This window comes from Aquila chrysaetos, chromosome 5 (assembly GCF_900496995.4).
Source record: "Aquila chrysaetos chrysaetos chromosome 5, bAquChr1.4, whole genome shotgun sequence".
NCBI classification, from domain to species: Eukaryota; Metazoa; Chordata; class Aves; order Accipitriformes; family Accipitridae; genus Aquila; species Aquila chrysaetos.
In genome coordinates, this window is record NC_044008.1 from 62,625,592 (window position 1) to 62,695,600 (window position 70,009).

The 70,009-nt window shown below is 43.6% G+C and overlaps 2 protein-coding genes across 2 annotated transcripts in view; both read right to left on the minus strand.

Moving 5' to 3' along the window:
* Positions 1-9,166: 9,166 nt before the first annotated feature.
* LOC115342339 (myosin heavy chain, skeletal muscle, adult-like) lies at positions 9,167-28,226 on the minus strand. Its single transcript, XM_030016476.2, has 38 exons — positions 27,987-28,226; positions 27,755-27,898; positions 27,505-27,661; positions 26,385-26,412; positions 26,175-26,286; positions 25,989-26,081; positions 24,804-24,867; positions 24,622-24,720; positions 24,425-24,528; positions 24,206-24,344; positions 23,838-23,956; positions 23,595-23,744; positions 22,504-22,674; positions 21,236-21,542; positions 21,052-21,128; positions 20,542-20,629; positions 20,330-20,447; positions 19,652-19,775; positions 19,430-19,566; positions 19,077-19,332; positions 17,840-18,082; positions 17,453-17,629; positions 17,222-17,367; positions 17,044-17,134; positions 16,566-16,955; positions 16,317-16,443; positions 15,968-16,086; positions 15,446-15,642; positions 14,839-15,022; positions 14,595-14,760; positions 14,317-14,441; positions 13,815-14,123; positions 10,923-11,126; positions 10,454-10,579; positions 10,188-10,358; positions 9,997-10,101; positions 9,758-9,853; positions 9,167-9,450 (listed from the first exon to the last, which is right to left on the minus strand). The coding sequence occupies exons 1-38, from the start codon at positions 28,188-28,190 to the stop codon at positions 9,295-9,297; spliced, it is 5,823 nt and encodes a 1,940-aa protein (XP_029872336.1). The 5' UTR covers positions 28,191-28,226; the 3' UTR covers positions 9,167-9,294.
* Positions 28,227-52,008: 23,782 nt separating this feature from the next.
* LOC115342341 (myosin heavy chain, skeletal muscle, adult-like) overlaps positions 52,009-70,009 on the minus strand; it is a 20,328-nt gene continuing 2,327 nt past the window's right edge. Inside the window, exons 4-39 of the mRNA XM_030016478.2 lie at positions 69,975-70,009; positions 69,600-69,627; positions 69,390-69,501; positions 69,204-69,296; positions 68,274-68,337; positions 68,010-68,108; positions 67,804-67,907; positions 67,588-67,726; positions 66,264-66,382; positions 66,018-66,167; positions 65,138-65,308; positions 64,081-64,390; positions 63,902-63,987; positions 63,291-63,378; positions 63,079-63,196; positions 62,401-62,524; positions 62,179-62,315; positions 61,826-62,081; positions 60,590-60,832; positions 60,203-60,379; positions 59,976-60,121; positions 59,798-59,888; positions 59,319-59,708; positions 58,963-59,089; positions 58,741-58,859; positions 58,290-58,486; positions 57,683-57,866; positions 57,439-57,604; positions 57,161-57,285; positions 56,657-56,965; positions 53,765-53,968; positions 53,296-53,421; positions 53,030-53,200; positions 52,839-52,943; positions 52,600-52,695; positions 52,009-52,292 (exon numbers count right to left, since the gene is read on the minus strand). The exon at positions 69,975-70,009 is cut by the window's right edge and continues 122 nt beyond it. Coding sequence (XP_029872338.1) covers positions 52,137-52,292; positions 52,600-52,695; positions 52,839-52,943; positions 53,030-53,200; positions 53,296-53,421; positions 53,765-53,968; positions 56,657-56,965; positions 57,161-57,285; positions 57,439-57,604; positions 57,683-57,866; positions 58,290-58,486; positions 58,741-58,859; positions 58,963-59,089; positions 59,319-59,708; positions 59,798-59,888; positions 59,976-60,121; positions 60,203-60,379; positions 60,590-60,832; positions 61,826-62,081; positions 62,179-62,315; positions 62,401-62,524; positions 63,079-63,196; positions 63,291-63,378; positions 63,902-63,987; positions 64,081-64,390; positions 65,138-65,308; positions 66,018-66,167; positions 66,264-66,382; positions 67,588-67,726; positions 67,804-67,907; positions 68,010-68,108; positions 68,274-68,337; positions 69,204-69,296; positions 69,390-69,501; positions 69,600-69,627; positions 69,975-70,009 — 5,365 coding nt within the window. The 3' untranslated portion in view covers positions 52,009-52,136. The remainder of the gene's footprint in view (positions 52,293-52,599; positions 52,696-52,838; positions 52,944-53,029; positions 53,201-53,295; positions 53,422-53,764; positions 53,969-56,656; positions 56,966-57,160; positions 57,286-57,438; positions 57,605-57,682; positions 57,867-58,289; positions 58,487-58,740; positions 58,860-58,962; positions 59,090-59,318; positions 59,709-59,797; positions 59,889-59,975; positions 60,122-60,202; positions 60,380-60,589; positions 60,833-61,825; positions 62,082-62,178; positions 62,316-62,400; positions 62,525-63,078; positions 63,197-63,290; positions 63,379-63,901; positions 63,988-64,080; positions 64,391-65,137; positions 65,309-66,017; positions 66,168-66,263; positions 66,383-67,587; positions 67,727-67,803; positions 67,908-68,009; positions 68,109-68,273; positions 68,338-69,203; positions 69,297-69,389; positions 69,502-69,599; positions 69,628-69,974) is intronic.

Consider the following 70,009-nt stretch of genomic DNA (forward strand, 5'->3'; position numbering starts at 1 on the left):
TATAGACAGGTGTATGTACAAAGTGAACCTGCCTGCATCTGGGCGTAGACACTCAGTGTGCCTAGTAGTTGTCCCTGGATCCCAGTCTCCGCAGGCCACATAATGTGTTCCTAATGGCTTGTAAGAACGCAGCTCTAGAAATCTTTCCTGAAGAGGGACTGGACAGGTGTTAGATATCTGAAGGAATGGGAGGACTTTCCCTCTTCCCTTCAGGTAACCTGTGTTTGACTACCTACTGCCATTGTACAAAGCAATGTTTTGCTGCTTTGTTTACAGATATCATTTTTAGGGTGTGGTTCAATGTTTTCTCTTACAGTTCTGTTAACAACCATTGCTTTTTTTTCTCTCCTGCAAAATACTGGCTTTCCCAGCTCCTTTGAGTTATGCCTTGTTGAAACCTGCAGACTGTGATTTTTCCAGAAGTGTTTTCTGTGTCTGGGCTGCAGTGGCTCCAATTCTCTTATGACTGTATTTTTTTTGCAGTTGTCACCAGATCTGACATTGTTCTGGGCATGCCTTTCTAGAGCGAAGATAGGCATGCTGTTGCTTAACTGTACTGCCTGATGGGTCAGTTGTTCTCATTCATGTGGATAAAACTCTTCCACGTTGTTCAGCAAGGGCTAGATGACCGGATCATGTGAAGAAGTAAGTGAACTGGGGTTGAATATTCCTCCCCTTGCGTTGGACTTGGCTTCAGTGTGTACATTCCTGATGGAGGTCAGTCCCATTCCTGCCATTTTCAGATAGGGTTAGTACCTGATGTGTATTGGCATCTGTCTTGTGCCTGATCCCCAAAATACTATGACATTACTCATTTCCTCAGTTCAGAAAAGGAACTGGACCACCTGGACCCTGTTCCATTCACACATCTGTGAGTTAGAAATCACAGCCTTTGGCCATGTCTGTATGGGTATCCCATGGGATTTTCTTTCCCAGATCTTTTGTGATAATGTTGTCTGGTTGCAGGACTTGTACAGCAAATTTGTACTGTGGCTGCATTATGCCCAACAAACTTCTCCTTGGTGTCAGAAGGTCATTTGGTACTGACCAAAGAGCAAGCCTATGCTGCTCTTCAACCCAGAGACTGTACTAACTTATCTTTAATTTCTGCCTAGTTTCATTTCATAGAGTCTAATTATCTATTCTTGTTTTATTTATATGCTTTCTGTTTTAATTCCTTTCTTAAGGTGCAGTTCATTTTGATTTCTTATTGTACCCCACACTTCCAGTGTGGACTCTGTACTTTTTTCTTTTTTTTTTCCCCCTTTTTTTCTGGGCTACTTATATATAAATCCTTTCTGAAGTTGTTCTGCTGGGAACCCATTCCTGCCAATCTTTTCCATGTACTTGTCAGGACAGAAATCCCTAATAATGTTAGTAACATTGATTTGAAAATATTTGAGGCTGATCCACACTCAAGACTTTGATTAATTCTGATAATGGTTGTGAGGTGCTTTGGTAGCAATATTGGTTAAGCAAATTCTTATCTCAAGCTTCTGCCCTCCTATGTAGAGAAACACAACTATTTCTGATACTGCATATGAACTGCTTAAAGGAACTGACAAAGTTAAAAATAACTTTGCCAAAAAGAGGGTGCCTATCTCTCATAGCCTCTTCTACTTCGAACTTTCTTAACAACTGAAGTGCCTACATTGAATCCTATTGTCCCAGGCAAACAGAATGATCTTAGGCCTGGGATGAAAGTAACAGTGATGTAGACAAATCTTTCTCATCTAAATAGAAAGATGATGAGCTACCATCAATGGACAATTCTATTTTCCTTGATAACCTTTTTAAATTCTTTTAGATCTAAACAGGCATAGCTCTGCGCTGGAGTGGATCTGGCCTCAACCAGATATGTGGCAGTAACCTTATGTTGCTGCCACTAAATTTTTCCAGCAGAGGCATACTTCCAGAAAGCACTAACTAGCAATGACCTTCTTCCATGCCCTGCACTGCTCTGATTTGTATGCCTGCCTTAGTGGCAGAAAAGTGAGAAGTAAGGTCTTCTTGAAAGCTGGTGTGCCAGTACTGAAGAGTATGCAAGCCACAATGCAAGTTTGTATGGATTTAGAGGCTTACTAGTGAGTGAGAGAAGTGCAATTTTGTCTTTACCATATCTAAAGGCACCTTCACAATGAACGTCCAGCCCATATTATACTCCACTGTGAACTGTTGCATTTGCTGTTCCACATTTGAGGTTCCTGTGATGAGATCATGTTGACAATGCCCCACCCAAATGCAGGTGCCTATCAATACATGTGGTGACAGAAGAGCAAGGCAGTCTTAGCACTGCTTCAGTGTGAGCATTGAGGCACCCAGCGTTGATTCAGACACCTTTTTCCACACACTTGCTGGCCTGTAAGGCATGACTTTATTCTACAAAAGCTGTGCTGGTACTTATGCAGTGTATTTTCTTTCTTCCTTTGTTAGCAGTATCTGTTGATATAGAAATCACATGTGCTCATGTGTATTCTCGATTCACTCCTGAGTCCCTTTTAAAGCCTGATGTTACATTTACCATTTCCATTTCTCTGGCATTGATTTAAGCAGTGGTTATATGCCCCAGAAAAGAATCTAGTTTCTTCAGATTTTAATTCATTTAGCAATATCAGGTGAGTACCATCTCTTCCTGGTGCATTGTTACTCTTCGGTTTATTCCAAAACATCTTGTATAAAAAAAGTGGGAACATCCCTAATTGCTCTGTAGTGAAAAATGAACTTTTCTGCAGAGGTCTTATTTTATTCTGTGCTCTCTTTACAGCCTGATCATCTGTTGGTTTTCAAATGCTCCTGAAATCTTCACTGCAACCAAAAAACTCACAAGAGACTCCCAAGGGGTTTCTGGTAATCTAGAGCTAGCTCCACAAGCTGCTTTCATTTAAAAATAATTTTTCATTTAAACACATTGATAAAAATTATTCTTGGTGCAGCAGCTTTGCTGTTACAGCAGAGTAGATGTCTCTGAATGGTCAACGTAAGAACCAATGTGTCTTCAGACAGCCATTGCCAACTTTATTCACAGCAGCAGTTTTACTCCTCCACTATGAATAATGTTTTCTTCTTTGCACTTAGCTGTAGCGGACATGAATCTTGTCAGATAAAAGACTAAACTGTGATTCAGAAAGAACTAAAACTATCAAGGTCTCCAAAAAAACCCCAAACCAAATAAAGTGGCCAGATCTTATGAATCTATGGATTATTCAGTGCAACACTTCATTTGAGAAACATTCCCCATGAGATTTGCAGCTTGCAAGTGCTGTTGTCGGCCATCAGTAGATTAATAGATGTTCTTTCTGGAAACTTCCCCCCTCCTGAAGTAAAAACCAGCACAAAATGCTTAGCTTTTCTGCTTGTTTTCCTTTAGTGATCTTTATATACTTCAGTTGTTACTGTCTCTTATGCAATCTCTCACACAGGCCTGCTACTCATAAAATGCTTATAATAGACATATAAATATATAGACACATATTGACACTTGAGATGAGGCCATTTGGATCATCTTTAGAACCTTTTCTCACATTGAAACAGATTAGTCCCAATGATGCAGTTAGTGGCACCACTCTTCAATGATGGTTTTTGTCACTTTCAAATTTTGTCACTTTCAGTGTCACCAACATTGAAGCTGGTTGGAAATGTTGCAGCAAACACTGAAACAGTCAGACATGCAGAGACATATCTGCTTTGTAATAAGCTACATTAAAAACCTCACAGATAACACAGACAAACACACCAACATTTCCAGTTAAATTGAGTTTTGTACTTCTTTGGATTACCTGATACACCAGATTATTTTATTCAAAAATGTTCCCCATGAGATTTGCAGCTTGCAACTGTTGTTGTCGACCATGGTCTCAGTATGAGCAAGGCATGCTGGAGGCATCAGTGCACCCTGTGGAATCTTGATGAGCCATCTGACAGAGAATTCCCAGCCTCTGCTGCAGCAGCATTTCTGCTGCCCTCTGTGTAAAACAAGTGCTCCTAGGAACGTTAGTGCCAAAGAAACAGAATTGCTGAAACACTGATCGTTCAGAGCAAGACTTCTCATCCCAACACTAAGATGCAGCTGGGCACTGGACTCTGGAGATGGTAGGACACACTCTCCTTATTAAAACCTGTCTTTCTCCTGTTGACTAATGAAATACATGCTTTTAGTATTCCCTGCAGGAAGTGTCTAGTCCAAAGTGGTGGTGTTGTGCTATGTAGTTAAAAATAAATCGCATAATGAGCATGAGATAAGACTAGAGATATTAACTGATTTTTGAGGAAAACAGATTGATGAACAGAACTACCAGAAACTTAAAAATACTCGGGGGAGATACACAGAGTGGCTACAGGGCAATTTTGGCCCTTCATGATGTTGGCCATGGCAAAGGTAAGGTAGCATTTCTGGGGCTAGAAGTTATTTGTGAAGACTGCCTTGTCCCATGCACCAAAGCATGGAAGGACTGTGAAGATCTTTCTTTCTCCTAATTGTACTCTCTTGACTCTGCTCCAAGGTTAGTTTTTGTAATGCATTTGTGGTATAGCTTAATGGTATAAAGAAGTCTGCCACATAAGTATGTATAATGTTTCACACTTGTTATGTCTTTCAGAAGAGAGAGCAGGAAGAGAGCAACTGGGACTCCAAAGATAGCTCAGCACCACTTAGCTGTGGAGAAGAAGGTAAAAAATAATACCTAGGCAGGTGCTGAATGAATGTCAAAGTTGCACAGTTACTTCGGCCCCTCCTATCTTTCCAGCAAGCATCAACTGAAGAGAACTGGAAAGTGGGCCCTGGATGGGGACATGACATTAAGAATGCCCTTTCCATCATTCACCAAAGCAGCTGAGGAGCTCCTGTTACAGAGCAGGTGAGTGGGGTGAGAAGGCTTGGTGGTCTCTGGGTAGAACAGGCAAAAAGAGAGACAACAGGTGGTAGAAGGAGTTGAAGCAGGAGAAGGATTTGGAGCAAAGGGAAATCGGAGTTTCTAGTATAGCGTAAGCCTGAGAAAGTGACTGCTCCCCTGGAAAAGGTCTGAAAGCATGTTGATCAGTTGCCATCACTGATAGATAACAGAGGTGCCATAATATCAGCTGATTAATATAGTTTTGATGCCTTGCTTTTGAATGCTGCGAGTGGAAGGAACATGCATATCATCCTTTGTCTGAGCTGTGGTTGTAATCTTCTTAAGTACTGTTAGAAATTACTCATGATCCAAACACCAGTTTGAACACCCAGAACATCTCCTGAAAACAGAGTAAGGTGCCTGCAGTTACATACAAAACTACTGTGGGTTATCTTGTATTAACTTTTTCATGCCTCACTTCCATGAGGGTTCATCCGCAATCTCAAATCACCCCTAGGAAAAACAGATTTTCTGTGTGTTCATCCTAAGTGTTTCCTTGTTTGATTTCAGTGTTTCTGTATTGCAATGTGTAGGCATGGACATAGTCCATCTTTCGTTAAGGTCAGATTTTTTCTACCCAAGGTAGGTGACTTTCAAGATGGGACAAACATTAAAAAGTGTTTTGGAATACTGTGATTTCACATACCAAGAGAGGAGGAAATTCTGAACATTTTCAAGAGCACTAAGGGATGGGTAAACTTCCTGCCTACCTTAAATTCTAATACACTCTCCACTTACTAGTGTGTCTGCCATGAAGAACATCACATTTAGGCTCTCTGTATGTAAAGCATTACCAGCTTGCAAGGCAGTATGTCAATCAATGCCCAATGTATAAACCCACTCTCTCAGCTCTCCCAGGAGCATCCCACACTCTACCTGCCCTCCCCGCCCCCACCAGTACCTCTGCTTTCCCAAGGTGCACCTCCCTTCAGTGTTTTCAGCCATTTTTTTGGCACCATTGCTCACAAGGACTTGGGGTGTGAGGAGGCACCAGACACAGCCTGCCTGCCTGCTCCTCCTGCAGTGCCAGGACAAAGCAGAGGTTCAGAAAACAGATCTGTTTCCCAAGGCACTCTTTTACCCGTCGAGACAGGCATTGAGGTACTAAGGCAATGGGCATGAAATGGGTGGATGGACAGTGGGTTCACAAGAGCAGTGTGGATTCCCCTTCCGGAGTGTACGTACAGCTGCTACAGTTGCTCCCAAGACAGTTCCCTGCATCCCTCTGTTCTTCTTTTCACACCTCTGGCCTCTGAAACCATGATTCTGCACCTAGGAACAGCAGCTACATGCAGTATGACCCAACTGCTTAAAGAGGGCTGATGTTGTAACTAGCAAATGATCTCACAGATGATCAAAAGCAGCAGAGTTGAAGTCCAAGGTCACGTACCAACAGCTAGATGATGTTTGTCTCATTGTTCGCTTCCTTCCTTCCTCTCCCTGTCTCACTTTTTTTGCTTTTTCTCCATTTATTTCTCTCAATCTCTCTCCCCACCGCCCCCTTCTCTCCCTCTCCCTCTCCCTCTCCTTCTCCCTCCTCCCCTCCTCTCTTGCTTTTTCTCTTTCACTCTCTGTCCTTCTCCTTTCCTGCCATTGGCGAGGAATGCACTTTTTGGTCAAGGCAATGTTTCTAGGTCCTGAGTGTATGTCTTGGAAGTGCTTGGAGAACAGCAATGATGAACATTATTATGACAAATTATTGACAAGAAGTGTCTGATATTAATAAGGTTTTTCCCAAGATCAGTTACCTTTGCATCAGCACTTACCAGGTCACAAGCAGTCTGACTCCAGAAATAGAGTGTCCATGCAAAATGACTCCTGTCCTCCAGCTAAGGCAGCAAATCACAAAGTGAGTAGAAATTAGTTTTCCTTACTCCTCCCATTAATATTCCGCTCTGATTCCAAGAAGCCTCCAGTCATGCTTTCCGGGATGGCCAGTAGCAAGGCCACGTCAGCCCCGTGCAATGTGTGGGACTTCTCCCCATTTCTTACACGTGCAGTTTGAATTAGGTAATCGGACCAAGATGTTGTCATTTAAGGAACCTGCAGCATTATCTTTCATCAGTTGAGCACTTGGGAACAAATTTTCAAGCCATAATTTCTTACAGGTGAGAGATGAGCCCTAACATTTTCAAGTGCTTCAAGTGCATTGTGATTCTTCCACAGTCAGGCCAGGTTGTTCGTTTTGGATGGTCATTGTAATATTGTCCAAGGGGAACAGGGAATTTGGGCATCAAAATATGGTCCCCAAAGTTGTTGTGGCATTTGCTAGTCAGTCAGCAGGTTTAAAAAGGTACCCATGGAGCTAGAAACACTTCACCACACTTTTACTGAGCCACAGCTGCAATACACTGACTTCGGAATTAAGCTTTTGCCTTTGGTATCATTTGTTTGTTCATTCATTTAAAGAAATATGTGCCTTAGTACAAACAAAGTCCTTTTGCTTCCTTTCAACGTGTGGAAACAAAGGTTTTGTCCGGGAAGAAAGAATCCCACCTACTTCTTGGGAGCATGCTGTGGGAATGGAGAGAGGAGAGGGGTGGTTTCCCTTCTTTGGTGCCCAGATATCGCTGGCATTGATGCAGCTTTCACAGCTTCACAGATAGAGATGCTGTCTCTCAAGAGCATCACTTACAGTGACACAGGAGTCAACACAGGGTGTCATCTTTTCCTTAAATATATTTAGCTGCTGCCTAGCAAACTACTTCCATATTTAGTTATAACGTGGGTGGATTTCTTGGGTGTAAACCTCAGTGTGCTTCGGAGAAGGAGGACCTCCTAATCCTGAATGCTGTTGCTGCAAACACGCTGACTGCTGTGGTCAGTGCAAAAGGCTTCCTTCCTGCCGTCTCCTCCACACTTCCCCTCCAACAACTCCAGCGCCCTTCCCCAGCAACTTCACAGCCCCTTGAAGCTCCCTAGCAATGCAGAGCTGGTCAGGAACCTTGAGGGAGCCATAAGTGTCCCTGCAGTCAAAGAGAGCCAAGTCTCTTTTACCGTTCCTGACACCTGCTTGTAGAATCTGCCCTTAGCAGCTACGCCATGCACCAGGGTCCAGTGCTGCCAGAAGGGCTGTTCCATATTTTAAGAACTGCTTCTTGCCTTGCAGGAAACAGGCTGTCACTTGCCTAGGACTTCAGACCAGCACACGTTGTGTAGGTGACTTGTTTCTTCTCTGTCCATCCAGGATGCAGTTAGCATCTACATTCCAACTCATCCATTGCCGGAAGAGTCAAACAGGTAGGACACAGTCTGGCGTTATCATCTATGTTTTTTTCCTCCACAAAGTGCTAGATTTTGTGATTTCTTTAAAGCTGTAGTGTTCCCAGAATTATTCCCACCGGAAGCTTTATCTTACATGATCAAACTTTTTCCTTTAGCTTTTCGTATTCACACATAACTCCACATTATTCCTTGGCACAAAAGCTTATTATAGTCTTATATTAATATTTCGTTACCGGAAAACACTATACAGTAGGGCAGCAGTTCCTAGCTTGTTCTGGGCCTCTACATGTTACATTGGTTGGGGCTTATCCCATAGTGAGTCCTCTTGCTCACGGTTACTCTACCAGCCTGTTCATCAATGTCCATTTCATTTACAACAGCAGCATCCTGTCTTGATATTGGCTATTCTGTCTAACAGAGAAAGTAAGGAACTGCAATGTCTTCTTATGCAAATACATTATTTGTTTTGCTTTAGCACTGATTGTTATTAACTTCTTCCATAAAAAAATCTCTGCCTGATGTTTAATTTTGCTCAATAAAACCCCACTCTCTAGAGTTTGTGGCCTTTACCTGCCTTGTTCAAAGGAGGCAGCACCTCAGTCCTTGCGTAAGTTCCTCCATGAGGACTCAGAGACACCCAGATGCCTTTGGGGCTCCAGATTTTTTTTTTTTTTTGTTATGGGGCAACTGGCCTCTAAAGCCAGCTTGCCAAAGTGAGAATGGGACTAGCAAAGAGACCCTCTGTGTACAGCACCCGTTTAGAAAGAGGACTCCCCAAGGCAGAAACATTTTTGCTGTGCCAGGACAGTCAAGGTACTCGTCCTGCCTTTGTCCTGATCCTCTCCTCTTGCCAGTTTGGGAATTAAATTAGTGTTACTCCCTACCCAGTAATGTAATAGGACACATTGGAGAAATACTGGAGATGGGCTAAATAAAGCTCTACCGCTATCCAGGGGTTAAAGTGAAATAAAATGTTTCATTTGAACATGCCCCAAACTTATGTAACTGCACAATTGAATTGGAACAACCAAAAGCACTGCTTCTGCTGTGTATGCAAAGGAATCTATGTTCTTTATTCTCTAGACATTAACATGGTTACAAAGACTCATTGCAGAAGAAAGCGACTGAGAGGTTCACATTTTGTGCAGCCCTCAGGTCACTTTGCTGCCTCATCACATCCTCACTCTTCCTCCCCTATCTTCTTGCTGTGAAACTCCCGGCTCTTTACTCGGAGCTTGTTGACCTGCGACTCTGCAATGTCGGCCCGCTCCTCGGCTTCCTCCAGCTCGTGCTGGATCTTGCGGAATTTGGAGAGGTTGACGTTGGACAGCTCCTCCTGTGTGGGAAGAGGGAGTCGGTGGTGAGGATTCAGGAACTTCTCAGCCAGTGGATGTGGCCCCTGGGTTTGTTTAGTCTGACGTCCTGTATAAAACAGGCTGCAGAATTTCCCTCAGTTCATCACTGACTGCTGCAGGGTGCCCAGAACTCAGCAAGGCCTCATGACACGACAGTAAACGGTGTGGCCAAGACTGTTGTGTCTTGGGAGTTTCTTTCATGCCCCTTTCCTGCTATTCATACTCATCTCAACGAGCGTGCTGCCCCAATGGAAGGTGGCTCCTGCCCATTCTTCGAGCAATACTTACAGCCTCCTCAGCTTGTCTCTTGTAGGATTTCACCTTCATTTGCAGCTTGTCCACCAGATCCTGCAGCCTGAGAATATTCTTACGGTCTTCCTCAGACTAGAGTGGTTGGCAGGCAGGAAAGAGAATGAATTGTTGGTTCTGCATCATGTGAGGTTAACAGTTCCCCTCGGGGATGGTGTGCACAAAATCTGACTTGCTGTGAGAAAATTCTGTCAGCCCAAGGCGGCCTCCTGCCTTACCTGGTAGGTCAGCTCCTTCACCCTCCTCTCGTACTTGCGCACGCCCTTCACGGCTTCAGCGCTGCGCTTCTGCTCAGCATCAACCTCCCCTTCCAGCTCCCGCACCTGCAATGAGCACCCCATCTTTGGAGCTTCCCTGGTGGCTACTTACGTGACGTGCTCACTCAGGCACAAATAAAAGCCCTACGCACTCTGGCCTCCAGCTTCTGGATTTGCTTCTTGCCTCCCTTCAGGGCCAACTGCTCGGCTTCATCCAGACGAAGCTGCAGGTCCTTCACCGTCTGGTCCAGGTTCTTCTTCATCCTCTCCAGGTGGGCGCTGGTGTCCTGCTCCTTCTTCAGCTCTTCTGCCATCATGGCTGCCTGATGAGAGCAAGGGATCAAAGCCATTTGGGGGCTGGAGACATTCTGGGTGAGAATATATTCATCACTAGCAGTGAAAGGAGCCCCCAGCTCACATCTGTGATGGCCTTCTTGGCCTTCTCTTCGGCATTGCGGGCTTCCTGGATCGTGTCCTCCATTTCACCCTGAATTTGGGCAATGTCTGTTTCCAGCTTCTTCTTGGTGTTGATCAAGCTGGTGTTCTGTTGAACAACAAAAAATACTGTCCAGTTAGTTCCAAAACAGAACACTTATCTTAGAAATTTACTGTTTAAATTTAAACTTATCATCCCTATGTCTAATATTAGCATCCTCCTTCAAATGGTGCATCCTGTCAGGTCATACACAGCTAGAGAGCGTAGAGGTCTTAAAATCTTAAGCAGCACTTCTGACTCCTGTTAATGCAATCCTACTCATTTAGCTATAATCCAATTCTTTGTACGAGCCTTTTTATTACAAGAGATGATTTAAGAGCTTACAAGGATGAAAAACCTGGAAAGGGAAAAATAAAATGGCTCGTGAGATTTTGAATCTCATGAATCTAACCTGAGTGTGGAGGAGCTGAACTCTCTCACTTGCATCCATCAGTTCCTGCTCAGCCACTTTCCTCGACCGCTCCGTCTGCTCCAGGGCTGCCCGTAGCTCCTCTATTTCAGCCTGCAACAGGTTTGCTCTGCGCTCCACCATGGCCACCTGCTCCTTCAGGTCCTCCTGTGTCCTGAGAGCATCGTCCAAGTGTATCTGGGTATCCTTTAAGAGAGAAAAGAGAAATTATAAGGTGGCACAGCACTGTTGCACAATGGCAATTCCCACCAGTCTAATAATCATTATGTCAGTATAATACATATATATTTATAGATATTATTATATCTATATTATATTATTGTATTTATATGCAGAATTATTATGTCGGTATGTGCACAGTATCTAAGAATGTGAGCAGAGGAGATCGATACATGGTATTGCACACTGTCCCAGGCTGAGTGACAGCCCTGCCTAAACTTAAGGCTGCGCCAGGGGAAGGTAAGCCTGAATTAAAACTCCAGCTGACTGACAAAAGTAGCTTGCAAGGTGAAGGAAACTGGACCTTTGTCCCTGCTTGGGGCAGGAGAAAGAACCTTCCCCCATCCTCTGAAGTGCCACTACATAACAGACACGATACTCTGGGCCTGAAAAATGAAGAGCACATGAGTAACTGACAGGACCCAGGAGAAGTCAACCATGTCAAGTTGATCCAACCACCCACTCACATTAGAACCAGTGCCACCAGAAAAGCACATAAGGTATTAGCAATGAGAGATTCCTTAGTGAGAGGCACCAAAACACCCATTTACCATCCAGACAATTTCTCTAGAGAAGTTTGATGCCTACAAACAGCTTGCATTCATGGTGTCAGAGAGGCTGCCAAGCCTGGTGAACTCTTCAGATTATCATCCGCTCCTAGTATTCCGTGTAGGCTTTAATGATATTGCAACAAGGCAACTTATAACCATCAAAAGAGACTCTATGTCCCTCGGAGCAATGATAAAAGGATCTGGAGCACAGGTGGTGTTCTCCTCTATCCTCCCAGTCAGGGGGAGGGGTTCAGGAAGGAGGAGACAAATTGAACAGGTGAACGCCTGGCTGTCTAGCTGGTGCCAAATTCAAGGCTTTGGCTTCTATGATTATGGATCTACCTTTGAGAAGCTCGGTCTGTTGGGAGCAGATGGGATTCACCTGACCAAGTGGGGCAAGAGGGTCTTCACCAACAAGCTGGCCAGGGCTTTAAACTAGACTTAACAGGGGAAGAGAATGGAGTTTTGAGTAACAGAGGAGAGCCAGGGGCTGCTGATATATTAGGAAGCCACAGGGAAACATCTGTGAAATGCTCCAAAAGAATTAGAGTTTGTTCCTCTAAAAAGGTGATATGGTCGATAGCCCATCTGAAGTGTCTCTATACCAATGCACGTAGCATGGGTAACGAACAGGAGGAGTTGGAAACCACTGTCCACCTAGAAAGCTGTGATCTAATCGCTGACACTGAAACTCGGTGGGATGAATCACACGACTGGAGTGCTGCAATCAATGGCCATAAACTGTCCAGAAGGCACAGGCAAGGAAGGAGAGGCGGGCAGGTTGCCCTCTATGTAAAAAATGGATTGATTGCACAGAGCCGTCTTTGAAAAACAGTGATGAGCCAGGTTGAGAGCTTATGAGTAAAAATTAGAGGCCAAGCCAACAAAGGAAACCTCGTGGCTGGCGTTTACTGCAGGCCACCTGACCAAGGGGAGCCTGTTGACGAAGTGGTATTACTTCAACTATGGGAATCATCACGCTCGCAGGCTCTGATCCTGCTGGGGGACATCAATCACCCTGACATCTGCTGGAAAAGCAGCACAGCAAGCCGTAAGCAGTCCAGGAGACTCCTGGAGTGCATCAAGGATAGCATCTTCATCCAGAGGATAGACAGCCCAACCGGAGGAGAAGCGTTACTGTACCTGTTGCTTACCAACACAAATGAACTAATTAGAGATGTCAAAACTGACGGCAGCCTGGGCTGCAGTGATCGTGCCCTGGTGGTATTCACAATTGTGAGGGATATGGGCCAGATGAAGAGTAAGGTCAAGACCCTGAATTTTAGGAGAGCGGACTTTCAGTTGTTTGAGGAATTACTGGGTGAGACCCCCTGGGAAACTGCCCTCAGGGATAGAGGAGCACAAAAGAGTTGGCAGCTCTTTGAGAACATTTTTCTTAGAGTGCAAGAGCTCTCGATTCCCATGTGTAAGCAATCAGGCAAGGAAGGCAGGAGAACAGCATGGCTGAGTAAGGACCTCCTGGTCAAACTAAAGTGTAAGAAGGAAATGCCTAGGCAGTGGAACCAAAGACATGTATCCTGAGAGTACAGGGATGCTGCCCGGATGTGTGGGGGTAGGATCAGGAAAGCTAAGGCACAGTTGGAGCTGTATTCCTGTTGTATTAAGCTTTGGTGTGGCCTCACCTTGAGTATTGTGTGCAGTTCTGGGTCTCACAATTTAGAAAGGATGTTAAGGGTCTTGAGTGCATCTAGAGGAGGCCAAGAAAGTTGGTGAAAGGGCTGGAAGGCATGTCCTCTGAGGAGCGGCAAAGGACACAGGGTTTGTCTAGTTTGGAGAGAAGAACGCTGAGGGGCGACCTCATTGCCCTCTACAGTTTCTTGAGGAGGGGAAGAGAAGAGGGAGGTGCTGATCTCTTGTCCCTGGTGCCCAGTGACAGGATGCTGTGGATGCCCCATCGTTGGCAGTGTTCAAGGTCAGGTTGGATGGGGCTTTGAGCAGCCTGATCTACGAAGAGATGTCCTTGCCCCCGGGAGAGGGGCTGGACTGGATGATCCTTGAAGGTCCCCTTCAACCCAAACCATTCTATGATTCAACGATATTAGACAAGCTAGACACCTATGTGCACATCCTTAGCTTAACATACCTTGAGCACTGCCTGTGTATTTCTCAGGTTCTTTTGTGCCTCTGCAGCCACGCGGTTGGCATGGCTCAGCTGGATCTCCATTTCATTCAGGTCTCCCTCCATCTTCTTCTTCAGTCGCAGGGCTTCATTCCTGCTCCTGATCTCAGCGTCCAGGGTGCTCTGCATGGACTCCACAATTCTGAGGTGGTTTCTCTTCATCTGGTCGATCTCCTCATCTTTCTCTGCTATCTTCCTGTCAATCTCAGACTTCACCTGGTTGAGTTCAAGCTGGAGGCGCAGGATCTTCCCCTCTTCATGTTCTAGGGACGCCTGGACAAGTGGACACAAACATCTATAATGTTGATAAAGCTACTGCTTGCTTCCTAGGTAATTACAGAATATTTCAGGAAATCTCAGCTGCCTGCACTCCCCAGCCAGAACAGGGCAGGACCAAACATTTTTTAGCCACATTTCCCCATTGCTAATATTTTTAGTGCAGATACCAGTGATTATGGGCGTGTACCTCAGCTTCCTCCAGGGAGGCCTGGAGTTCAGATTTCTCCTGCTCAATCTGCTTCTTGACTTTCTCCAGCTCATGAATCGCCTTTCCTCCCTCAGCAATCTGCTCCGTGAGGTCGGCAATCTCCTCTGCAAGGAAGGGTGAAAAGTGGCACGGTGAGGCACAGAGCAGAATGGGGAAAGGCCCTGGTGCACCAAGGTAACTGGCCCAGACCCGTTTAGTGTGGCAGATAGACAAGCTTGTGAGAAAGCCCAGCCAGGAGCAGAGGGTCGGGGACTTACGCTGCAAGTTCTTGTTCTCACGCTTCAGCGTTTCCAGGTGGTCCAAGGACTCCTCATAGGCATTCTTCATCTTAAACAGCTCCGTGCTGAGAGACCGAGACTCCTTCTGGGAGGCTTCCAGCTCAGCCTGCGTTTCCTCATACTTCTGCTTCCATTCTGCCAGGATCTGAAGAGAAACAGGACCTCAGTGTGGATGAGGAGGGAATGCCCTGCCCAGGAACCCCAGGCCCGGAGCCCAAAAGACCTTGTCAAAGTTCTTCTGCTTCTTATCCAGAGCTGCGCAGGCAGCATTCGCTCGCTCCACATCAATCATCAGGTCCTCCACTTCATTCTGCAGCCTCTGCTTTGTCTTTTCCAGAGAAGCACATTTGGCATTCACAGCTTCAACGTGTTCCTCTGCATCCTGCAGGCGCTGTGCCAGCTTCTTCCTGGGAGGCGGTAAGCACAGCTCATGGTTTGAGAGCAAAGGGGAGGGTGTGGTGTGTGGCTGATGGGCCTTTCACAACACGACGTTTTACCCATTCATTGAGTATGTATCCCACGCACAGGCAGGGGAGAGGGGGAAGACCCTCTCCCAGCCAGTCATTTTGTTTTCCCAGTTCTGATTCCCAGCCTTGAACAACCACTGTGCCTTCTGTCTCTACTGTCCACAGGTGAAAACATTCTCTCGGTCAGGGGAATATTTTCCTCTACATTTCCTAAACCACACCCTTTGGAGGATATACTTTACATCAGCCCTTACCCTGCCACAAAGCACAGCTTTAACTTTTTATGACAATATCGCAGTTGTGTCTTCAAATTTCCCTTGTTAGTCTACCCCTTTTTTTGTCTTCCCCACTTTCCCCGCCTACTTGGCCTCCTCCAGCTCCTCCGTGCGCTGAATAGCGTCCGTCTCGTATTTGGTTCTCCACTGGGCCACTTCGCTGTTGGCCTTGGACAGGGCACGCTGCAGCTCCCCCTTGGCTTCCTGCTCCTCCTCATATTGTTCCCGGAGCAAGTCACAGTCGTGGCGAGCAGACTGCAAGCCATGGGCCAGGGCGCTCTTGGCCTGGGGGAAAAACAGTAGTGTGAAAATGAATGGAAATATCCTAGGAAATATCCTGACGGAAATGTTGATGGACACTGGAGTATTCTGCTGTGGGTGATGGCAAGCTACTGAATTTGAAAGGAAGAGCTGGGAGTCTGTAAAAGAGTTAATGGATAGACTGTAGGGAAGGGGGAGCAAAGCTAATATGGGAAGACTTGCACTGAATTACCTAGGCGTTTTTTCTGTCCCTCTCACCTTGTTGATTCTGTGATTTCATATGTACCTGAAGCTCCTCCTAGACAGGAGGATTCCAGCGGATAAGACAGAATTCAGAAAGCCTTCTCACCTTTATCTCTTCCTCTAGGTGCCTCTTGAGTTCCTCAATCTGTTGGGTGAAAGCCTGCTTGCCTCTTGACAGCTGAGAAATCAGAGCATCTTTCTCCTCCACCTGGCGTGAATATTCACCTGGGAAAGTTTGCAGATACACAAGCCTTTTGTGGCCATTGATGACAGTGTTGTAGACATTTAGGGCTGTAAAACTAGATATTTGGCAGACCTTGCAGAAGATTATGATCCCGTTTCATGCATTACAGGGGAGAGAAAGCATGTTGGACAGACCATGTGCCCAGAAGGGTCACTTCTGCATTAACTCTCTGACATTATTCAGATGCACGTCACAGATGTGTATGTCTTACCTGATTCTGTCTGCAGACGAGCTCTTTGAGCATTGAGGTCATTGATCATGCGCTGATGCTCTTCTTCTTTTGTCTTAATCTCACTTAGCTGATCTTCCAGTGCACGACACATCTTCTCCAGATTTGCCTTTGTGTCAACACACAGAAGGTGAGGGGTTAACTGTCCACACTCTTAACAATAGCAGGTGCAAGAAGTTGCATTGTATAGAATTCCATTGGGGCAGAAATACATATAAGGTATTTGTGTACCTTGGCTTTGGAGACAGACTCCATGTTACTGGCCAAGTCGTCAATCTCCATCTTCAGCTCACTCTTCTCCTTCTCCAGCTTCTGCTTCACTCGTTGCAGGTTGTCGATCTGCTCCCCAAGCTCAGCTGTGCTGTCCGCGTGCTTCTTCCGCAGGGTGGCAGCTGTGGCTTCGTGCTGCAGCGTGGCCTCTTCGAGGTCACGGCGCATCTTCTGAAATTCTGCCTCACGCTTCTTGTTCATATCGATCTGAGCTGCAGTAGCTCCTCCTGCTTCTTCCAGGCGCTCGCTGATCTCCTCTAGCTCCCTCGAGAGGTCAGCCCGATGCTTCTCTGCTTTTGCCCGAGAGGCACGTTCAGCCTCAATTTCCTCCTCCAGTTCCTCAGTACGAGCCTGGGGAACATTAGGGACCCTTCACACCCATGCCCTCCTCCTACCTGATGTCCTTCTGAAAAGCAGAAGGGAACCAATAGAGACTTGCCTGCAGCTCCTTGATCTTCTTCTGTAATTGCATGCCCAGGGCTTGCTCATCCTCAATTTTGCTCTGGATCTGGCTGATTTCAAAGTCTTTCCTTTGGGCAAAGCAAACCATGTCAGAGCTCAAAGAAAAAAGACAGGTGCACCAGCACAGCGCTCAGGTGTCCCACAGCCCCACTTACTTCTTCAGCTTCTCATCCAGCTGCTGCTTATCGTTTTCCAAATCCATTATGCTGTCGTGGGCCAGCTTCAGGTCTCCTTCGAGTTTCCTCTTAGCTCTCTCAAGGTCCATGCGCAGTTTCTTCTCTTGCTCCAGGGACCCTTCCAGCTAAGCAGAACAAGACCATCAGTGCTCCGTCAGCCAGGTTTAACTCCATACCTGTCCTGTTCTTGAGGTACGCCTGTGTGCTCACATCATCCACTTGCTGCTCCAGCTTGGTCTTAGCTTTGGTCAGCGTATTGACTTTGTCCTCTTCTGCCTGCAGGTCATCCAGTGTCTGCTGATGGGCCTCTTGGAGGGCTTTCTTCTCTTTTGTCAGCTTGGCAATGGTCTCGTCCAGGGCTGCCATCTCCTCTGTAAGGTTTTTCACCTACAAATATGAGCAAGTGTCAAAATTTGGTTCACTGGCGTGGTGACATTTTCACTTTGCATTGTTTTGCCAAGTCTTTCATTTATCCTTTGGATGCTCAGACAAGGCCCATCTCAAAATTTTCCAAAGCCAAGGTGTCTTACGATAGCAGGCTCTAACTCCGAGAGTCAGTGATGTCTTGGCCCTTTATGCGACTCCCCATGTGTGTACCTTGTTTTCTGTGGCATGTTTCTCCTTCTCAACCTTGGCTAGTGTTAATTCAAGGTCATCAATGTCTTTCTTCAGCTCTGAACATTCATCCTCCAGTTTTCTCTTCTTGGCTGTCAGCTCAGCATTAATTTCCTCTTCATCCTCAGCCCTCTCAGTCACCTCCTTTACTTTGGCTTCCAGCTGGATTTTGGTTTTGATGAGCTGGTCACATCTTTCCTCAGCATCAGCTAGAGCATCAGCTTCCTGGTGGGAAAATACAGGAAAGCTTATTTAATGCTGAAGGAACAGGTGTGCATCAGTAAGACCTTTTTTGGGATTACTTTTTTGGGAAAAGGTTCCTGTGCAATTACATTAAAAATTACAAATTTAGAATATGTTTTTAATCAGGTTTATTTTTTTCTGACCTTTTTCGTCATCAGATACTGCGTCTAGCTCCATTACGTTTTACCTTGCTTATTTCAGGTATGTCGGTGGGTTACTTGGATTTAATCGATGTTTTCCTTTTCTCGTTTGGAAAGTGATTGTATTTTATAACGTGCCATATTCAAATTTATGTGGGAGTATTGAGAAAGGTAAATAATTCTACCACTGAGGAAATATTTGAAGCTCCCATTCATGATTTATACCCAGCCGATGCAGTCAGGGGAGGCTAGAACAAGATTCATCTTTCCCTGAAATGGACACTTCAACTCAAGGGTATTGCCTAAATGTTGCCTGAGTTTCTGAGAGGCCAAATGGCATTGTAGACAAGCGTACAAGGCTGGCACTTGTGTTGTAGGATGTAACGGGCATCTGCATCTTCTGGGAGCAGTAGCTACAGGAGCTCAGGGGAGGTATGCCATAAGAAATGGCGCTAGACTCTCCATTTTGACCACTGAATTAAGGCAGAGTAGCTGGTCAATTGAATCACTGTCCCTACTCCACTAACTACACTGCAGTGACTATAACGAGGCTTTATGTCATGAACTCACATGGAGACATGTACATGTAGGCATTAAGACTAAAAAGTCATTCTTTAGCTTAACCTCCACTTTGTAATAGTGAGACTGAGTGGGGAAAGAATGTGGCCTGAATTTTACCTCTAGTTACATGGTATTCAGCTTAAAATATTTTGTGAGGCAGTTTAGTGTGCAGTGTGAGAGTTCTGTAGTATGAGAGAAGAGTTAGATCTTATTTACTCATTTCCCCTATTAAAAAAAAAAAAAAAAAAAAAAAAAAGTAGAATAACGTTACTCACAGCCTGCACTTGGAGCTGCAGATCGTTTTTCTCCTGCACCAGTTTCACCATTTTCTCCTCCAGCTCCTTCCTCTTTGCCTCAGACTTTGCAAGCTCTTCTTTGGTTTTCTCAAACTCTTCCTTCATGTTGGCCATCTCCTTCTCAGATTCTGCACTCTTCAGCAAGGGCTTGATCTTGAAGAACAGCTTCATCCAGGGCCAGTGCTTGACATTCATGAATGCACGAACATTATACTGGATGCAAAAGATGGACTCCCTGAAGCATAATTAAAATGTACATTGAATATTTTCAGTACGACAAGTGCCAACACTTTCCCCCAAGTACAGTGACTTTGAGGATGAGGAATGCCTACCTCCTCTCCACCATTCTCCGGTACTCCACTCTCATCAGGAAGCCCCTGCACCTGGCCTGTGTGCGGGTGATGAGCTGTGCCAGCTTCTCATCCCTCATCTCCTCCAGGAGTCCCAGCAGCCCAGCTTTGAAGAACACCTTGCGAAAGGGAATGTTGCAGCACATCACTGTCACGTAGAGCAAAGCACAGACATGCAGTGAGTGAGTCAAGGAGGGTTTGTACCTTGGTGTGGCCAAATTTGTACTGGGTGTGGTCCACATCGATTGACCCAAGAAGCTTCTCAGAAGCCTTCTTGCTATCAATGAACTGTCCCTCTGGGATAGCGCTGGCATTAAGCACCTTGTATCTGTGGAATGAGAGGAAATATGAATGAAGGCAATCTCAGGTCATAAGTCAACACTGTTCATTGAGACTAACCACAGTCTTTGCAGCAGAATGAGGCTGAGGAAGTTGGAATTTCATGCCTTGTTTAGGGACACAGTTACAATGAAGTCCCAATCTGATAACAAAATTAAGGAAACTTTTACTGTCTTCAGGTGATCAGTCATAGATGAAAAGAGGACACTGACCTCCAGCCATTTCAGTCCGATGCCTTTTTCACTTAAACTATGCTGTAGAAAGTTGCTAGAGAGGAACATTGCCACTTTGTGTATGGGAAGAAAGCATCTTCCCCTGAAACTTGCAGCTGATACAATGGCCAAAGCACTCTATCTGAGTTTGTAATTTTTGTCTGAGAATGTGTTGTACCCACATCCCAATCTGCATTTTTTAATCTTGTAAGCATTGGCTTGCGTAGCTCTATTGCGCTTCCACATTCAGAGACACTGGCAAAGTTTGGCTGTTTGATGAACAGCAGTCAGTGAGGACACCTGACTTATCTCTTCATTTCATAGCTCTTACCTTTGTTTGAAGTCAGCATAGAGGACTCTGCTGGGGAAACCTTTCCTGCAAATTCTGATGCCTTCCAGCACGCCGTTACACCGCAGCTGGTGAAGTACCAGTTCATGCTCCATGGCACCTAGCAATTCAGAGCATAAATGAATACCACAGTCTCCAGCGCAGACAGGCATGGCTGTATCAGAGGAAGTTCTCTTTCTGCTTGAGAATCTTACCAGGTGTTTTTGTTTCATTTGGGATGATGCAACGAACAAAATGGGGGTGAGTGCTCCGTAGATTGGTCATCAGCTTGTTTAGGTTCTCCTGTGGGACCATGATTTATTATGTGTTTATATGGAATATGGAAAAATTCTTAGGTTCTTTGAGCTTAGCCTATTAATGGAGGTGTACTGGGCTGAGAATTTTCCACTGATGGTATCTCAATCAATAGCTCAATGCTGTCTCATTGTGAACTTTGAACATCACCTTTTATGATAAGAAAGTTGCCATCAAGGGAGAGATAGAAGGTGAGTATTTCATAGTTTTATGAGAAAATTAATGTTTATTTTATGTGTAAATTTATGACTTCACAGTGTCATTTTTCATTCCATAAGATTTTTTTTTAATGAGGATCTGAAAGTTCTTTGTTTTTTGTTTTTGTTTTTGTTTTTTAACTTTCACTGATCCAGTTGAAAGTGCAGTTTAATTCTAATTTACACAGATGAAAAGATAAAATGTTTACTTACCCGGAAAAGAGCTGAGACAGTCTGGAAAGAAGAACCCTTCTTCTTGCCACCTTTCTTGCCACCACCACCACTAGCCTCTGGTATAGCAAAGATAATGAAACACTTATGGCTTTAGGGACCATTCATGATTCCACATTTTTCAGAACCACTGTGCACCAAACAGATGACATTTCAGAGAACTGACCTGCCTCTCCTCCAGCAGAGGCAAAAAGTAATGCCAGTGTCTTCACAGATGATTTCTGATACAGCCCAATGACAGTTTCATTCAAGGGATCCTTATTCTTCTCAAGCCAGCCAGAGATGTTGTAGTCCACCGTGCCAGCATAGTGCACCAGGGAGAAGTGGGCCTCAGCCTTGCCTTTGCCAGGCTTGGGCTTCTGGAAGTTGTTGGACTTGCCCAGATGTTGGTCGTAGAGCTTGTTTTTGAAAGAGGTGTCAGTTGCCTTGGGGAACATGCACTCCTCTTCCAGGATGGAGAAGATGCCCATGGGCTGGGAGAAGTAGCAAAAAATAACAGCCATAAAATACATATCTGCCTTCAGAAGGAGACTGCAGTAAGGCACAGGAAAACTGAGAAATGGATTAAATTGGATCAAAAATGGATCAAGTCTTTATTAAGTTTTGCACATGCAGTTCTAGACAAAATATGAATTTGTGTCTGAAACTAATGCATTTCAGAACTGATAGTATCCCAATAATCACACGGTTTTCTAAATAATTTGGAAACAGATGAATCAAAAGAAGATTTTTATTTTTTGCATTAATGCTTTCCCAAAGTAAATTTGTGTAGATGACGTTGTCTTTCTAAAATTAACTTTTGTTCAACAGATCTTTCAGCTACTTCCTGAAATCTTATTTTTTATGAAATATCTCTGTCTTTTCATTCCTGTACAAGAGGATGTTACACAAAACTGTGTCAGCTCATAGTGATGGTTTTAATGATCACTGTTCATCTGGTACCTTTTTTCTACATACAGCTATGATTTTACTTAGAAATTGCATTTCAGAAGTCACAGTATTAATACTGAAATCATAATCATAATACTGTAAATTGTGTCTGTGTTTCTGAAAAGAGATCATTTATCTTTGTAGACTAGAAAACACACCTACAGAGAATTCTTGCCATGAAATTATGTGTGATCACGTTAATTCTTCTATTGCCAAACAAGCAAAATTACCATTGATTTTTTTAAAATTCATAATAATGTAGTTAATGGATAACCTAAAGGTACTTCATTTGTAGCCTAATCACAAAGGTCCTTAGAAATTGCTTTCTAAATACATACAAAATTTGAAATGAAAGGGTACTTTTTGAATACAAATAACCAGGAACATAAATGGATAATAATAGGCAGGTTTGTGAAGCATTAGGGCAGGAAAAAATAAGGCTGAAGAAAAATCCTAAAATTCTGTCACAAAGAAATAGCAAAATCTTAAATGTAATCAACATACTTTTTCAATGAGCTCAATGCAGGCAGCCAGGTCCATCCCAAAGTCAATGAATGTCCATTCAATTCCCTCCTTCTTGTACTCCTCCTGCTCCAGCACGAACATGTGGTGGTTGAAGAACTGTTGCAGTTTCTCATTGGTGAAGTTGATGCACAGCTGCTCCAGGCTGTTGAACTGCTCAGTGCAAAGACAAGATTTACTCATTCTCAGGATGAAGAACTGCCTATATAGCTTTCTCCTATACACTCAGAATCCCGTACAGGAATGCCCAGTTAAAACAAGGGTTTTTTTAATGTTAAAACATCCCATTAACTACTTTTAAAGTTGTTGGGTTTTTTTTTTTGCTCTTTGCTACCTGAATGATGTTTACATATATAATTTATTTTTAAATCAAATTCTAAAATGATTTGGTAGTCTTATCCATATCAAGGTGCAATTTACATAATTTTTTCTCTCGTATTATGTAAATTTTCCCATTGCCATTAAAAAAAAATTAGACATTGTCAGTGTTTGTCAGTCCTGGCTTGAACTCAGGTACCTTCCCTAAATGTCAACAGAACTTCTCTGTCTGCACTAAAGGCAGCCAATGCATTCTTCCTCTTGGTATCACCCTTTGGCTCTTCAGAAGCAAAGGATATATATTGCTTTCTTTTTCCAAAGCCTTAGCACAATTTTATGTGGGACTTAAATCTACCTTTCTCTTCCTACACTCTGTGTTATTTTGTCTTCGGTATTTGTGTGCTATTTGTCAGTGGATTTTTTTAATACTGAGCTCAAATTATTGAAAAGCTACAACATTCATGCTAATTATATAAAAGGCAGCATGTAAAACAATGCTTCTTCCTTGTGTATCACATAATTACATGCAGATCTATTGAAGCTCATGGATTATGCTGGAGAAAAAGCAGTGACATATACAAAGAAGGAAAGCATTTCCAGAAAATAAAATATAAACTTTTTCAAAAAAACCACAAAACTTGTTTTGAAATTGCAAGTGTATGGAATGTTTTCCAGAAAACCCACCATAATTTGCCAGTTTCTCTTGAGCCCTAATTGCCTTTTCAAGATTTTACTATGATTTCTGTGATACTTGCATCAAAGATCTCGAAGCCAGCAATGTCCAGGACACCAATGAAGTACTGTCTGGGCTGCTTTGTATCCAGCTGTTGGTTGATGCGAACAACCATCCACAGGAACATCTTCTCATAGACAGCCTTTGCCAGAGCACCCACTGAATTGTTCACCTAAAATAAAGAAGAATGCAGCAGAAGGAAAATAGTACCCAAAGCAAGAGAGTAAATCAAGCCGGAGGTTCCAAGTCACCAGTTCGTTGTTACCTGCTGCACAGTTTGACCCTTGGTCACATATTCATTCCCAACCTTGACTCGGGGGTAGCAGAGGGCCTTGAGCAGGTCTGCTGAGTTCAGACCCATCAAATAGGCAGCTTTGTCAGCAACTATACACAAAGAGAGAAGGAAACGGTAACAGAGGAGAAGTGATCATTGAAAGTGTATGTCCTCTAAGATGTTGCTGTAGGTTTCAGCACTGCAGTCTTGTGATAACTTGAAGGGAAATTTAGAAGCATGAATATTATGGAAGCTGAGATTTATGTCTTTATGAAAGTAAATTGGAGAAAGATACCTGTATGCCAACTGCCAGCTATGTAACTGTTTCTGTTATTGGGAGTTCTAGATTTTGTTAATACCTTCCGTGCCATCCGGCTCTGCCTGTTCCTCACGCTGCTTCTGCTTGAACTTCAAGTTCCCGTAGTGCATGACAGCCCCTGTCAGCTTGTAAATGGCTGTTTTTTCATCAGCAGTGAAGCCCAGGATGTCAATGGCACTCTGGCAACAGAGTCAGTCAAATAAACCTCTGGGCCATGAAATGGAATTTTCACCATACCAGTATGTTCTGTGTCACTTACATCTGTAGCCATCAGCTCTTCCTGGTCATTAATGCTGGGAACCGTGATCTCACCTTGACTCACAAAGTGGTAGTCATATGGGTTGGTGGTAATGAGGAGCATGTCTGTAAAGAGGAATAGGACATATCTGGGCATAAGAATGAAGATAAATGTTAAACATGTTCAGATTCCATCAAAGAATTTATAATACATCCTACCAATTAGCTCCGGCTTCTTGTTGGACATGATCTGATAGAATATGTGGTAGCTTCTTTCTGCCTTGAGCTGGAAAGTGACTCTGGATTTCTCCAGCAGATCTGGCAAGGAAGGTAAAAAGAGTTAAGCCTGAGAAAGTACACTGAGGTAGAAAGGATGTGATCAGGTCAGGAGGGTCTCTTACACGTTTCAATGTCAGCAGAAGCCAGTTTGCCTGTGGCTCCAAAGTGGATTCGAATGAATTTGCCCTTTAGAGGGGAAAGAAAAAAAGGCATTTTGAAATTTCACTTAGGCTGTAAGTATGTGACCTTACATTCTCCACAGAGGACAGGATTTAAACTTAGAAGTGGCTTTGTCCTTTTTCCTTCTTTTTCTTAAAAAAAGCAAAACAAAACAAAACAAATATTCAGGTAACTGTCTGTACTGGCGATACTAAGGTATATTCCTATTATTATTTAGTGGATAACCTGAATGCACAGGAACAAGAAAACCACTAAGCAAGCCTTTTATTAGGTCATTTATGCCTCAATTCAAACAGATGGGTGTAGAGAAAGCCAAGATGTAATTACTTCATTTTTTAATCAGTTAAGATGCTGTGAAGGTGGATTTTGGTGATGTAAATGTTAAATGAGTTTTTTTGATCTTGTGGAAAAACAGAAGGCAGCTGTTATTTTCTGAGTTCTGGAGAAAAGGGCAATGTACCCAGAACATAGAACTTTAGGCTGAGACTGTGGATTAGTATTGTGGTTTCCCAAGGACATTCACAGCTTATCTAATAAAATTTACAAATGGCTTTTTGCATTAAAATGATCAAAAGGGCATGTCATAGAGTAGTCTGGTTTCTGATAGGATGTCTTGAAGACATCTTTGTCCCTATCCCTTCCCAGAAAACTTGTATCAAGGTCTGAACAGTCAGATTAATAGACCTGCCCAGTTCTGTGTCTAAAAAACCCAGATTCATATTTTTGCTGATCTGATGCAGGCAGTTTCCATCCTGTCTGTCTGTCTGTTCCTCCCTCCCTCCCTTCCATCTGCATTATATCAAGTCACACAAATTTGTATCTACTATCTGTAGGACAGATATCAGGAGTATGTGTGTATATATGTATATATTTATATTTATTAATATAGATATTTACACATATTTAAATGATCACCCTTTGTAAGTATTTGTTTGATGTACTACATTTTAAAGTTACATTGTTCATTAGATAGTCTAGTTATATAGCTTTTAGTTGACAAAAATATGAGGAAAATATTAGTTCAATGAATACAATCATCTGACCATGACACTTCAGAAGTGACAGCTTCTGTTCTGACATCTTTGTTCACTTGTAAATGTCAACAACTTCTCTGATCAAAAACTTACAAAGCGTGAGGAGTTGTCATTCCTCACAGTCTTGGCATTTCCAAATGCCTCCAGCAGTGGGTTGGCGCTGATGATTTGATCCTCAAGCGTTCCCTGCAGGATGATAATTGTTGCTCGTTATCCTTTCCAAGAATCATGTCAGGAACAGAGAAAAGCATTGATTCCAGCCACTATCTATTAATTTACCTGCATTTTGCCAGCCTGCTCTTCCTTCTTCTTCTCCCCACTTGCTGCAATTGTTGCAAAGTACTGGATGACACGCTTTGTGTTCACAGTCTTCCCTGCACCGGATTCTCCGCTGTCAAACCAAAGACAAAAGCAGAGAGCGTGTGGTCAGGCAGGAGGTCCCCTGGCACGGGGCAGCCCCGCGGGGACCCGAGCAGGGAGTGTACATACGTGATCAGGATCGACTGGTTCTCGCGATCTGTGAAAGAGGCAGAAACAAATAGACTTTGTAAATGAAGAACACAAAAAGACTGAAAATTAATGCAGTTAGTGTTAAGTTATGACAAGAAAAATTTCTGCATGCTTTTTTCCCTTGTTTACTAGTAACAGTTATTAAAAATACAATTCTTTGCAAAGTAATGCTTTTCCATGAACAATGAAAACAGTTGAAGGGGACATATGTTTGTTCCCTACTGAACTCTTTACGATCTTTTTTCTCCTGCATACAGTAAATTCTTTCTGGTTCTCTTGTTTTAATTTTCTGCTACACAGGCTGTATTTAGATCAGAAGTAGAGAAAGGGATAGTAAGGACCCATGACAAAGGAATCCTGAGCATGGGTAATAGTTCTGAACTCAGTGGCACAGAGAAAGAAAGGAATGAAAAGTTAGAAGCAAAACTAGCAGCAGTATATAATTCTATTTCATTTTTTCACATCATGGTTTTATCAAGACAAATCTGAATATCTGTGGTATTGATGTTTCCTGTTGCCCTTCGACAAACTAACTTCACATTGTTAGGCAGAATTTTCACATCACATATGGATTTCATACCTTGTTCACTTTCACCATTTCATTACAGACATAATTACATCCCTTATTCCACCTAGTCCATTTGGCTTATTGTTTTTCCTGACACACTAACTATCTGTGGTACTATACTTTCTTTTTAGAAACACTGATGTGAAAAAATCCTGTTTAAATCAGCAGTGATTAATGCTATGACTGAAATAAAACTCTAATGATGTGTTAAGAAAATATCAGCATATTTATCAGGGAAACTGTGATTACTTCTAAAATGTCTTTTTGATGGAATCACTGTGACAGCCACTCACCAGTTAGCATGAAGTTAAAACAAACAAACAAGCAAAATTCTAAAACACCTCACTGAGTGCAGGGGTGTCTTTCATTTAAAATAGTAGAAACAATGGTGTGAAGAGAGTAAAACACACAATTGTATGTATGCATCAGAACCATGAAAGCTTTGGAACAGTCTCCTCATAGCACTGAGACAGAGTATCCCTTCAGAGAATTTCATGGTACAATCCCTCTGACACAGATATAGCCACTCACCAGTCAGCATGAACTGATAGGCATTGTCAGAGATGGAGAAGATGTGTGGAGGGGCCTCCTGGCGCTTCTTGCCTCGGTAGGCCAACACCACCTCCGGGTTGTACACCGGCAGCCACTTGTAGGGGTTGACAGTGACGCAGAAGAGACCCGAGTAGGTCTGCGAGGAAGGGAGACAGCACGTTGGCTTCCACTTAGCCTGGCAGAGCAGTTCCTCCTAGCAACCCGGAGGAAGACTGCTGCTGCTACTTACGTAGATCATCCAGGCTGCATAACGCTCTTTGAGGTTGTACAGCACAGCGGGTTCGTGGAGGTGGGTCATCATGGCCATGTCCTCAATTTTATCGTACTTGGGAGGGTTCATGGAGAAGATTTGATCTTCCTTCACGGTCAGGGTCTGTCAGAGCAAAGAAAGGTGCATGCATGTCAGCTGAGAGCCCAGAGTGGGAATTAAGTGCTGTTTGTAAATCTTGCATTTTACCCACCTCTCCACCTTCAGTCTTGACGGTGACCTTCCCCGATTCTTTGCTCTGGATTGTCCCTTTTACAAAGGATTCCTTAGGATGCACCACAAAGACAGATGTCTTGGCATCGAAAGGCTTGTTCTGGGCCTCAATTCTCTCCTTTTCTGACTTTCGGAGGTAAGGAGCCGCCTCCCCAAAGATGGCCATCTCAGAGTCTGATGACATGGCTGCACTTTATGAGGGGCTCGTCAGCAGAGAACACTGTGGAAGAGCAGATATGTTGCCCAAATGAGTCAACATTTTTTGTTGCCATGCAGTTTCTTGAAAACTTAAACAGCATCATAGAATATGTGATTTGGGAAGAATCTTAGGCAGTTCTTTGGTCCACCTTCCTGTGCAAAGCAGGGCAAACATTGGATCAAATTACCCAGAGCCTTTTCCAGTGAAGCTCATTATCTCCAAGAATGAAGATTCCTCAGTCCTTCTGCATCCCTGCTTAATGTCTGACCACCTTGACGGTGAATTTTCTTTTCCTAATACCTGATCAAAATTTCTGTTGCTACAACATGTGTCTGTTGTCCCTCATCCTTTCACTCTGCACATCCAAGAAGAGTCTGGCTCTTTTTACTGTATAACCACCCACTTTTTGTTGAAGACGACATTAAGACAACCACATTTTAATTTTTCTCAAGAGTGGACAAACCCCACCCTTTCAGCCTCTCCTCATACATCATTTGCTCCTACCTATATTGGAAGCTCTCCACTGGACTCCAAAATGTTGCCTTTCTTGTCACTGGGGAGCACCAAACTGAACACAGTGCTCCAGATATGGGAACTGAATGCAGGGGAAGAATCACTTTCCTTTACCTGCTGGCTATAGTGTTATGAGTGCCTGACAATATGCTGTTGGCCTTCATTCCCCCAAAGGCACACTGCTGAGACATGTACCAGGACACATGACTCTTTTCTGCAAAGGTGTTTTCTAGCCAAATGGCAGCCAACATATTGTGTTGTATGAGACTATTCTTTCCTACCTGCAGGACTTCACACTGCCTGTACTAAAATTCATGAGGTTCTTGTCAGCCCCAGGCTGAAGACTTTTGGGAGCCTTCTTCAGGGTAACATTGCTCTGTAGCATATTCATGAGTCCCTCAGTTTGATCTCATCAGCCCAGTTGCTGAGAATGCATTCCATGCGAACTTCATGAAGTTCAACAAGGCCAAGTGCAAGGTCCTGCACATGGGTTGGGGCAATCCCAAGCACAAATACAGGCTAGGTGATGAGTGGATTGAGAGCAGCCCTTAGGAGAAGGACTTGGAGGTGTCAGTTTATGAGAAGCTCAACATGACCCGGCAATGTGCATTGCAACCCAGAAAGCCAACCATATCCTGGGCTGCAACAAAAGAAGCATGACCAGCAGGTCAAGGGAACTCTACTCTGCTCTTGTGGGACCCCACCTGGAGTACTGCATTCAGCTCTGTGGCCCCCAACATCAGAAGGACAGGGACCTGTTGGAGCAAGTCCAGAGGAGGGCCATGAAGATGATCACGGGGCTGGAACACTTCTCCTATGAAGACAGGCTGAGGGAGTTGGAATTGTTCAGCCTGGAGAAGAGAAGGCTCAGGGGAGACCTTATAGCAGCCTTCCAGTACCTAAAAGGGGCCTACAAGAAAGCTGGAGAGGGACTTCTTACAAGGGCAGGTAGTGATAGGACAAGGGGTAATGGTTTTAAACTGAAAGAGGTTAGATTTGGATTAGATGTAAGGAAGAAGTTCTTCACTGTGAGAGTGGTGAGGCACTGGAACAGGTTGCCCAGAGAGGTTGTGGTTGCTCCCTCTCTGGAAGTGTTCAAGGCCATGTTGGATGGGGCTTTGAGCAACCTGGTCTAGTGGAAGATGTCCCTGCCCATGGCAGGAGGGTTGGAACTAGGTGATCTTTAAGGTCCCTTCCAACACAAACCATTCTATGATTCTATGATTTCATCCATAATTTGGGTTCCTAATGGTGATGATAAATATCAAACTCCTAGCGTTGATGTATTTCTAGCACTGATATGTTCTATAATGTGATTCAAATTTTGAAAAGTGCCAGCTGAAAGATTTGTGTTTCTTTTTACATTTCTAGACACCTACGTAACTTTGGAAATTGGTTAAATCACTTATGCCTTGTGCACTTTTTCTGAGCAGGGCAATTTCTACATTCTTTTCATATTCTGTGTCTAGGGCCCCCAACCCCTCCTCAAAAAGTTGCTCTTTCCAGTTAGATCAATAGGCCCCAGAAGATTGGAAATTTCAATAGGAAAATTTTAAATGAAAGCATTTGTGGCAGAATGTTGCAAGGCTACTGTGATTGAATGCAACATCAATAAAGCACTTGCAATTTTGTAAGCTCAAAGCTTTAAAAGCATGCTGTAAATGCTTTACATCCTTCTGCAAGTGAATATTAAGCAATGGTTCCAAAGCAGAACTGAAGTATCACAGTGAGGCACCATGCCAGAGGAAGAGGATATTCACAACACCTACCAAACCAAAAAGCCATTAAAAGCCTTGCTTGCCTATATACAAAATGGAGATAGGTGCATCCAGGTGGTGTTCTGAGGACTAACTAGTGCATGATGTCTTTTTCTCGTGCTCTGAATCATTCACTAGAGTTGTTTGCTTCTCATCACAAAGCAGCCCATCGTCATAACATCAGTCTTTGAAATAAGGTGTGCACCTTCTCTCCCTGTGTCACTCAAAGGGGAGTTTTAGGGCCAGAAACAACACTAAGTACAGATTCTAAACAACTACACCCTTCCAGCAACTGCCATCCTGCTTGTCCTCCTGCCATACTGATGAATGTTGCCTTCTTGGTTTCACAATGGCACACCTCCTCCAGCAGAAAGAAAGGTCCTCTGACGAAGAATGCCTTCCAATCTTGTGGCAAGGGCAATTTTCTAAAGCATGGGTGGGGCAAATCAAGCCCCCTCAGGCTAAAGGAAGCTTGGATTCCAGCCTCCTCATTTTTTAGCATAGATTCTGATTATAAAGTGAGGGTTAGGTGTGTGCAACAGCTTTCTCATTGAAACAATCTGTGAATGTTAGCTGTGCTATCAGCTGTAGTGCTAGTCAGTGCTAGCTGGGCCCCCTTTGCTTATCAAATTGTGTCCTTTAGGTGTCTTAGAGATACAAACAAATTTTTTTCTGGGTTTAAACAGAGAAATATATACCCAGGTCTAAATTAGAAATAATCCTGGGCATGGACAATAGAACAATTTCAATGATGTAAGAAAGTCATACTGGAAATTTTAGAGATCTGTTCTGTCTGAATGCAATAAGACTTTTTTTTTTTTTTCCCCCATGTTCCATTGTCCAAGAACTTAAGTGTGTAAGTCATAGTTAACTTCCTATTTGATCTCATGCTTAAATTTTAGTGTGGCTGTCACCTTAAAACAACTGCACTGATATTTCTTTGACAGTGGCAGAAATCTGTTGCAAGTGATTTAACTCTGGGAAGCAGTATGTAAGCAAATGGTATATAAGGACAGATAATACAATAAGTTAAAATACTGCATCACTATTTATTTCTTTGTATGCTAATTGTTTGTGAAAATAATTATATGCAAAGTTAGAAACCTTAGTTCAAGAATTTACAAATCAAAGGTGGATATCTAAATGCAGTACCACATGTCCAGTAATAGAAAGCACCTGAGTTCCTAGGAAGTTAGACAAAAAGGCAACTTATTTAGATAATAAATAATTTAGTAAATAAGTCAACCAAACATTAATGTTTGCAACAACTCCTAGTAGCATGCAGATCCTCCACTTTACTCTGTTTTGTTTTAGAGGACTAGGAACAGTACATCTCCTTTTTTTGTTTGTTTGTTTAGTTGCTTAGTTGATTTTTGCATTTTTACCAAGTTTCCTAGTACAAGGCTCACATGCAGATTATAACTCTGCAGTATCATCTGAAAAGTATTTTCATATAAATTTTTTCACCAGTATCATATGCAGTAATACATATAATTTGTTACAAACCTTTAAGATTTTGCAATAGTCTGTTCTGTTGGCTGGCTCTATCTATCTAGACTTCGTGCCAGAACAGATAATTTACTTCACTGATCCATAATTAAACATAAGGAATCCCCAAGAAGCATTTCCTGGCATGACATCAGTGGCTAGTGGCTTCCAGCACAGCCACTTTGGAAAGCTTGCTTGCCATGAGCAGCCTATCCAACCATCAGTATACTGTATTTACCATAACCGAGAAGTGGAAAGGAGTATGTGGGCATACAGCAATTGTCCACAAAATTTTACAGAAATTTGTCACCACGAAGAAATCTGTTTTACAGAAATTTGCCACCTTTTTGTCTGTCCCTTAAGTGTGAGTAAATTAAGTTCTTACCTCCTGTGATATGAGAAGGTGCCTTGCAGGCTGGAAGATGATCAATGCTGTAAAGCAGAAATGGCAGACCCCTCATTACCGCTGCACAGAATTCCACAGGCAGGTCACAAAGTGAAAATACCATCATGCTTTATCTTTCAGATATTAAATCCTTGCAGACACAGATATGTACACCAGGACAGCAAGGCTGAAGTGGGACATGTGGACTGCAGGGACGCTGTCCCTTTCTTCCAGCCACAGACATGCACTTACCATGAAGTTTTCTCTGGAGACAGGACAGCCCAGATTCAAGGACTCTTTTATAGAGTCTGGTCAGCACATGCTGCAGATGCCTCCTCTGTCTTTGGGCAAAGCATTTTTGGCAAACCTTGTTTTTGGCAAAGCATTGTCTGGCAAACCGAACGAACTGAAAACTGGAAAGTGATGTTGCTAGATATATTTAGAAATTTTTGGTCTCTTACTAGCTATGTGAATAAATGTCCTATAAATAATATGAGAAGATTCCTAAGGAGGGAATTTCAACTAATGCTGACCGGGGGGATGAGGGTAACTACTAATAACTGTGGACCATAGATGCTCCATGAATCTGAGCTAAGGGAGCAGGGACACACTGGGCAAGCACGGTGACATTTGGGTGCATACCTTCATACCTTAACCTTTTCTGAGGCCACCATAAGTCTGATGACAGCTGTCCTTTTACAGAGCTCTCTACTTACAGATCTTGGATATGAGATGTGGATTTTACTGTTGTCTGCACTGCTTATCTTAATCAGATTATTAAATATTACTCTGCTTTACTTCTTTCAGTTGTAACATAATATAGTGCAATGTATCAGGGAGAATAACCACCGTGAACCTTACTAAGTGTTCATTAAGTTGTATTCCATTTCTGGATATAAATATAAAATAACATTCATTTGTGTATCTTCCAACATTCTGGAAATCTTAAGTGTAGAGATTCTTGTGTTCAAAAGCCTTTGCTACGTTTTTGTTCCTTTGATTTAATCACTTTAGGACCAGTTTTGCTTTTTGGCATCCAAGGAGTTCTCTGGTAATGAGATTTGTAGTGTAAATTAATTTATTGAAAAATACTTTCTTTACTTTAGTGGTGCTTATTTCCCTGTCAACCCCTAGTTCTTCCTAAAACAGAAAAAAATCAATAATCCCTCTCGACTAACAAGGCAAATATAGTACTATCTATCTTATCTCTTCTTGTATGGAAATCATTATTCAGTTCTCATTAGCTCTGACATTCTCCCCTATATTTTTCTAGGTCTACCTTCTCTCTCTCAAGATCTGATGACATGCAGTGTTAATACTGCACCTCCATAGATCTGAACACTCTTCATCACTATATTTATAGTTAGGGTTGCTCTTCTTATGTACATTACTTTGCACTTATCAACATTTTTTTGCCCAGTGTAAGTAACAAAAATTATTTCACAGGTATTCTCAGTTTACTTTTTGCTACTAAGAATAATTTTGTGTCATCAAAGACATTCTTGAGACACCTACCTGGCTTTTTCAAGGCCAGAAGTATATCATCCTTAGCTGACAGAGCTCTAACATGTAAGACTCTATATGAAACTCCATACGTAACAAAAGGTAATTTTACTGTTTGCCTTTGTTGAGGCACATGGTCAGGATGGAGGTAATTCAGGTAAAGAAAATGCCAGGAGGACTGTGTGGATGAATAAGGATGAATAAGGAGCTCATGGCAAAACTCAAGACAAAAAAAGGCAGCATACAGATGGTGGGAGCAAGGACAGGTAACCTCGGAGGAACCTGAGAGATACTGTCCGAGCATGCAGGGATGGGGTTAGGAAAATCAAAGCCCAAATGGGATTGAATCTGGCCAAAGATGTCAAAGACAGCAAGAAGGGCTTCTGTAACTACATAGGTGACAAAAGAAAGACTAGGGAAAATGTGGGCCCATTGTTGAAGGGGCCAGGGGCCTTGGTGACACAGGACATGGAAAAGGCTGAGGTACTGAATGCTGCTAGCAAGACCTTCAGGAATCCTCGGTCTCAGAGAGCAGGGAGAAAGCCTGGAGCAAGGCAGACATACCCCTGGTGGAAGAGGATCAGGTCAGGGAATACTTAAGCAAACTGGACTATGAAAGTCCATGGGCTCTGAAGGGATACACCCACAAGTTCTGTGGGAGATGGCTGCTGCCATTGTGAGGTCACTCTTGATAATCTTTGATCAATCATGGTGATTAGCAGAAGTGCCTGAAGGCTGGAGGAAAGCAAATGTCACTCCTATCTTCAAGAAAGGCAAGAAGGAGGGTCTAGGGAACAACAAGCCAGTCAGCCTTACCTCGATCATTGGGAGGGTGTTGGAGCAACTAATCCTGGAAACCATTTCCAGGCACCTGAAGGACAAGAAAATCATCAGGAGTAGTCAGCAAGGCTTTACCAAGGGGAAGTGATGCTTGATCAACCTTACCACCTTCTATGATGAAATGATTGGCCTGGTAGACAAGAGCAGACCAATGGATATTATTGACCTGGACATCAGGGGGTTTGGACCAGATGACCTCCAGAGGTCCCTTCCAACCTCAACCATTCTGTAATTCTGTGATTCTGTGAATGATTCTAGGAAAGTGACTTTTCATACCTGACAAGCTGGTTACATCTGTAAAAGCTCATTTTAAGGAAATAAGGATTGAGATAAAAGAGAAGGACATTCTCCTTACAGAGGAAAGCTATGCCTCATAAAAGTGGATTTTTTGAAGGAATACACAAGCACATAGAGAAGAAAATTTATTTGAAATTGTGAGGCTGAATAACCAAAACATTTTCAGTGAAGTCCCTCATAAGTATCAGTTAAAGAAAGAAGCCATCATGGGAAAAGAGGAAAGGTTATTCTCAGGATTTAAGACATGTAAAATATAGGAAACAATGGATATAAATGAGATTATAAAATCTAATAGAACTGGTTTTCACAGTGGAGGAACATTTTCAGTAGAATCCCATAGTGAGCTGTGCTGGAATATATGTTGTTATGTACTTATTTATAAATGATAGGTAGGTAAATAGTGAAATAACAAATTTTGCTCATGACAGAAGCATTCAAGATATGCATACATAAAGATTATGGTTGATTTGCTTGACATATAGCTGAATGGAATGGCCTTCAGTGGCCTTCCTCAACTGCTCAGTTTGGAGAAATGAGGTGCCAGGCCAAGAACAGAGGTGTCAGACATAAGTGTCCTCAAGGAGACTGTGGATCCTGCTCTACTCATGAGTATCTGATGCATTTTCCAGTGCAACCAATACCGTTGTCCTTAGCTGTGTCCTGATGGAGGAAAAGTGGTCATACCACTGCAGCTGGACTGCTTAAGTTTCATGCTCTACTATTTCATTTGTTTACTCCTCTGACATTAGACAGGGCCCCTCTCCATGGAACAATACTTGGTGGTGGATGCCTTGACTGCTGAGCAGTTCAGCCAGTCACGACTGGTCTGACATTTGAATGGTGCTTGTCCAGTCCATCAGAGGTGGCAAGAACCAGTTGGAGCTTTTTCTCATTTTGCATACTTGGACATTGTCTGTTGGGTGTTCACCAAATTGCTTCAGACATCACTCAACTATCAACTACAAAGAGTAAGTGCAGTTTTTCAGATCCCCTTGGCCCACAATTTCATCTAAATGCATGAGAATTTCAATGTTTTTCACTTCTTGCAGAAGCCTGGCTTTGTTGCCCATGACCATCTTGCATAACCTAAGGGTGTCAATGCCATTTTTGTTCCTCATCATGAACTACATGGTTAGAAAATAACATAAATATGTCTCTCCTAGCATTTAGGCATCACATGCAGCCATCATTTCAGGGCCAGAAAATAGGAAACAAGAGACTAGCTCTTGTTAGTGAGGCATGTAGGGAGCAATAGTTTCATTCTCCTCATGCTTTGTATGGAAGGCCTGGAGGCTTTGGAAAGCCTGAGAGACAGAGAGAACTGGTCCTTGAACAGTTTTAGCGGATGGTGGTATGCAAACTGAAATAAACAATATGGATAAGATGGGTTACCATTACTGGTGTTCTGAGGTTCAAGTTATCTGGAACTGTTTCTTCCCAAGCAAAGGGAAATCCTTCAGGTGTGCCCTTGACAGCAATAGAGGAAGTACAAACATTTCCAGCAGAGTAATACACCTCACTAGGGAGTCTCCTGCTGCATGGGAGTCACCCTTTCAGCTATCAATGCTATATGCTGCCATCGGCATTCACTCCTTGTACCACACCCTGATATATAATTTATCCAGTCTGCATAGGAATAGCTAAATTTACCATTGCTATGGTGTTTCCTGCCTTGCAACTTCTTGTTCCCCCTCAGGGTGTTATAGCTCTCACCATTTTGGTTAGATGAACCCTGTACCACATTTTTCTGCTTTGGCTTGCAATTTCAATCCCAAGGAATTCTCTGCTACTTGTTAACATGTGTCTTTTCTTCATAAGGTGTGACTCTAGTCTTTTGTTTCATGCTTCCTTGCTATTACCTGCTATGCCAGTGCAGGATCATCTCTTTTTCCTGTCTCTTGCAAAAGTCCAGGAATCCCTAAGGTCTCTCATGTGAAAGACTAGAGCCTTCTGTTATTTATGCTTGAAAAAGTGATTGTGTCTTTCTCTTCTCTTCCTGGGAAGATTCAGTCAGATTATTCAGCATGGAGCTAAGAGAGCTACTGTCTGTCACTGTTTACCTCACCATTGGATAAACATAGGTATTGCTAAGATAATTGTGACAGCTGACTGAGCCATTGCAACAGCTTACCGCTGATGAAAGAAGCAGATTTTGTTCCCCTGTTCTTTCCCCTGCTCCACATTTTTGTTCAACCCTGGAAGGGGAGGAGTTGGAAAAGAGAAGTGGGATCTCCCACGGTATGCAGACCCAATCTGCCATTTCAACTCACCTCATCTTGAGGAACTACTTCTTTAGGTTCAGCTAAAGTTTTGGTGTTTACAAATATCTGTCATTGTCAGCTTTAAGCAGTTAAGTGAGGTTGAAGGCCCAAGTCAGGTTCATTTGTGAGAGCTCCTACTGAAACAGCAAGCATTTAGGTTTTTTCTAAACCTACTGAAAAAGAAAAAAAAAGTCTAACATTTATCACTTAAAACTGATGCATTCATTTGAGCAATATTTCATCTTTCAGTTCTGTTAAATGGAGGAGTTAGTTAAATTCTGGTAAATGTTTGAGGAGTCTGCCCTGTTACTACACTGAAATGTAACTACCACTGCTCTTTCCTGTTTGCACACTTGTATAATTCAATTGAGTCCAGTGGAATAGTACTGGGGAAGCACTGACTGACTATGTTTATAAAATGCACCTAGGTAAAGGGTGCCAAACAGTGCATCAGTCCTCCATTATGGAAAGTATCTAATGAATGAAACAAACCTTGAAGCAAAAAGAAAACTGGAAGTGGTTTCTGCCAGTCATTATGTTTCTGCCATTCTTGTTTCCATCCATCTCTGCAGGGCTGGATTCCACCAATGCTGGAAACAAAACACAGCACAGCTGAAAGAGAAGAGGCAGATTGAAAGACATCTCTGGATACAGACTGTCCTGCAGAGCAATGCAGCTTGGGCAAAGCATTGGAGTGCTGATACTCCCCATGGAGGAGAGGGGATTCAGGCATGCTGAAGATAGATCCTTCTTGAAAAGAAGATCACAATTACAGAATGACAGAGTGGCTGAGTGTCGTGGTTTAACCCCAGCCAGCAACTACGCACCACGCAGCCGCTCACTCACTCCCCCCCCACCCAGTGGGATGGGGGAGAAAATCGGGAAAAGAAGCAAAACCCGTGGGTTGAGATAAGAACGGTTTAATAGAACAGAAAAGAAGAAACTAATAATGATAATGATAACACTCATAAATTGACAACAGCAATAATGAAAGGATTGGAATGTACAAATGACACGCAGTGCAACTGCTCACCACCCGCCAACCGACACCCAGCTAGTCCCCCGGCGGCGATTCCCCGCCCCCACCTGCCAGTTCCTATACTAGATGGGACGTCCCATGGTATGGAATACCCTGTTGGCCAGTTTGGGTCAGGTGCCCTGGCTGTGTCCTGTGCCAACTTCTTGTGCCCCTCCAGCTTTCTCGCTGGCTGGGCATGAGAAGCTGAAAAATCCTTGACTTTAGTCTAAACACTACTTAGCAATAACTGAAAACGTCAGTGTTATCAACATTCTTCGCATACTGAAGTCAAAACATAGCACCGTACCAGCTACTAGGAAGACAGTTAACTCTATCCCAGCTGAAACCAGGACACTGAGGGTGGAAGGGACCTCTGGAGGTCATCTGGTCCAACTCCACTGAACAACCAGGGCCACCTAGAGCCAGATCAGGCAGCTGCCTCACTTCCTGTCACACCTTATGATACAACTGCTTCTCTACCATGTTCTGTGATTATTGAAAAGAGTCTAAGAGTGACGGGCCAGATTTTAATGCAGTTTGAATCATGGAAGTAAGTGGAAATGTCTCAAGGATGCCTGTCTCTGACCCTGTGAAACTCTCCTTGTCACATTTGAGTCCTAGTGGTTGCTCATATTATGGGAATGAACATAAGAATAGCTGTATCAAGATCCTCCTAGCCCCGGATCTTGTCTCTGACACTTGCCAATAGGAGATTCCCAGTTAGAATATATGAACATAGCAAGTGTGTAGTGGTCTTGCTGAGAAAACTCCCACAGCCCTTCTGATTTGTTGCTTGGAGACTTTCTGAGCCAGTGATATTGTCTTTGTATTTTAAGTCTAAACCTAATTTTTATTCCATTAATTTTCCATTTCCTGGAGGTGGGTAGTTGTATACCAGAGGGACATGTTGTACATCACTCTGTTGCAAAACCTAATGTATTCCATAGCAAAAGTTCTCTATTTTGCGACCTGGTAAAAAAAAAAAAAAAAAAAAGAAATCACAGCTCTACAGCGTGGTAAAGAACATGGAGGTTTAACTGAGATGAAGAGATAGGGTTATATCTAGCAGCTTTATTGTTTTAAAGCTCCCAGAAGTCCCAGTGGTTGTCAACACTAAAAAAAGACTGCCACTAGAGATACAATGATAGGCCAGTGCACACAGGAATGTCTTCAGCCAACCTTGGAAGTGGAGGTCTGATCAGATCCATAGGTGAAGTAATTTTGCAAAATTCTTGCCCCAGAAATCATATAATGGAATTGTCACTACCCTTGCTTATACCCAGTTCAAAAAGTTATTTCTGCAATTTTGAGGCCTACAGACATGTCCTAAATAAAAAAGAAAAGAAAGAAGAAAAAAGGAGAGTAGGTATTGCTGTTGGAGAGCTATCTTCCTGCTCTAAATGACAAAAAGAAAATATAAAGAATAAGGTTACAGATGAGATGAAAAATGGTAATTATTTTAGGGCAAAAATGCATGGAATTGTTCATAAATATAACCATTACAGATTCAGAAAAGTCAACACTGAGATTATATTTGCAAGAAACTGGAACAAGTTAATGTCAAGAAATTCAGAATCTGAGGCATGGGCACATTACCTCCAGTTGAAATGAGGACATGTAAAAATTGTGTGATTCTTATTAAGGTGTTAATCTGACTGCAATCTCTGGGCTAACAAAGTAGGAAATTTTTCCTATTTCCCAGGAACTGGGATGTTGACAATCACTGTGTCTGAAGAGTATACTGGCATAAATAAGGCACAAATACCTTTCTAGAAGCAAAATCCTGTTTTTCCTGGAATGTGTGTGCACTGAAGGCTAAAATGAGAGCTGAAATGATAACTTGGTATTTGATTTATGTGAGCTGGGTAACACTGGGCTAAATATTACCCTCCTATATAAATTCTGAGATAGGATGAGAGCTTGTCAGCAGGAATGCCTGACAGAGAGAATTCAGAGCGCAGTGGAAGTCACAGGAGTGCTGTAGGCTTCACAAAGAGGCAAGATGATGCTAAGTGCATCAGCTGACATTTGGAACCTGTTAGGGTAGCAGTAGCGGCACTATATAAAACCCTGATGACACCTGCTCAGAAATGATCTCAGCCAAACCTACTGGAGGGACCAGACATCCTTGAGCTTCAACTGACCCCATACAGGAGCTGCTCACCAAACCCCTGCTCAACTCCAGACCTGGAGCAATGTGCTGCAGGGTGACCACCTCTGCCCAGCTGCCACACATTCATGCCACCATACTTGCTCCTGCCTCTGTCCAATATGGCACTTTGCTGGCCCCTCAACACCCCCAAAGGCCATTGAACATGTCTCAGGCTTGCCATCAGTCCCAGTCATTCAGTTCCTCCTCTCTCCATGATGTGCCAGCATAGCGTCCTTCCTCTGGAGCTGCTCCTTTGCTTCTGGGCCTTGGTCAGCACCCGAGAGGCACTGACAAGCCACCCACTTGCTTTCAGATGGGACAGATCCTCACAAAGCAACGCTATGGGGTGTTGCCTCCCTGGGCTCTCTGTCTCAAGCACTTCACATTGATGACTTGCCAAATTCGAAACCAACAGCAGCCTAGAGCCAGTATCACTGGGCACAGCATGAGCTGCCTTGTCCAGACAAGAAGGCGGCCCCAGCTAGTCCTGGCTCCAGCAGCTTTCCACCCACTCCATGAGCGCACAGAGTGCTTTGCCTCCTGGGTGCACGCTCTGCCCAGAGCCACAAGCAGTGGCTGTGTCCGACGTTGCCTGTGCTCAGCCTGCCAGCCCGTCCAAACAGAGGGACATCCTCCCTCCCAGGGACCAGAGCCTGGCCTGGCACGGGAGCAGCAGCGCCTGGGCTCTCCATGGCATGGCCTCTTTGCCAGGTGCTGACCCTGAGGGGGACCTACCTGCCTTGCTGCTGCGTGTCGGCTGGTGGTGACAGGCACGTCAGGACATGGCAGTTGCTCTGGGTCAGCCCAAAGGCCAGCCCAGAGCAGTATCTCCCTGGCGGTGGCTGAGAGCCTTGCTGGTGTCTGAGGCTGTGTGGCAATGTATAGTGGTTTCCTGCACACACCTTCTACATCTTCTACTGCCTTGAACCTAATGCCCTCACATCTCTCCTGCTACCTTCACTGCCACCTGAGGTTGAGCTCTGTGTGCAAAGTCATCTGAATTTCACTGGAAATTATACTTTTCTGTGGTTTTACCTCTGAATGCTTGTTGTCTTCATGTGGACCTGGGAAATGTCCCATGTGAACAAGGCTGGCTGTCCTATGGCAAAGGCTTTTACCAATAGTTCTCTGAGGGCATATTGGGCTGGACACTTTGATCACAAACATGCCATTCTGGTTGGTTTGTCTCCCTTTTATTTTGATCAATTTGCTTTCCATCAAGCTTCCTCCTTGTCAATGCTGAGCAAGTAACATATTTCTAATATAGAAAAGGAATAGTGAAGTTTGTGCCTTCCCAGCCAGATCAGCCAGAGGACCTTTCCAAATATGCTCGTCATTCACTTGTTATCTCAGACACTGCCAGAATATTTTGAGCAGCAAACACCCCTGCAGCCCTGCCAGCTGAAGGGGGTCAGCTGGCAGGCTGGCTGTCCAGTAGGGAAACACTCTTTTCCCCACCTCACATTGCTCAATACCTGACTGTTTTCCACCTTAACAGCAGTTTCCCTGCTGGCTTTGTTCCAGAGCCTAGCTGTTGTAGTCCGGGTAGATCAGAAATGTCACAGCTCCTTTGCCTGGACAGTTGGGCATTTTATCTGAGGAAGATGACAGGTTAGTCTGTCTTGGCCTGCCTCTGACAAACTGCCTTTCATCCACTTTTCCTTATAGTGCAGACTGTTGCAGAGTGTTACCTCTTGGTGAAGGCCAGAGCATATTCCCCAACCCTCTGGACAGCCATTCCTTCCCCAGACCTTATCATTCCTAGGCCTTGCTCCAGCCCATGCATGATGTGTGCATGGTCTAAGGCACCAGCCCTGGAAATCCTTCCTGAAGAGGGACTAGGCAGGTGTCACCGCAAGGTATAGTTCCACTAGAATAAAAGTTCTCCCCACTTTGTCATCTGGCCCCAGAGATTGTTGAACTCTGGCCTGGCCACTGTAATGGCCACAAGAGGTCCCAACAGGAGGACTGCACTTCAGGCACTCCAGCAAAAGTTTCAATGGGCAGCACTTAGATCCTCTCATGATTCACAAAGGCATTGAAGGCTGGCATGACTGGTGGGAGAATCTTCTCCAACCTGACTGAGATTTCCTTGGCATTCAGGATCATTTAGGCAGTCTGTTGTAAATTTGAACCAGAATGGGGTTGAACCAGAATAGATGACGTAGGGAAATTTCTGTCTTTTTACCTACAGGCAGGCAGAGAGATTTGGCAGCAGAAAGGAACTGCCTTTGTTATCCTGAAAGTTTACTTATATTTTTGATGGGGGGCTTTCACTACATATGCCCGAGCTTTGGGCTTCCTAAATATAACTCCTGGCCCTAAGAAAACTCCAAGGGGTAGAATGTGATTAATCTTAAAGTTTTGCAGGGATTGGTGAACAGTAGTGTTTTGTTTTGATGGGAAGTAGATGCTATGTCTTGCCGGGGGAGGAGCCATGTAGTAAGTGTAAGTTAGGAGCTGATGTTTTGTGTGTGGGAGGGATTAAGGTGTTTGTGTTTAGTGTGGATGCAAAAGAGACTGTGTCCTGAAGGAAGAAGAGTTTTTAAGGATACCCTGGCAGGGTAAGCACTTCTGAGTAGCACATCTCCAGTGCACTGTTCTTCTTAGTATCAGGTTTGTTCTTGTCTGAGCCATATATTTGCACATGTTGCATTATCACTCATCTCTCATCCTTGGAGCCAAGGCCATTGGTAGAAGGGGTAGGAAGTGGCAAACAGATATTCTGGGTGCTCTTATCCCACTGTTTACATCTCTTTCTGCAATACCTCATCTGATGACGTAAATGCCAGAAGCCACCAGTGGTGATAAGAACTCAGTAGGACCTTGTGGCTAGAGATGGAAAGGTATGTGCATCCTTGGCCTGTCATGCCTTGTTGAAGGTGCAACGCCTGTTTTGGTAACTCCATATGACTCAGAGAAGGAAAGGATGTGTGCTGTCACCACCACACACTGTGGCACTTGGCAATTGCAGGGGCTGCAGACTTTCTCAGAAGGTGATGCTGACCTATCTCTGGAAGAATTTATCATCACAGAGCATTGTTACCATAAACTTAGCTATTCTAACTAGTTGCATCATCCATGAATTTTCTATAATGAACAAGGGCCATATAAAATAAGATAACAAAAGGCCTTCCATTTATTTACAGGAATAAAGCAACAGTGCTGCAAATGTATGAGTATACCCCACAGTGGGGGAATCCTTTCTAAGTGAAGCTCCTGACAAACTCATACAGACCACAGGAAAAAAGCATGGTCTGCAACATGTCGGCCACTAGCAGGCTTATGGTGAACTTGCTCATCCCGTCGGCTCAACACAGGTTGCTGTGAGTGAGACATTCATAGGCTCCAAAGGACAACTCACATTTCCATGGAGAGTACCTTGTGTTTCTCACAGCAGGTCTGTAGTCTCACTGCTTGGTACTTTTCTTTAATAACAGAGGTCTGAGTTGTGTTGCTGCTGGCAACCAGGCCATTAAGGCCACTGCTGCCCTGGCCTTAGGCCACTGCATGAAGGTGGCCTCGAATCAAATCCTCAATGTCATTGGCTCGATGTGGAAAACAGTAGATAAGTAGGCAGCAAGGTGGTACAAGAAGTGCTAAGCAGAAGCTAGGATTTGTTTGGGAAATAGTCCCTTTTACAGTGAATGCTGGTGTACTCATGAGTTAAGTGGCAGAGAAGTCACGTGCACACTCTGTGCAATAAAGATCAAGGCTATGGAAATTCAGAGAGTTGTCACACCACAGTGTCCTGCAGCCTATGCACAGAAGGAAGACAGTATACCATGCCCAGAGGCCACAGTAATGGTGTTACTAAGGATGCACCACATGCTTCTGTGGCCAAGACGTGCTCTCTTAGGTACAAAGACAACATAGATGTTGCTGTTGAGTAACCACTGAGGAGGCAGTGTGCTTGAAGGATGGTGTCCTAGGTGCATAGCTGAGCCATAGGCTGTCAGGATGCATCCTGTTGTATCTCCCAGAGACACTACAGTTTAGCACTGTGAACTGTCACATGAGGTGCTGTTTTATGTGTGCCAGATGGCACAGGAAAATTTATGTGCTGTTCCCTCATGTAGCAGCTGACAAAGAAATGCAGAAAGGCATGTTTGTGTTACTAACATTAAGTTTACTTGCTGCTGGTTGCTTCGTTTCTACACATGACACTATTTATTTATCTTCCCCTTCTCCACACAACTGTTGATTTTACAGATGTCTATCACATCCTGCCTCAATCATCTCTTCTTCCATCTCAGGATGTCCTTGTATGGGAGCAGTTCTCTCTCTCTGATATTACTTGAGACCCTTCTGTGTACGTTTTTGGGATCTGGTTACCAAAACTAAATTCAATATTCAAGCTTTGGGCACATGAAGGATTTATACCATGACATAATGATATATCTGATCTGTCATCAGTGTATTCCATAAAAACTCCTATTTTTCCATTTGTGTTGTCAATCTGCTTTTGGGCTGACAGTTCAGAGAACCATCATAAATATACCAGATCTTTCTCATGAATAAACAATTTTTCAGGGTGTAGAGAAATTATTAGTTTATAAATGTTAAATACCACTAAACTAAATTTCAGCTGACCTGTCAGACAATCATCCAGTTATTCTGTGTGATGACATGCCATGAAATTTTAGTGTTACAAGCAGATCTTACCATGACTTGTCATTTTTATAAGTCCTTTTTTCCAGGCCATTTATGTATATGTTGAACTGCACAGGTCCTAACTCACATCTCTGTGGGACTCTGCTCGTGGCTTCCCACCTCAGCTAACCATTTATTTCCATTTTTCATGTCCTGTGCTTTAATTCACAGGGTAAATATATCTTTCCAGTCAAAGCAACTTTTGACCATGTCATGTGGGAGCAATGCATATACTTTTCAAAATCTCATCATACTGTATTGACAAGGTCATTCTTATCCATGTCCATGTTGATTCTCTTGAAGTCAAATGTATTGTGAGACATGGATTTCACTTTCAAATTCTGTTCTTATTGTGGTTTCTACCAATTTGTGTTATGCAGTTGTCAGACTGACAGACCTACTTCCCCACAATCAGGAAAGTTGTAAAGCCTAATATCACAGGTACAACATTTAATTCCCTTGGTAGTAAGAATGATTTAAACAACAGGTCACTTCTACAACAATTTAATCTGTTTGTTTGTTTGTTTGTTTGTTTGTTTGTTTGTTTGTTTAAACATTCCTGGGTATATAAAATTTGTGCAACAGATGATGTGTTACTGTTCAATATATTATTTTCTCCTACAAACTGAAGTATCCAATGGACACCTTAAGTTAACAGGGTTCCTCACATTTTTCTCTATTAATAGATGTTCTTGCTGGAAACTTCCTCCCTCCTGAAGTAAAAACCAGCACAAATTGCTTAGCTTTTCTGCTTGTTTTCCTTTAGTGATCTTTTTATACTTCAGTTGTTACTGTCTCTTATGCAATCTCTCACACAGGCCTGCTACTCATAAAATGCTTATAATAGACATATAAATATATAGACACATATTGACGCTTGAGATGAGGCCATTTGGATCATCTTTAGAACCTTTTCTCACATTGAAACAGATTAGTCCCAATGATGCAGTTAGTGGCACCACTCTTCAATGATGGTTTTTGTCACTTTCAAATTTTGTCACTTTCAGTGTCACCAACATTGAAGCTGGTTGGAAATGTTGCAGCAAACACTGAAACAGTCAGACATGCAGAGACATATCTGCTTTGTAATAAGCTACATTAAAAACCTCACAGATAACACAGACAAACACACCAACATTTCCAGTTAAATTGAGTTTTGTACTTCTTTGGATTACCTGATACACCAGATTATTTTATTCAAAAATGTTCCCCATGGGGTTTGCAGCTTGCAAGTGCTGTTGTCGACCATGCTGGAGGCATCAGTGCACCCTGTGCACCCTGACTAACCGTCTGACAGGGAATGCCCAGCCTCTGCTGCAGCAGCATTTCTGCTGCCCTCTGTGTAAAATGAGAGCTCCCAGGAATGTTAGCACAAGCCGAAAAGAAATGCCGATGCTCTAATCTACTAGAGCAAAACTTCTCATCCTTACCCTTCTGCTAAGATGCAGCTGAGTACTGGACCATGGCAATGGTAAGGACATACTTTGCATATAAAAATCAAGGAGAATTAGTTCAGTTTAAATTGAAGCGAGGGAATCTTTTTGTATTTCTTGCAGGCTGTTTGTGTGCCATACTGCGGCTGGCACGATGTGTTGCCTGGTAAGGAAATGTGTTTTAGAAATCTGCTCTGGCATCCCTAATAGAGAATTCCACGCTGGTGCAGACAAAAAAAAAGTGGGAAACATGAACTGACCTCTGGAAGAAAGTTGCTAATGATCATAACTAATGAGGGGCTTGAACGCATCCTCTGGTATGAAAAGCAGTTCAGGATGTTCACTGCATGGGCTATGAGACATGCAAGCTAAAATCCGTGGAGCTAGAGCATAAGCCCCAGGATAGTGCTGCTGGTGAAATTTGGGGGAAGTTGTTGGGGGGGGGGGGGGTGTTGTATGAATGGCTGGCTTTTCTCTCTCCAAGTCTTGTCCCTCTATTCATAGTTCTTGGTATACTTGTGATCTTGTTTCAATTCATGGAAATCAAAGTGGTTACTTCTCCTGGTAGGGAAAGTTAGAAGTTGCATTTTTGTAAAGGTGATGCCACACTTTTTCAGTATGGATTCCAAGCGGCTTCCTGAGAAGCTACTGTGACAGAAAATCTGCATTTAAGGGGAAGGTATCATTTCACTGAGCAGTGGACAGGAAGGTAAAAACTATGACCTGGCATGTTAGGATAAGCAGTTCTTGAAAGTGCATCAGAGTTAGCTAATTATCCTTCTCCCACCATCACAGCAAACTTGAGAGGTTGACATCTGAGCAGAGTTTTAAATAAGATGAGGGTGATATAGAGGATATTTTTTCCACCATACACTGGAGCTTCAGTTACACAGAAGTTGAGTAGGGTGCAAAGACTGAGAAGTCAATGGGAAGAAGAGAATGTCTGGAAATGTCTGAGATGTTGGAAAGTGAAGCAGAAATGACAGAAATCAGTGTTCAAATATCAATATTAGAAACAGCAAACAACCACATTGTAGTGAGAGAAGAAAAAAGTGATTATGAGGTATGATTCATCTACAGTAGAAACTTAAAGATCTTTGTATGCAAGTATATCAGCTTCATTTTCAAGCCTGACTCTTTTGAGGATATAAATGGAAGTTATATAGTCATTGCCTATCTTTTGTCACAACCTTCTTTATGAAAAATCTCAAAAATCACAGAACTGTAGAACAATCCAGGTTAGATTAATAGATCATCTGTCTCAGCCTTTCATGGGAAAGGGAGCCTAGATGAGATTACCTAGCAGTCTGTCCAGTAGCATCATGGAAACCTCCAGTGATAGGGACTCCACCCATTTCCCTGGGGAGGTTGTTTTAGTAATTGATTGGTCTCACTGTAAGAATTTCATTCTTACATCAGGATGAAATCTCTGCCAGTACAACTTGCACCTGTTACGCCTTATCCTCTCCATGTGGCTCCTTGTGAGGAGAAAGCCTCCATCCTTTTTGTAGCTCCCTTTAAGTACTGGAAAACTGTGATGAGATTCCCCGCTGAGCCATCTCTTCTCCAGGGAGAAAAGCCCTAACTCCTTCAGTCTTTCCTCATAGGGCAGGTTCTGCAGTCCTTTGATCATCTTTGTGGTCTTCCTTTGGACCCTCTCCAGTCTGTCCACGTCTTTCTTGAATTGTGGAGATCAGAACTGGAGACAGTACCCCATGTGTGGCCTGACAAGTGCTGAGTAGCGTGAGATGGTCACATCTCTAACTCTGCTAGTAATACCCTTATGGATGGAGCCCAGGATCAGTTTTGCCTTCATTAAAATGTGAATTTCAATTCTTTGTTGGCTCACACAGGGCTTCTGGTCGACTGGCCTGGATATAGTGTCATTGCCCTGCAAGATATACTTATGCCAATGCTGCGAGCAGGTTGGAATTCTGAGGAGGAGCATGACCACACTGCTCTATACATCATAGTTGTTTGCTTGAAGGTCACATTCACACTAACTGTATCACAAAGAGTTACCCACTTATAAAATAGCATCTCATGCAGGGCTCAGGGTACACTTACTTTCTCTGCCCTCCCAGGAGCATCCCACACTCTACCTGCCCTCCCCGCCCCCACCAGTACCTCTGCTTTCCCAAGGTGCACCTCCCTTCAGTGTTTTCAGCCATTTTTTTGGCACCATTGCTCACAAGGACTTGGGGTGTGAGGAGGCACCAGACACAGCCTGCCTGCCTGCTCCTCCTGCAGTGCCAGGACAAAGCAGAGGTTCAGAAAACAGATCTGTTTCCCAAGGCACTCTTTTACCCGTCGAGACAGGCATTGAGGTACTAAGGCAATGGGCATGAAATGGGTGGATGGACAGTGGGTTCACAAGAGCAGTGTGGATTCCCCTTCCGGAGTGTACGTACAGCTGCTACAGTTGCTCCCAAGACAGTTCCCTGCATCCCTCTCTTCTTCTTTTCACACCTCTGGCCTCTGAAACCATGATTCTGCACCTAGGAACAGCAGCTACATGCAGTATGACCCAACTGCTTAAAGAGGGCTGATGTTGTAACTAGCAAATGATCTCACAGATGATCAAAAGCAGCAGAGTTGAAGTCCAAGGTCACGTACCAACAGCTAGATGATGTTTGTCTCATTGTTCGCTTCCTTCCTTCCTCTCCCTGTCTCACTTTTTTTGCTCTTTCTCCATTTATTTCTCTCAATCTCTCTCCCCACCCCCCCCTTCTCTCCCTCTCCCTCTCCCTCTCCTTCTCCCTCCTCCCCTCCTCTCTTGCTTTTTCTCTTTCACTCTCTGTCCTTCTCCTTTCCTGCCATTGGCGAGGAATGCACTTTTTGGTCAAGGCAATGTTTCTAGGTCCTGAGTGTATGTCTTGGAAGTGCTTGGAGAACAGCAATGATGAACGTTATTATGACAAATTATTGACAAGAAGTGTCTGATATTAATAAGGTTTTTCCCAAGATCAGTTACCTTTGCATCAGCACTTACCAGGTCACAAGCAGTCTGACTCCAGAAATAGAGTGTCCATGCAAAATGACTCCTGTCCTCCAGCTAAGGCAGCAAATCACAAAGTGAGTAGAAATTAGTTTTCCTTACTCCTCCCATTAATATTCCGCTCTGATTCCAAGAAGCCTCCAGTCATGCTTTCCGGGATGGCCAGTAGCAAGGCCACGTCAGCCCCGTGCAATGTGTGGGACTTCTCCCCATTTCTTACACGTGCAGTTTGAATTAGGTAATCGGACCAAGACGTTGTCATTTAAGGAACCTGCAGCATTACCTTTCATCAGTTGAGCACTTGGGAACAAATTTTCAAGCCATAATTTCTTACAGGTGAGAGATGAGCCCTAACATTTTCAAGTGCTTCAAGTGCATTGTGATTCTTCCACAGTCAGGCCAGGTTGTTCGTTTTGGATGGTCATTGTAATATTGTCCAAGGGGAACAGGGAATTTGGGCATCAAAATATGGTCCCCAAAGTTGTTGTGGCATTTGCTAGTCAGTCAGCAGGTTTAAAAAGGTACCCATGGAGCTAGAAACACTTCACCACACTTTTACTGAGCCACAGCTGCAATACACTGACTTCGGAATTAAGCTTTTGCCTTTGGTATCATTTGTTTGTTCATTCATTTAAAGAAATATGTGCCTTAGTACAAACAAAGTCCTTTTGCTTCCTTTCAACGTGTGGAAACAAAGGTTTTGTCCGGGAAGAAAGAATCCCACCTACTTCTTGGGAGCATGCTGTGGGAATGGAGAGAGGAGAGGGGTGGTTTCCCTTCTTTGGTGCCCAGATATCGCTGGCATTGATGCAGCTTTCACAGCTTCACAGATAGAGATGCTGTCTCTCAAGAGCATCACTTACAGTGACACAGGAGTCAACACAGGGTGTCATCTTTTCCTTAAATATATTTAGCTGCTGCCTAGCAAACTACTTCCATATTTAGTTATAACGTGGGTGGATTTCTTGGGTGTAAACCTCAGTGTGCTTCGGAGAAGGAGGACCTCCTAATCCTGAATGCTGTTGCTGCAAACACGCTGACTGCTGTGGTCAGTGCAAAAGGCTTCCTTCCTGCCGTCTCCTCCACACTTCCCCTCCAACAACTCCAGCGCCCTTCCCCAGCAACTTCACAGCCCCTTGAAGCTCCCTAGCAATGCAGAGCTGGTCAGGAACCTTGAGGGAGCCATAAGTGTCCCTGCAGTCAAAGAGAGCCAAGTCTCTTTTACCGTTCCTGACACCTGCTTGTAGAATCTGCCCTTAGCAGCTACGCCATGCACCAGGGTCCAGTGCTGCCAGAAGGGCTGTTCCATATTTTAAGAACTGCTTCTTGCCTTGCAGGAAACAGGCTGTCACTTGCCTAGGACTTCAGACCAGCACACGTTGTGTAGGTGACTTGTTTCTTCTCTGTCCATCCAGGATGCAGTTAGCATCTACATTCCAACTCATCCATTGCCGGAAGAGTCAAACAGGTAGGACACAGTCTGGCGTTATCATCTATGTTTTTTTCCTCCACAAAGTGCTAGATTTTGTGATTTCTTTAAAGCTGTAGTGTTCCCAGAATTATTCCCACCGGAAGCTTTATCTTACATGATCAAACTTTTTCCTTTAGCTTTTCGTATTCACACATAACTCCACATTATTCCTTGGCACAAAAGCTTATTATAGTCTTATATTAATATTTCGTTACCGGAAAACACTATACAGTAGGGCAGCAGTTCCTAGCTTGTTCTGGGCCTCTACATGTTACATTGGTTGGGGCTTATCCCATAGTGAGTCCTCTTGCTCACGGTTACTCTACCAGCCTGTTCATCAATGTCCATTTCATTTACAACAGCAGCATCCTGTCTTGATATTGGCTATTCTGTCTAACAGAGAAAGTAAGGAACTGCAATGTCTTCTTATGCAAATACATTATTTGTTTTGCTTTAGCACTGATTGTTATTAACTTCTTCCATAAAAAAATCTCTGCCTGATGTTTAATTTTGCTCAATAAAACCCCACTCTCTAGAGTTTGTGGCCTTTACCTGCCTTGTTCAAAGGAGGCAGCACCTCAGTCCTTGCGTAAGTTCCTCCATGAGGACTCAGAGACACCCAGATGCCTTTGGGGCTCCAGATTTTTATTTTTTTTTGTTATGGGGCAACTGGCCTCTAAAGCCAGCTTGCCAAAGTGAGAATGGGACTAGCAAAGAGACCCTCTGTGTACAGCACCCGTTTAGAAAGAGGACTCCCCAAGGCAGAAACATTTTTGCTGTGCCAGGACAGTCAAGGTACTCGTCCTGCCTTTGTCCTGATCCTCTCCTCTTGCCAGTTTGGGAATTAAATTAGTGTTACTCCCTACCCAGTAATGTAATAGGACACATTGGAGAAATACTGGAGATGGGCTAAATAAAGCTCTACCGCTATCCAGGGGTTAAAGTGAAATAAAATGTTTCATTTGAACATGCCCCAAACTTATCTAACTGCACAATTGAATTGGAACAACCAAAAGCACTGCTTCTGCTGTGTATGCAAAGGAATCTATGTTCTTTATTCTCTAGACATTAACATGGTTACAAAGACTCATTGCAGAAGAAAGCGACTGAGAGGTTCACATTTTGTGCAGCCCTCAGGTCACTTTGCTGCCTCATCACATCCTCACTCTTCCTCCCCTATCTTCTTGCTGTGAAACTCCCGGCTCTTTACTCGGAGCTTGTTGACCTGCGACTCTGCAATGTCGGCCCGCTCCTCGGCTTCCTCCAGCTCGTGCTGGATCTTGCGGAATTTGGAGAGGTTGACATTGGACAGCTCCTCCTGTGTGGGAAGAGGGAGTCGGTGGTGAGGATTCAGGAACTTCTCAGCCAGTGGATGTGGCCCCTGGGTTTGTTTAGTCTGACGTCCTGTATAAAACAGGCTGCAGAATTTCCCTCAGTTCATCACTGACTGCTGCAGGGTGCCCAGAACTCAGCAAGGCCTCATGACACGACAGTAAACGGTGTGGCCAAGACTGTTGTGTCTTGGGAGATTCTTTCATGCCCCTTTCCTGCTATTCATACTCATCTCAATGAGCGTGCTGCCCCAATGGAAGGTGGCTCCTGCCCATTCTTCGAGCAATACTTACAGCCTCCTCAGCTTGTCTCTTGTAGGATTTCACCTTCATTTGCAGCTTGTCCACCAGATCCTGCAGCCTGAGAATATTCTTACGGTCTTCCTCAGACTAGAGTGGTTGGCAAGCAGGAAAGAGAATGAATTGTTGGTTCTGCATCATGTGAGGTTAACAGTTCCCCTCGGGGATGGTGTGCACAAAATCTGACTTGCTGTGAGAAAACTCTGTCAGCCCAAGGTGGCCTCCTGCCTTACCTGGTAGGTCAGCTCCTTCACCCTCCTCTCGTACTTGCGCACGCCCTTCACGGCTTCAGCGCTGCGCTTCTGCTCAGCATCAACCTCCCCTTCCAGCTCCCGCACCTGCAATGAGCACCCCATCTTTGGAGCTTCCCTGGTGGCTACTTACGTGACGTGCTCACTCATGCACAAATAAAAGCCCTACGCACTCTGGCCTCCAGCTTCTGGATTTGCTTCTTGCCTCCCTTCAGGGCCAACTGCTCGGCTTCATCCAGACGAAGCTGCAGGTCCTTCACCGTCTGGTCCAGGTTCTTCTTCATCCTCTCCAGGTGGGCGCTGGTGTCCTGCTCCTTCTTCAGCTCTTCTGCCATCATGGCTGCCTGATGAGAGCAAGGGATCAAAGCCATTTGGGGGCTGGAGACATTCTGGGTGAGAATATATCCATCACTAGCAGTGAAAGGAGCCCCCAGCTCACATCTGTGATGGCCTTCTTGGCCTTCTCTTCAGCATTGCGGGCTTCCTGGATCGTGTCCTCCATTTCACCCTGAATTTGGGCAATGTCTGTTTCCAGCTTCTTCTTGGTGTTGATCAAGCTGGTGTTCTGTTGAACAACAAAAAATACTGTCCAGTTAGTTCCAAAACAGAACACTTATCTTAGAAATTTACTGTTTAAATTTAAACTTATCATCTCTATGTCTAATATTAGCATCCTCCTTCAAATGGTGCATCCTGTCAGGTCATACACAGCTAGAGAGCGTAGAGGTCTTAAAATCTTAAGCAGCACTTCTGACTCCTGTTAATGCAATCCTACTCATTTAGCTATAATCCAATTCTTTGTACGAGCCTTTTTATTACAAGAGATGATTTAAGAGCTTACAAGGATGAAAAACCTGGAAAGGGAAAAATAAAATGGCTCGTGAGATTTTGAATCTCATGAATCTAACCTGAGTGTGGAGGAGCTGAACTCTCTCACTTGCATCCATCAGTTCCTGCTCAGCCACTTTCCTCGACCGCTCCGTCTGCTCCAGGGCTGCCCGTAGCTCCTCTATTTCAGCCTGCAACAGGTTTGCTCTGCGCTCCACCATGGCCACCTGCTCCTTCAGGTCCTCCTGTGTCCTGAGAGCATCGTCCAAGTGTATCTGGGTATCCTTTAAGAGAGAAAAGAGAAATTATAAGGTGGCACAGCACTGTTGCACAATGGCAATTCCCACCAGTCTAATAATCATTATGTCAGTATAATACATATATATTTATAGATATTATTATATCTATATTATATTATTGTATTTATATGCAGAATTATTATGTCGGTATATGCACAGTATCTAAGAATGTGAGCAGAGGAGATCGATACATGGTATTGCACACTGTCCCAGGCTGAGTGACAGCCCTGCCTAAATTTAAGGCTGCGCCAGGGGAAGGTAAGCCTGAATTAAAACTCCAGCTGACTGACAAAAGTAGCTTGCAAGGTGAAGGAAACTGGACCTTTGTCCCTGCTTGGGGCAGGAGAAAGAACCTTCCCCCATCCTCTGAAGTGCCACTACATAACAGACACGATACTCTGGGCCTGAAAAATGAAGAGCACATGAGTAACTGACAGGACCCAGGAGAAGTCAACCATGTCAAGTTGATCCAACCACCCACTCACATTAGAACCAGTGCCACCAGAAAAGCACATAAGGTATTAGCAATGAGAGATTCCTTACTGAGAGGCACCAAAACACCCATTTACCATCCAGACAATTTCTCTAGAGAAGTTTGATGCCTACAAACAGCTTGCATTCATGGTGTCAGAGAGGCTGCCAAGCCTGGTGAACTCTTCAGATTATCATCCGCTCCTAGTATTCCGTGTAGGCTTTAATGATATTGCAACAAGGCAACTTATAACCATCAAAAGAGACTCTATGTCCCTCGGAGCAATGATAAAAGGATCTGGAGCACAGGTGGTGTTCTCCTCTATCCTCCCAGTCAGGGGGAGGGGTTCAGGAAGGAGGAGACAAATTGAACAGGTGAACGCCTGGCTGTCTAGCTGGTGCCAAATTCAAGGCTTTGGCTTCTATGATTATGGATCTACCTTTGAGAAGCTCGGTCTGTTGGGAGCAGATGGGATTCACCTGACCAAGTGGGGCAAGAGGGTCTTCACCAACAAGCTGGCCAGGGCTTTAAACTAGACTTAACAGGGGAAGAGAATGGAGTTTTGAGTAACAGAGGAGAGCCAGGGGCTGCTGATATATTAGGAAGCCACAAGGAAACATCTGTGAAATGCTCCAAAAGAATTAGAGTTTGTTCCTCTAAAAAGGTGATATGGTCGATAGCCCATCTGAAGTGTCTCTATACCAATGCACGTAGCATGGGTAACGAACAGGAGGAGTTGGAAACCACTGTCCACCTAGAAAGCTGTGATCTAATCGCTGACACTGAAACTCGGTGGGATGAATCACACGACTGGAGTGCTGCAATCAATGGCCATAAACTGTCCAGAAGGCACAGGCAAGGAAGGAGAGGCGGGCAGGTTGCCCTCTATGTAAAAAATGGATTGATTGCACAGAGCCGTCTTTGAAAAACAGTGATGAGCCAGGTTGAGAGCTTATGAGTAAAAATTAGAGGCCAAGCCAACAAAGGAAACCTCGTGGCTGGCGTTTACTGCAGGCCACCTGACCAAGGGGAGCCTGTTGACGAAGTGGTATTACTTCAACTATGGGAATCATCACGCTCGCAGGCTCTGATCCTGCTGGGGGACATCAATCACCCTGACATCTGCTGGAAAAGCAGCACAGCAAGCCGTAAGCAGTCCAGGAGACTCCTGGAGTGCATCAAGGATAGCATCTTCATCCAGAGGATAGACAGCCCAACCGGAGGAGAAGCGTTACTGTACCTGTTGCTTACCAACACAAATGAACTAATTAGAGATGTCAAAACTGATGGCAGCCTGGGCTGCAGTGATCGTGCCCTGGTGGTATTCACAATTGTGAGGGATATGGGCCAGATGAAGAGTAAGGTCAAGACCCTGAATTTTAGGAGAGCGGACTTTCAGTTGTTTGAGGAATTACTGGGTGAGACCCCCTGGGAAACTGCCCTCAGGGATAAAGGAGCACAAAAGAGTTGGCAGCTCTTTGAGAACATTTTTCTTAGAGTGCAAGAGCTCTCGATTCCCATGTGTAAGCAATCAGGCAAGGAAGGCAGGAGAACAGCATGGCTGAGTAAGGACCTCCTGGTCAAACTAAAGTGTAAGAAGGAAATGCCTAGGCAGTGGAACCAAAGACATGTATCCTGAGAGTACAGGGATGCTGCCCGGATGTGTGGGGGTAGGATCAGGAAAGCTAAGGCACAGTTGGAGCTGTATTCCTGTTGTATTAAGCTTTGGTGTGGCCTCACCTTGAGTATTGTGTGCAGTTCTGGGTCTCACAATTTAGAAAGGATGTTAAGGGTCTTGAGTGCATCTAGAGGAGGCCAAGAAAGTTGGTGAAAGGGCTGGAAGGCATGTCCTCTGAGGAGCGGCAAAGGACACAGGGTTTGTCTAGTTTGGAGAGAAGAACGCTGAGGGGCGACCTCATTGCCCTCTACAGTTTCTTGAGGAGGGGAAGAGAAGAGGGAGGTGCTGATCTCTTGTCCCTGGTACCCAGTGACAGGATGCTGTGGATGCCCCATCGTTGGCAGTGTTCAAGGTCAGGTTGGATGGGGCTTTGAGCAGCCTGATCTACGAAGAGATGTCCTTGCCCCCGGGAGAGGGGCTGGACTGGATGATCCTTGAAGGTCCCCTTCAACCCAAACCATTCTATGATTCAACGATATTAGACAAGCTAGACACCTATGTGCACATCCTTAGCTTAACATACCTTGAGCACTGCCTGTGTATTTCTCAGGTTCTTTTGTGCCTCTGCAGCCACGCGGTTGGCATGGCTCAGCTGGATCTCCATTTCATTCAGGTCTCCCTCCATCTTCTTCTTCAGTCGCAGGGCTTCATTCCTGCTCCTGATCTCAGCGTCCAGGGTGCTCTGCATGGACTCCACAATTCTGAGGTGGTTTCTCTTCATCTGGTCGATCTCCTCATCTTTCTCGGCTATCTTCCTGTCAATCTCAGACTTCACCTGGTTGAGTTCAAGCTGGAGGCGCAGGATCTTCCCCTCCTCATGTTCTAGGGAGGCCTGGACAAGTGGACACAAACATCTATAATGTTGATAAAGCTACTGCTTGCTTCCTAGGTAATTACAGAATATTTCAGGAAATCTCAGCTGCCTGCACTCCCCAGCCAGAACAGGGCAGGACCAAACATTTTTTAGCCACATTTAGCCACATTGCTAATATTTTTAGTGCAGATACCAGTGATTATGGGCGTGTACCTCAGCTTCCTCCAGGGAGGCCTGGAGTTCAGATTTCTCCTGCTCAATCTGCTTCTTGACTTTCTCCAGCTCATGAATCGCCTTTCCTCCCTCAGCAATCTGCTCCGTGAGGTCGGCAATCTCCTCTGCAAGGAAGGGTGAAAAGTGGCACGGTGAGGCACAGAGCAGAATGGGGAAAGGCCCTGGTGCACCAAGGTAACTGGCCCAGACCCGTTTAGTGTGGCAGATAGACAAGCTTGTGAGAAAGCCCAGCCAGGAGCAGAGGGTCGGGGACTTACGCTGCAAGTTCTTGTTCTCACGCTTCAGGGTCTCCAGGTGGTCCAAGGACTCCTCATAGGCATTCTTCATCTTAAACAGCTCCGTGCTGAGAGACCGAGACTCCTTCTGGGAGGCTTCCAGCTCAGCCTGCGTTTCCTCATACTTCTGCTTCCATTCTGCCAGGATCTGAAGAGAAACAGGACCTCAGTGTGGATGAGGAGGGAATGCCCTGCCCAGGAACCCCAGGCCCGGAGCCCAAAAGACCTTGTCAAAGTTCTTCTGCTTCTTATCCAGAGCTGCGCAGGCAGCATTCGCTCGCTCCACATCAATCATCAGGTCCTCCACTTCATTCTGCAGCCTCTGCTTTGTCTTTTCCAGAGAAGCACATTTGGCATTCACAGCTTCAACGTGTTCCTCTGCATCCTGCAGGCGCTGTGCCAGCTTCTTCCTGGGAGGCGGTAAGCACAGCTCATGGTTTGAGAGCAAAGGGGAGGGTGTGGTGTGTGGCTGATGGGCCTTTCACAACACGACGTTTTACCCATTCATTGAGTATGTATCCCACGCACAGGCAGGGGAGAGGGGGAAGACCCTCTCCCAGCCAGTCATTTTGTTTTCCCAGTTCTGATTCCCAGCCTTGAACAACCACTGTGCCTTCTGTCTCTACTGTCCACAGGTGAAAACATTCTCTCGGTCAGGGGAATATTTTCCTCTACATTTCCTAAACCACACCCTTTGGAGGATATACTTTACATCAGCCCTTACCCTGCCACAAAGCACAGCTTTAACTTTTTATGACAATATCGCAGTTGTGTCTTCAAATTTCCCTTGTTAGTCTACCCCTTTTTTTGTCTTCCCCACTTTCCCCGCCTACTTGGCCTCCTCCAGCTCCTCCGTGCGCTGAATAGCGTCCGTCTCGTATTTGGTTCTCCACTGGGCCACTTCGCTGTTGGCCTTGGACAGGGCACGCTGCAGCTCCCCCTTGGCTTCCTGCTCCTCCTCATATTGTTCCCGGAGCAAGTCACAGTCGTGGCGAGCAGACTGCAAGGCGTGCGCCAGGGCATTCTTGGCCTTGGTAGAGAGTGAGATTGGGACAAGGAATGGTAATATCCTGGGAAATCTCTTGCAATGAATTAATTTAACACAGTGAACATGACTGCTGGGAGGTTGTACATGCTTTCAGTGAAGGACAGTTGTAACTCGGGAGGACAAAATCCACTAATTACACTCCCTGCAGAAATGAGTTTTTTCCCAGTATGCCTGTTCCCACTAGGCAGTTGAAGTTAAGGCTGTTTTCAGTGGCCAGCTGTAGAAAAAGTCATCACCTTTATCTCTTCCTCTAGGTGCCTCTTGAGTTCCTCAATCTGTTGGGTAAAAGCCTGCTTGCCTCTTGACAGCTGAGAAATCAGAGCATCTTTCTCCTCCACCTGGCGTGAATATTCACCTAAGAAGCGCACAGAAAGGAAATATTTTTGTTGTCATTCATGACCCAAACAAACTGGTTTAGGACGCTCTCCCCTTCAGTAGCACAGAGGAGGCTCTGTCACCTGATTCTGTCTGCAGACGAGCTCTTTGAGCATTGAGGTCATTGATCATGCGCTGATGCTCTTCTTCTTTTGTCTTAATCTCACTCAGCTGGTCTTCCAGTGTGCGGCACATTTTCTCCAGATTAGCCTGTGAAAATCACAGAGGATGAAAGATTAGTGTCTGGATGCCTCCTTATTCTGAGCACCACGATCCTCACCAGAAAAATGTCAACAGACATGCAAGCTATACACTGCTCATTGGTGTTGGAAGGTTAGAAATACAGTTCCATACAGAGACAGAGAGGTATATTTTAATATGACCATATTTTAAAAAGATATGCTTATTTTCAAGTTGTTTTCAGTATGTTTTTCCATACCTTGGCTTTGGAGACAGATTCCATGTTACTGGCCAAGTCGTCAATCTCCATCTTCAGCTCACTCTTCTCCTTCTCCAGCTTCTGCTTCACTCGTTGCAGGTTGTCGATCTGCTCCCCAAGCTCAGCTGTGCTGTCCGTGTGCTTCTTCCGCAGGGCGGCAGCTGTGGCTTCGTGCTGCAGCGTGGCCTCTTCGAGGTCACGGCGCATCTTCTGAAATTCTGCCTCACGCTTCTTGTTCATATCGATCTGAGCTGCAGTAGCCCCTCCTGCTTCTTCCAGGCGCTCGCTGATCTCCTCTAGCTCCCTTGAGAGGTCAGCACGATGCTTCTCTGCTTTTGCCCGAGAGGCACGTTCAGCCTCAATTTCCTCCTCCAGTTCCTCAGTACGAGCCTGGGGAACATTAGGGGACCCTTCACACCCATGCCCTCCTCCTACCTGACCTGAGACTGGGTGAGAGAGGGGAAGGAACAAAGACTTGCCTGCAGCTCCTTGATCTTCTTCTGTAATTGCATGCCCAGGGCTTGCTCATCCTCAATTTTGCTCTGGATCTGGCTGATTTCAAAGTCTTTCCTTTGGGCAAAGCAAACCATGTCAGAGCTCAAAGAAAAAAGACAGGTGCACCAGCACAGCACTCAGGTGCCCCACAGCCCCACTTACTTCTTCAGCTTCTCATCCAGCTGCTGCTTATCATTTTCCAAATCCATTATGCTGTCGTGGGCCAGCTTCAGGTCTCCTTCGAGTTTCCTCTTAGCTCTCTCAAGGTCCATGCGCAGTTTCTTCTCTTGCTCCAGGGACCCTTCCAGCTAAGCAGAACAAGACCATCAGTGCTCCGTCAGCCAGGTTTAACTCCATACCTGTCCTGTTCTTCTGGAAACCGTGCTTACATCGTCCACTTGCTGCTCCAGCTTGGTCTTAGCTTTGGTCAGCGTATTGACTTTGTCCTCTTCTGCCTGCAGGTCATCCAGTGCCTGCTGATGGGCCTCTTGGAGGGCTTTCTTCTCTTTTGTCAGCTTGGCAATGGTCTCGTCCAGGGCTGCCATCTCCTCTGTAAGGTTTTTCACCTACAAATGTGAGCAAGTGTCAAAATTTGGTTCACTGGCGTGGTGACATTTTCACTTTGCATTGTTTTGCCAAGTCTTTCATTTATCCTTTGGATGCTCAGACAAGGCCCATCTCAAAATTTTCCAAAGCCAAGGTGTCTTACGATAGCAGGCTCTAACTCTGAGAGTCAGTGATGTCTTGGCCCTTTATGTGACTCCCCATGTGTGTACCTTGTTTTCTGTGGCATGTTTTTCCTTCTCAACCTTGGCTAGTGTTAATTCAAGGTCATCAATGTCTTTCTTCAGCTCTGAACATTCATCCTCCAGTTTTCTCTTCTTGGCTGTCAGCTCAGCATTAATTTCTTCCTCATCCTCAGCCCTCTCAGTCACCTCCTTTACTTTGGCTTCCAGCTGGATTTTGGTTTTGATGAGCTGGTCACATCTTTCCTCAGCATCAGCTAGAGCATCAGCTTCCTGGTGGGAAAATACAGGAAAGCTTATTTAATGCTGAAGGAACAGGTGTGCATCAGTAAGACCTTTTTTGGGATTACTTTTTTGGGAAAAGGTTCCTGCGCAATTACATTAAAAATTACAAATTTAGAATATGTTTTTAATCAGGTTTATTTTTTTCTGACCTTTTTCGTCATCAGATACTGCGTCTAGCTCCATTACGTTTTACCTTGCTTATTTCAGGTATGTCGGTGGGTTACTTGGATTTAATCGATGTTTTCCTTTTCTCGTTTGGAAAGTGATTGTATTTTATAACGTGCCATATTCAAATTTATGTGGGAGTATTGAGAAAGGTAAATAATTCTACCACTGAGGAAATATTTGAAGCTCCCATTCATGATTTATACCCAGCCGATGCAGTCAGGGGAGGCTAGAACAAGATTCATCTTTCCCTGAAATGGACACTTCAACTCAAGGGTATTGCCTAAATGTTGCCTGAGTTTCTGAGAGGCCAAATGGCATTGTAGACAAGCGTACAAGGCTGGCACTTGTGTTGTAGGATGTAACGGGCATCTGCATCTTCTGGGAGCAGTAGCTACAGGAGCTCAGGGGAGGTATGCCATAAGAAATGGCGCTAGACTCTCCATTTTGACCACTGAATTAAGGCAGAGTAGCTGGTCAATTGAATCACTGTCCCTACTCCACTAACTACACTGCAGTGACTATAACGAGGCTTTATGTCATGAACTCACATGGAGACATGTACATGTAGGCATTAAGACTAAAAAGTCATTCTTTAGCTTAACCTCCACTTTGTAATAGTGAGACTGAGTGGGGAAAGAATGTGGCCTGAATTTTACCTCTAGTTACATGGTATTCAGCTTAAAATATTTTGTGAGGCAGTTTAGTGTGCAGTGTGAGAGTTCTGTAGTATGAGAGAAGAGTTAGATCTTATTTACTCATTTCCCCTATTAAAAAAAAAAAAAAAAAAAAAAAAAGTAGAATAACGTTACTCACAGCCTGCACTTGGAGCTGCAGATCGTTTTTCTCCTGCACCAGTTTCACCATTTTCTCCTCCAGCTCCTTCCTCTTTGCCTCAGACTTTGCAAGCTCTTCTTTGGTTTTCTCAAACTCTTCCTTCATGTTGGCCATCTCCTTCTCAGATTCTGCACTCTTCAGCAAGGGCTTGATCTTGAAGAACAGCTTCATCCAGGGCCAGTGCTTGACATTCATGAATGCACGAACATTATACTGGATGCAAAAGATGGACTCCCTGAAGCATAATTAAAATGTACATTGAATATTTTCAGTACGACAAGTGCCAACACTTTCCCCCAAGTACAGTGACTTTGAGGATGAGGAATGCCTACCTCCTCTCCACCATTCTCCGGTACTCCACTCTCATCAGGAAGCCCCTGCACCTGGCCTGTGTGCGGGTGATGAGCTGTGCCAGCTTCTCATCCCTCATCTCCTCCAGGAGTCCCAGCAGCCCAGCTTTGAAGAACACCTTGCGAAAGGGAATGTTGCAGCACATCACTGTCACGTAGAGCAAAGCACAGACATGCAGTGAGTGAGTCAAGGAGGGTTTGTACCTTGGTGTGGCCAAATTTGTACTGGGTGTGGTCCACATCGATTGACCCAAGAAGCTTCTCAGAAGCCTTCTTGCTATCAATGAACTGTCCCTCTGGGATAGCGCTGGCATTAAGCACCTTGTATCTGTGGAATGAGAGGAAATATGAATGAAGGCAATCTCAGGTCATAAGTCAACACTGTTCATTGAGACTAACCACAGTCTTTGCAGCAGAATGAGGCTGAGGAAGTTGGAATTTCATCCCTTGTTTAGAGACACAGTTACAATGAAGTCCCAATCTGATAACAAAATTAAGGAAACTTTTACTGTCTTCAGGTGATCAGTCATAGATGAAAAGAGGACACTGACCTCCAGCCATTTCAGTCCGATGCCTTTTTCACTTAAACTATGCTGTAGAAAGTTGCTAGAGAGGAACATTGCCACTTTGTGTATGGGAAGAAAGCATCTTCCCCTGAAACTTGCAGCTGATACAATGGCCAAAGCACTCTATCTGAGTTTGTAATTTTTGTCTGAGAATGTGTTGTACCCACATCCCAATCTGCATTTTTTAATCTTGTAAGCATTGGCTTGCGTAGCTCTATTGCGCTTCCATATTCAGAGACACTGGCAAAGTTTGGCTGTTTGATGAACAGCAGTCAGTGAGGACGCCTGACTTATCTCTTCATTTCATAGCTCTTACCTTTGTTTGAAGTCAGCATAGAGGACTCTGCTGGGGAAACCTTTCCTGCAAATTCTGATGCCTTCCAGCACGCCGTTACACCGCAGCTGGTGAAGTACCAGTTCATGCTCCATGGCACCTAGCAATTCAGAGCATAAATGAATACCACAGTCTCCAGCGCAGACAGGCATGGCTGTATCAGAGGAAGTTCTCTTTCTGCTTGAGAATCTTACCAGGTGTTTTTGTTTCATTTGGGATGATGCAACGCACAAAATGGGGGTGAGTGCTCCGTAGATTGGTCATCAGCTTGTTTAGGTTCTCCTGTGGGATCATGCGTAGCAGCTTAGTTAAAAAAAATTTACTTCTGTATATTCTGTATGTAGATGCCAAGGAACTATTAGAATGAAGCTTAGGAGGAATAAGCTTTCAAATTCAAAATTAAATTTAAAAAAATCTTCTATATGCTTAAGTATTCTCATTAAAAGAAATTTTAAAATTCTGCACCTTAGTGTGGAGGAAATAAAAGACTACTCTATAAAAATTTTAACAACAGCCTGTATAGGATTTATATTTATATTACATCCCAGATTCTGAAAAATGTTTTTCAGAAAGAATCTAAGTGAACTTTTAAAAGAAATTCAGGGGGTCAGCTGAAGACTGCTTGAAACAAATCCCAAATGTGAATAGATAATTACTAGGAAAAGACAGTGAATAACTTCTGCTCACTTCATACTTATTATTCTTTCATCATAAAACCAAGGTCATGAGAAGTACAGGAGTTTAGATAGCTTAGATTTGACACTATGTTCATGTCACTTGACAGATAATGACATTCAGACTTTACCCGGAAAAGAGCTGAGACTGTCTGGAAAGAAGAACCCTTCTTCTTGCCACCCTTCTTTCCACCACCAGCGCCACCACCACCAGCCTCTTCAAAAACAAAAAGAGTTTTTTAATATTACCTTTTTTGTTGCATCTTTACATATCATAAATGGTGGGAGAAAAGAGTTTTAGAAAACTAACCTGTTTCTGCTCCACCATAGGAGGCAAAGAGTAAAGCCAATGTCTTCACAGATGACTTCTGGTACAACCCAATGACAGTTTCATTCAAGGGATCCTTGTTCTTCTCCAGCCAGCCAGTGATGTTGTAGTCCACTGTGCCAGCATAGTGCACCAGGGAGAAGTGGGCCTCAGCCTTGCCTTTGGTAGGCTTGGGCTTCTGGAAGTTGCTGGACTTGCCCAGGTGCTGGTCATAGAGCTTGTTCTTGAAAGAGGTGTCAGTTGCCTTGGGGAACATGCACTCCTCTTCCAGGATGGAGAAGATGCCCATGGGCTAGAACACAGTACAATAAAGAGAGAATGCCTGTAGAATAATATGATCACGGCTTGGACTTAAAGGGAATACAGTAAAAGACAGGAAGCTGAGAAACAAACTAATACCCTTGCCATGACAAAAATTTCTTTCTAAAGAGTGAGTTTAAAAGATTCACCTGCTTGACTCACACTATGACACAGTGATTCAGGAATATTTTTTATACCAAAAAACGTGTTAAAAAATCAGGAGGAGAAAGATCATATTTAAAAATATCTTTTACAAATGCATCCATTGTATATATACTTCAGTTTTTATACTTTTAATCAACTCCCACAAGAAATCTCTTTCAGATTCTTGCACTGAGAGGTCAGGCACTGACTGTATTGGCCTGTATTTACTTTGCTATGAATCATCTAGAAGAAAATGTATTGTCCAGATAACTTTATTCCAGAACCTTAAGAGAATTTCTTTTACTTTGAGAGCTGCTCTGTGTTTTCTGAAAAAAATATCCTTTAATCAAGCAAGCAGAGATACCTTCCACCTATGGAAGGTGTATGAGGAATGACTTCCATAGTTATCTGTGGACTTTGTAATATCTCTAACGCATAATAAGCAATAGTACAGATCAAGAGATATTTCAACAACTAAAACTGAATGCATTAAACTAACTATGAAAGAGACCTTTTTTTAAAATAGCATTTAACCATTTTCAGTTTAAAATAATGAGTTCCTGAAAATACAAGACAGTTTGAATTAAAAATTCACCTTCTCAATGAGCTCAATGCAGGCAGCCAGGTCCATCCCAAAGTCAATGAATGTCCATTCAATTCCCTCCTTCTTGTACTCCTCCTGCTCCAGCACGAACATGTGGTGGTTGAAGAACTGTTGCAGTTTCTCATTGGTGAAGTTGATGCATAGCTGCTCCAGGCTGTTGAACTTCCCAGTGGAAAAAAATAACCAAACAACAACCACCCATTGTCAACATGCACAGTTCTTGATCATTCTCAACCCTTTATAAATCTCCCCAGTTAAAACACAACTGTATTATCAGGACTGCACCATAGCAGGACCTATATGCACCTCCCCAAAGAAATACCCACATAATGAAAACCGAAATTTTTCCAGAGCAGGTATTCCTAGTGAATCTTCTAAAATTCATAAAGTACTTTGGCATTTCTTTGTTCAGCAAAAAAGATGTATGCACTGGTCTCCAATTTTAAACACTTGATAGCTCTGATTAAACACTTATCTATTCATTCCTTGGTCCTTTAAACAATTTACACATCTTTAACCTATTATATGTTTGTCAGTGGGTCTCCAAATCCTAATTCTGCTCTAGAAACTCTTATATAAAAGTATTGTAGCTATGTTGGGTTTTTTTAATCATTAACATTAAGCTCAAACTGTTAAAATATTACAACATATAAAATTCTATTTGCTACTTCTATACAAACAACATAGTTCTGTTCTTGTATTGATGAAACTTCTGAGGATTTTGCTCTATGCTACAAAAGAAAATGAAGTACTTTTTTCCAGAAAATTGCAAATGACTGGCATGCTAAACCTTCAGAAGAATACTACTTGGAAGTCCTTTGATACAGTGATCTCCCCTTGCAAGAGCAGTCCTCAAACCTGGAATCCTTACATCAAAGATCTCGAAGCCAGCAATGTCCAGGACACCAATGAAGTACTGTCTGGGCTGCTTCGTATCCAGCTGTTGGTTGATGCGAACAACCATCCACAGGAACATCTTCTCATAGACAGCCTTTGCCAGAGCACCCACTGAATTGTTCACCTAAAATAAAGAAGAATGCAGCAGAAGAAAAACAATATTTGGAGCAAACAGTAAGTGATACAAACCAGAGGTTCCCAGTCACCAGCTGGTTTTTACCTGCTGCACAGTTTGACCCTTGGTCACATATTCATTCCCAACCTTGACTCGGGGGTAGCAGAGGGCCTTGAGCAGGTCTGCTGAGTTCAGACCCATCAAGTAGGCGGCCTTGTCAGCAACTAAGTAGAAGGACAAGGAGATAGAAGAATTAAGACTAACAAGACATGCAGCATTTTGAGTGATAAACCCTTTCCAGAGCAACTGCAATATTGAATGTCCTTGTGATCAAATTCTGCTTACTGGGTCTCAGAGGAAGCACGACAGTTATTAAAACAAAGATCACCTTTGTTTTGAAAGCTTTTCAGAGCAGTACTCCTAAATGCAATTTGTCTCTTTAAAAATCTTCACAGAAGCATTTAGAAACAATGTATTTATCAAAAATTCATCCTGAAAGCCGAAGTTCATCACTTCAGAGCTAATTGGTATCTATAAGTGAGGCAATAAAACACCAAAGTGTTAGCAGGTTGGCCACCTGAGTGTAATCCAAAACATACACTTAGGCACTTGGACTACCTGTATTTTTTTGGCAGCAGCTATAACCCTAAAGGGGAATGCATTCCAAAATTAGATGTAACAGTTAAGAAGTGCCCCTTTCTGGAGACATATTGTTATAGTCATAGCAGAAAGGCAGGCATAGTCATTTATTCAGGATCAAAACCTAAAAATTCAGTCCTGAAGCTGGCCATCTGAGAGCATTCTTTGGAAGAAGTACACAGGGCTTAGTATTTTAAACCATGTATGCATTACATAACATTGAAGTGATTAAGTAGTCGGCTGTGAAGTAGAAATCTAAGTCAGTTCTTCCCTAGCATAGTGTAACTATGCTTCACTTAGACTGATGTTCAGATAATAGTATTATGTAATCACAGTTATGGGTTTGAATCTCCAAAGGAGAAGAAAGAAATTGAAGGAAAGCTCCCTTTTACTTGGGAAAAAGTTTTAAATAACATGTGATTTATGAAGGAGAAGTTCTAATACCGAATGTAATGCCTACATTTTCTTTAAAAAGCAACCAGAAATATATTTTCTGAAAAATATTTCTCTTCTTAGTGGGTATTTAATATAAACACACTGATCAGGCTGTGCTATCTAGAACTGTGGTAGCCCAGAAGAGAATTATGGACACATATGCAATTTATACTTCAAATAAAGATTAGGTAGTAATTGAAAAAAGAGTATATTTTGGATGGCAGTTTCATACCTATATACTAGCTCACCTAAACACTTTTTTACACATTTCCACTGTTCTCTTTCTCCATCTTCCAAAGACTGAATTAGTATTGCTACTTCTATTTCTAACAGCTCAACCACAGACTGCTAATACCTTCTGTGCCATCTGGCTCTGCCTGTTCCTCTCGTTGTTTTTGCTTGAACTTCAGGTTGCCATAGTGCATGACAGCTCCTGTCAGCTTGTAAATGGCTGTTTTTTCATCAGCAGTGAAGCCCAGGATGTCAATGGCACTCTGCAATAAGAACAATAAAATAACAGCTTTGTCTGGGAGAGATGACAATAGGTACAACATTTTTAATTGTTACTTACATCTGTAGCCATCAGCTCCTCCTGGTCATTAATGCTGGCAACAGTGATCTCACCTTGACTCACAAAGTGGTAGTCATATGGGTTGGTGGTAATGAGGAGCATGTCTGAAAGTAAGAAAAGGGGACATGCAGGCTTAGTTTAGTCAAGCAACTGATAATGTGAGTTGATGTTCAGTAATATCCATCCAAGTTAGTCATTCTTCCTACCTATTAGCTCCGGCTTCTTGTTGGACATGATCTGATAAAATATGTGGTAGCTTCTTTCTGCTTTGAGCTGGAAAGTGACTCTGGACTTCTCCAGCAGATCTAGAGGAAAAACTTAATTAAAAACAAGAAGAAACAGCAAAAAAGAAAGTAGGGAGAAGATGGAAAGAAAAACAGGGAAGGCAGGATAGATGGTTGGGTGAAAAGGTATTGTATGGATAGATGGGTGAATGGATGGATTGTGAACAGTTCAGGAAAGTGTCTTACACGTTTCAATATCGGCAGAAGCTAGTTTTCCTGTGGCACCGAAGTGAATTCTAATGAATTTGCCCTTTGAAGAAATAAAAGTCTCTTAAGATTTACATCATAAGAATATATCTGAAATGAAATTTTGCCATTTACTCCACTGGGCACAAGATTTCTACTTAGAGACATTTTCTTAAGAATCAGCTATATCTCTACCATTGACATAAAGTAGTGTTTTACATTTTTGACCATGGAAATAAACAGTGGCACAGCTGTATATTTTATGGATGCTGAATGTACAAATGGGAAGGAATGGGTGGATTTTGTTAGCCAAACTCTTCTAACTATATCCTGCATACAGACAGCAGCCACCTTAATGATATGGAAATAGCCATTTAACTATTTCAGCTGCTTAAATCCGTCTTGTTATCAAAAAAGCCATTTCACTTTCAATTAATTAAATTTGACATTAAGCAAACAAATTCAAGTAGAAACTCTCTCTCCCCCCTTCTTGTTTCCTTCTCTCTTTCATTATTTCTCTCTCCTTCTTTCATTTTTCTTTTTCTTTATCTCTCTCTTTCTCTCTTCCTTTCCCATCTTTCCTAACCTCCCTCTCTATCTTCCTGGCATTCTGTCTGTCTGTCTTTTACCAAACAAACAGAAATATAAGTAAAAATGACCAAAACTATCATTTAACACTGCAATACATTATAGGAGAAAGAGCATGTGATCTGTTATTTTCATTTGCATCTCAGTGCAAAGCAGAACTCATTTTTTTCATAGAATCACTATTTTTGAAATCTGGAGAATTACCTTTAGGATAAGTAGTAAAGTCATGATAAGAAAATTCAGTCTTACTCTTGAAAAAACGATGGCTGAACAACAGAAAAGAATGACTGCCAGACACTCCTGTTTACTATTTTTCAGGAATCATTTGGTTAAGCAACTTACAAAGCGTGAGGAGTTGTCATTCCTCACGGTCTTGGCATTTCCAAAGGCCTCCAGCAGCGGGTTGGCGCTGATGATTTGATCCTCAAGCGTTCCCTGCAGGATGATAATTCTTGCTCGTTATCCTTTCCAAAAATCATGTCAGGAACAGAGAAAAGCATTCATTCCAGCCACTATCTATTAATTTGCCTGCATTTTGCCTGACTGCTCCTCTTTCTTCTTATCGCCGCTCGCTGCAATTGTTGCAAAGTACTGGATGACACGCTTTGTGTTCACAGTCTTCCCTGCACCAGATTCTCCACTGTCAAACCAAAGACAGAAGCAGAGAGCGTGTGGTCAGGCAGAAGGTCCCCTGGCACTGGGCAGCCCTGCAGACACCTGAGCAGGGAGTGTACATACGTGATCAGGATCGACTGGTTCTCGCGATCTGTGAAAGAAGCAGAAATACAGTACTTAAAACCCAATGAACAACACAGAAAGAATGAAACATAGTCAGGTAAGTTTAATGTTTTCAACTCCATGGTATCAGCTTGACTTAAAAAAACAACCAAACAAACGAACAAACTAAAAGACCTCCAGAACACCTCACTGAGTGCAGGGGTGTCTTTCATTTAAAATAGTAGAAACAATGGTGTGAAGAGAGTAAAACACACAATTGTATGTATGCATCAGAACCATGAAAGCTTTGGAACAGTCTCCTCATAGCACTGAGACAGAGTATCCCTTCAGAGAATTTCATGGTACAATCCCTCTGACACAGATATAGCCACTCACCAGTCAGCATGAACTGATAGGCATTGTCAGAGATG

What these genes read in the sequence shown, in the direction of transcription:
- LOC115342339 (XM_030016476.2), bottom strand. Translation starts at nt 28,190, where the DNA reads ATGTCATCAGACTCTGAGATGGCCATCTTTGGGGAGGCGGCTCCTTAC. An exon ending in AACATGCCACAGAAAACAAG is followed by an intron (nt 17,630 to 17,839) that starts GTACACACATGG and finishes TCATATTTGTAG; the next exon opens with GTGAAAAACCTTACAGAGGA. An exon ending in AGCAGAAGAACTTTGACAAG is followed by an intron (nt 14,761 to 14,838) that starts GTCTTTTGGGCT and finishes GTTTCTCTTCAG; the next exon opens with ATCCTGGCAGAATGGAAGCA.